The sequence below is a fragment of the Dasypus novemcinctus genome, unplaced genomic scaffold (assembly GCF_030445035.2).
Source record: "Dasypus novemcinctus isolate mDasNov1 unplaced genomic scaffold, mDasNov1.1.hap2 scaffold_453, whole genome shotgun sequence".
Lineage (NCBI taxonomy): Eukaryota > Metazoa > Chordata > Mammalia > Cingulata > Dasypodidae > Dasypus > Dasypus novemcinctus.
In genome coordinates, this window is record NW_026688417.1 from 1 (window position 1) to 61,374 (window position 61,374).

At 67.1% G+C, this 61,374-nt stretch overlaps 4 protein-coding genes across 4 annotated transcripts; 1 reads left to right on the forward strand and 3 right to left on the reverse strand.

The window, feature by feature from the left end:
* Positions 1-5,185: 5,185 nt before the first annotated feature.
* On the reverse strand, positions 5,186-10,860 carry LOC101446438 (cell division cycle 34, ubiqiutin conjugating enzyme). The gene is made up of 5 exons (XM_058292907.2): positions 10,593-10,860; positions 8,519-8,605; positions 8,300-8,397; positions 7,913-8,047; positions 5,186-5,747 (listed from the first exon to the last, which is right to left on the reverse strand). Exons 1-5 carry the CDS (start codon positions 10,767-10,769, stop codon positions 5,534-5,536), a joined length of 711 nt encoding a protein of 236 aa, XP_058148890.1. The 5' UTR covers positions 10,770-10,860; the 3' UTR covers positions 5,186-5,533.
* A 3,271-nt stretch (positions 10,861-14,131) lies between these two features.
* LOC131277816 (tubulin polyglutamylase complex subunit 1-like) lies at positions 14,132-22,055 on the reverse strand. The gene is made up of 2 exons (XM_058292906.1): positions 21,667-22,055; positions 14,132-14,875 (listed from the first exon to the last, which is right to left on the reverse strand). The coding sequence occupies exons 1-2, from the start codon at positions 22,038-22,040 to the stop codon at positions 14,338-14,340; spliced, it is 912 nt and encodes a 303-aa protein (XP_058148889.1). The 5' UTR covers positions 22,041-22,055; the 3' UTR covers positions 14,132-14,337.
* An 800-nt stretch (positions 22,056-22,855) lies between these two features.
* LOC101447757 (mucosal addressin cell adhesion molecule 1) lies at positions 22,856-27,236 on the reverse strand. Its single transcript, XM_058292905.1, is given in 6 exon segments — positions 22,856-23,377; positions 24,003-24,761; positions 25,810-25,882; positions 25,884-26,128; positions 26,335-26,601; positions 27,170-27,236. Coding segments are annotated over 6 exon segments (1,527 nt in total). The 5' UTR covers positions 27,231-27,236; the 3' UTR covers positions 22,856-23,255.
* A 22,735-nt stretch (positions 27,237-49,971) lies between these two features.
* Positions 49,972-57,142, forward strand: LOC105745227 (CIMAP1 family member D). Its single transcript, XM_058292908.2, has 4 exons — positions 49,972-50,154; positions 51,431-51,538; positions 54,584-54,697; positions 56,653-57,142. The coding sequence occupies exons 1-4, from the start codon at positions 50,028-50,030 to the stop codon at positions 57,120-57,122; spliced, it is 819 nt and encodes a 272-aa protein (XP_058148891.1). The 5' UTR covers positions 49,972-50,027; the 3' UTR covers positions 57,123-57,142.
* The last annotated feature ends 4,232 nt before the right edge of the window (positions 57,143-61,374 follow it).

Below are 61,374 nucleotides of genomic sequence, written 5' to 3' on the forward strand. Positions count from 1 at the left end.
GGGAGACAGAGAGAGGAGGGAGAGACTGGGAGAGGAGAGGAGGGAGGACAGGAGGAGAGAGGGAGGGAGGGACTGGGAGGGAGGGAAGGAGGGAGAGACAGGGAGAGGGGGGAGAGGGGGAGAGATGGGGAGGGAGAGATGGGGAGAGAGACAGGAAGAGATTGGGAGAGACAGGGAGATGGGAGAGATGGGAGGGGGAGAGACAGGGAGAGAGGGGAGAGAGGGGGAGAGAGACGGGAGAGAGGGGGAGAGATGGGGAGAGAGAGGGAGAGAGACGGAGAGATGGGGAGAGAGGGAGAGATGGGAGGGACAGAGGAGAGGGACAGGGAGGGAGGGGGAGAGAGAGGGAGAGACAGGGAGGGAGAAATGGGGAGAGAGAGGGAGGGGCAGGAAGAGAGAGAAGAAGGGACGGGAGAGAGAGGGAGGGACAGGAAGAGAGAGAAGAAGGGACGGGGAGAGAGAGGGAGGGAGGGACAGGGAGGGAGGGAGAGACTGGGAGAGAGGGGGAGAGAGGGGGAGACGGAGAGAGAGACAGGGAGAGACAGGGAGAGAAAGGGAGAGAGGAAGAGACAGGGAGAGGGGGAGAGAGGAGGAGAGACGGGAGAGAGGGAGAGAAACAGAGGGAGAGGCAGGGAGAGGGAGAGGGAGAGGGCCGGAGACGGAGAAAGACTGAGAAAGGGACGGAGGGACAGGGAGAGATGGACACAGGGAAGCCGATGCAGTGACTCTGGGCGACGCTGCAGCCGCGGACCCGGGAAGGGAAAGCACGGCTCTTCTCGAGTCACTGTGACGTCCAAGGGCAAGGGCATCCCGCTCACGTCTGTCCCGACGCTCGCGGCCCGTCGTGGGGCCCCTGCTTGGCTCAAGCCCGGTCTTCACTGCGAAACCCTTCTTTCAAGGTACTGGGGGCCGGGGCCTGAGCCCGGGGCCTCGTGTGTGGGAGGCCGGCACTCAACCACCAGCCACACCGACCCGAGCTGGTTTTCTCGTTTGTTTGCTTGTCGCCCGTGTGTCTTTAGGGGGCGCGGGGGCCAAAGCTGGGGCCTCCCGGGTGGGAAGCAGGCGCTCGGCCACTCGAGCCACATCCGTTCTTTTTTTTTTTAAACACCGTTATTGAGTCGTAACTCCCACACCATGCAACACCTACTTTTCTCTTGTGGAGACCGGCTGCCTGCGTCTGAGAGCAGGGGGCAGAGGTGCGGAGCCACACTTTAAGGTGTACAGTTTGTGGTTCTAGCAAGTTCCAGAATATCTTCACCCCAGAAGAAACCGTACCTTTCAACTTGGTGCTTTGGGTGCAACTGGCAGCTCCAGCCGAGCTGGTGCCCCGCGGAGCTCCCCTTCACCCGCCCCTCGGCCCCTCCCCACTTTCCTGGGCCTTCCAGAAACATCCCAGCAAAGGCGTGCCCTCTCTTTGCGCACCGTGGCTTGTGTGGGGGTGCTTCAGCTCGGGTGCCTCATCCCCTGGGGGCGAGTCAGCGTTTCCAGCCCCGCTCTTGCCCCAACCACCTGCTGACCCTCCGGGCCCTAAAGCCTCCGGCCTCAGTTTCCCCACCCTGCCCCTCCTGGCTCCCACTCACCTGCTGAGAGTGCCCCCAGGGCCAGCAGCAGCAGCAGCAGCGGGGGACCAGCACGGTGCCATCCTGCTCCCGGGGTGGAGTGCAGCTTCTGTGGGTGCACGCTCCCCCGGCAGAGGAGCCCACCCCCCGCGCCCGCCTTCCTGTGCGTGCACGGCCCTGTCTGCAGAGCCCACCCTCTGCACCCGCTGCCCACCCCCCGCGCCCGCCTTCCTGTGCGTGCACGGCCCTGTCCTGCAGAGCCCACCCTCTGCACCCGCTGCCCCACCCCCCGCGCCCGCCTTCCTGTGCGTGCACGGCCCTGTCTGCAGAGCCCACCCTCTGCACCCGCTGCCCACCCCCCGCGCCCGCCTTTCCTGTGCGTGCACGGCCCTGTCTGCAGAGCCCACCCTCTGCACCCGCTGCCCACCCCCCGCGCCCGCCTTCCTGTGCGTGCACGGCCCTGTCTGCAGAGCCCACCCTCTGCACCCGCTGCCCACCCCCCGCGCCCGCCTTCCTGTGCGTGCACGGCCCTGTCTGCAGAGCCCACCCTCTGCACCCGCTGCCCACCCCCTGCGCCCCGCCTTCCTGTGCGTGCATGGGCCCCCCCGGCCGAGGAGCCCACCTCCTCCCCACCACCACCCCTTTATCTCACCCATAAACGTGTTAGAAAGTGATTTTAATAGACATAGGCTCTTCCAAAATGAAACCACGTTGCTGCTATCACACCTAAAAATTTAAAAATTGCCCCCGGCCATATCCGGGCAGCGCTCACATGCTTTTTAAAAGCACTTTGATCGGGACCGCGTGCTCACCACTGCACTGCGCTGGCTGCTCTTCCTTCTCTTTCTCCTCTTCCCGTTTTCGTGCATGACCTGGTGGTGTTACGGACACTGCTGAGCAACCCGCCTCCCTCCCGGCCTGAGCTGCCGCACCCTTCGCCACAGCCCCTTCCTCCCCTCCGCTGCCTGAGAACTTGCCTGTCTTGGCGTCTCCCGCCGGCGGAGGCGCCCGCTTGGCTGTCGGGGTCTTTCACTCGGGACGACGCTCACCCGCACGCGGCTCAGACCCTCCGCTCCCGGCGGAGCAGCCTGCGGGGAGCCGCCCCCCCCCCCTCACCTGGCGGCCGCAGCGCTGCCTGGAGCCGGCTGGCGCCCCCGCCCGCTCCCCCGCTTGTGCGGCGCTCCCTGCTGGGCTGGGCCCCTGTGGCTGACTTGCCCTTCCTCGTGGCTCTTTCTCACGAGGTACAACTTACTTACAGCGGGAAGCTGAGTCTTAGCGGTTTCCACGAGCGTTGGCTGTGGGAGCATCGCCGCGCACCCCGAGAACTGCTGACCTTGTTTCCATCACAGCAGGAAAGTTCTGGGAAAGTCCCTAGAAATGGCTCCTCCAGCGCCCCGCGGCCCCCATTTGCTCCTGTCCATCAGCCGGTGGACACCTGGGTCAGCTCCGGTTTGGGGCAAGGACGCTGAAGGCGGGGGTCTTGGAGCCTGCAGTGGTCCTTCCCTGGGGAAGCTCACCTGGCCCCCCCGGCCAGGGGCCACCGGGTGCCATCCTCGGGCCACGGGCCAGCTCCAGGGAGGGCGGCCGACCCACGCCGCATCAACAACAGCGCAGCCAGGCTCAGGCGATTTGGGTAGCCAGTCCTCGCTCTGCGGGCTCGGAGCCGGTGGGGTGGGCTGGGGTGCAGGCGGGGGTCCTGGACTCGGCGAGTGGGGCTGGGGCTGAGAGGCCGTCCGGCCACTGCCCCGGTGGCCACAGGCCTCGCGTTACTGACTGCTCTGGGATTCAGGAGCCCTAACGGGCCTCCGGGGTGCAAGCGGAGGTGCCGTGGGGTTCCTGGCCTCTCCAGCTCCGGGCCGCGGCCCTCCATCCGCGCAGCCCGGGCGAGGCGCCCCTCCGGCCTTCCCTCGTCCTGCTCGAGGACCTGTGACGGCACTGCCAGGCCGTGGCTTCGGGGCCCTGTGCCTGCCGCCTGGGTGGGGCAAAGCCAAGATGCAGCCGCAGAGGCTGCTGGCCGCCAGCCCCGGGCGCCGTCAGGCCCGCCTCATGGGCTTCCTCCCTGGACCCGCCCGAGAGGCGCAGGCGCAGGCGACGGGGGTGGCAGGCGAGCTCGCTGCCGAGCCCTGCTGAGCAGGGAGCAAGGCCAGGGGCGATTCAGGGGGTAGCAGCACTGAAGAGCGCGGCCCGCAGGCCCCAGACAAGCAGCAGGGAGGCGCCGGTGCAGCACAGGCACGCCAAGGGCACAGGGAGGAGAGTCCACCCTGCGCTGGGTCCCCTGCGCACATACTCCGCCTACCTGCACTCAGACTGGGACAGGGCAGCCGTTCCGACCGTCTCAGGCTTTCGACGCCGAGGCTCCCGACGCGAGGCTGCGCACCCGCAGCCAGGCACCCCAGAGCTCGGCCCAGGCGCCTGCGCCCCGCGGTCGGCAGCTTTGGGCGCACGTGGGGGCGGCTGAGGGGCGCGTGGCGAGGACGGGCGGTCCCACAGCACGGCCGCCGGCTCCCCGTCCCATGGGGATGCAGCAGGGCCACTATGGGACCTCCCGGCCGGCCCAGGCCTTGCACCGGGGACCCCAGCCCTGGAGCCCGTGTCCACGTAAGAGGAAGCTGGAGCGTCGCAGGTGCCCCGGGGCACGCTGTGGGCACACACTTGAGAGCAGAGGTGCCGCCACGACTCCAGCCGTGCCCAGGACTGTGGCGCAGAGACGAGCCGCCCGCTGATCCCGGCCCCTGGACCCTGCGCGGCGGGAGGGCCGGGGGGTCTGATGTGGGCAGGAGCAGCCGGGAAGGGCGGGCGGAGTCCGCAGGAAGGGTTGGCGGCACTTCCAGTCTTGGTGGTGGCGGTGCTGGGAGAGGCGGTGAGGACCGCGGGCCTCGGGGTGGGGGTGACTCCAGAGGGGCTCCCGGAGGCCCCCGCAGGCCCCCTCCTGCTGCTGTGAGGCAGACGCCGCAGGGCGGTGGGCATGCACGTGCCCCAGGGGCTTCCCTACCTGGTGCCCCAAGTCGACGGCGCCTGCGCTCGCACTCTGGCTGACGCCCAAGGGGGGTGTGGGGGCCTGGCCCCACCCTGTCTGGGAGGTGGGCAGCACCCAGGGGGCGGGGCCTCGTGTGCGCACCCGGCCTCACCCCAGGGCCGCCCCCAGCCCGTGGAAGGGCAGAGCCGCAGGCACAGCCCGCCCGGTGCGCAGCAGGCCCTCCCAGGTCCCTGGGGAGGCAGCTCTGCTGGGTCCCCGAGGCCTGTGGCCTGCGCCCACTGGGGGCGTGGGGGAGCCCAGCTGTCCCTCGACTGTGTGGACGGAGCGCCTGAGGCGTGTGGGCGCAGCAGGAACCTGGGAGCTGAGACCTTCCTGGGCCCCGAATCCAGTGCGTTCTGGAACCTTCCAGTTACCCAAATGCGCAACCTGGTGTGGAGTTGCCGACCACGTGGCACCTGGAGAACCCGGGCCCCGCGCGGCGCGTGCTCCCAGCGGAGCCCCTGGGGCTGGGGCCGGCGGGCCGGGCTAAGGCCCCTGCTGCCCCAGGGGAGGAGCTGCTCGCCTGGGCAGCACCGAGGAAAGCAGCCGCCACAGCTGAGGCCCTGGGCCGCCCTCCGCTCCTGGCTGGGGCCAAGCAGAGGCTCCCACGTCTCATAAAGCGGCTTTATTCAGATTTCAAACAAATCTAAGCAGAGAAGGGGCAGCCAGACGCCAGCCCGGGGAAGCCGCGCCTCTGGCTCCGTGGGCCCCTGCCGGCAGCTCGAGGCGGCCCGGGGAGCACGGGCTCCACCTCGGGGCCAGGCCGGGGCCGGCCGCCCGCGTCTCTGCTGCAGAACGCCCAGAACAGACGCGGAGAGGGAAGGAGGCCTAGAACGGAACAGCTGAGGAGGGAACCCACGCGGACCTCCATGAGGTAGAGTCTGGGGGCGCCCGCCGACCCCATACAGGTCCCGGTCCCAGTGTGAGGTAAAATCTGTAAGTTTATTCCGGCCGGGGGTCAGGACTCCTCGTTGCCCGAGTCGTCCTCGTCGTCCCCGAAGCAGCTGTCAGCCTCCTCCTCGCCCTCGCCGTCCTCGTAGTAGTCGTCGTAGAAGAGGTCCGAGCCCTCGTCGGGCGCGGGCGCCTTGGTCTTCACGCAGTACTCGGCCAGAGTGGTGGGCACCTTCACGCCGTCACGCTCAGCGTCCACCTTCGTCCCGAGGACCTGCTTCCTGGGGGTGCAGGCGCGTGAGGCTGGCACCGTGCCCCGCCCCACGCCCCACCCCGCGCCCCACTCGGGCTCTTTCCAGCGAGGCCTGACCAGGGCGGAGAAGGGGCAGCCCGCCGGCAGGGAGGGGAGCGCGCAGCAGGCGCGGGTGGGCACGGCCAGAGCCTTGCAGACCCTCGGCACGGCTGCGAGGAGACAGGCCCCGCGGCCAGAGGCTCGTCGAGGGCCTCGAGCGGGAGGAGCAAGGGATGGGGGACCGACGGCCCCCAGGGCCGGGACCCGGGCGGCGCAGGAGGGGCCAGCGCCAGCGACGAGCCCTGAGCAACCCACCGAGCACGCCTGCTGCCGAGACCACGACCCGGGACAAGAGGCGCCTCCCGGGGGTGGCCAGGAGGGAGCAGGCCCGAGGCTCGGCCCCCAGTCCTCGCCTCCCCCCCCCCCCCCGGCACAGCCCCCGGGGACAAGCCCAGCAGGCCCGCGCAGCCCCACCCTGTGGGCGCTCCCCTCGCCCAATGGCACTGCCCTGGAGCGCGCCCCTCGGCGCTGCGTGCCGGGACGCGCAGAACGGCCGGGGCCAGCGCAGATGCTCGTGGGCAGCCCCATCGCCACCACCTGCGAGAAGAGACACCTGAGCGCAGGTGGGGGCCGTGGACACACAACACGTGCGGAGTTAAAGGTGGACCTGAAAACCCTGTTCACGGAAAACTACCCCCACTGCCGGGCCTGCAGGCGGGCTGCGGCCACACGTGCAGCGACGCACTCGGGAGGGCACGGGGCGCCCAGGCCAGGACTCGCCACACGCAGCAGGACGAGAGGGCTGCAGGTGTGGAAACAATGACAACGCGCAGACAAGGAAAAGCAAGCCGGGCACGCGGCTGCTCATCTGCCACTCAGAGGCCTTTGGTCAGCGGTGGGAGAGGCTGCAGAGGGCGCGGGCACCTCTGGGCGCAAGTGCAGCTGCCCAGACTCACTGAACCGTGAGGCCAAAACGGGATGGACTTCCCACGGGGAAGAGAGGCAGGCCACGAGGCGGCACGCACGGCCTAACCCCGTTCCTGATAAGTCAGGGTCCAGGAGAGAAAGACGTCGACCGCGCGGCTCACGGGACCCCGCCTACCCCACGTTTATCTGCGTTACGTCTGTTTCGTACATGTGCTGCCTTCTCCCTGGAAGCCTCGTTTCTGCAGCTTTACCTTCACACTGCGGGGTTCCCAGTGCACCGCGAGCACGACAGAGCCCTTCCACCCTCAAAGGCCCACCTCCCCGACAGCCGCTGCTGACGAGCTGGCGCTTCCCGAACCCGTGCAGAGGGCTCCTGCGGTGGGCTCTTCCATGCAGCGCAGGGCCCGTCCACGCTGGGCACGGCCGTCGCCCGCGGACGATGCTCGGGGGGCGAGGAGAGCTGCTGCGCGTGCCTGTGTGCCCGGCCCGCGGTGTGCGCTCCGTATGGGTGCAGAGGCCGGGCGGCAGGTGAGCATGTGCTTAGCCATTCGTGTTTTGGTTAAAAGTTAAACGGCAAACAACTTCGGCGAGAGCATGACAAAGCAGCTCGGTAACAGCCCGGGTGAGAAACAACGACGGATGAGGGGCGCTGGGGGCCCCTCGCAGAGCTGACGGCTCTCGACCCGCAGCTTGGCCTCCGATCCAGCACCCAAGAGCCTGTGCCGCAGGCGGCTCCTCCGCGGGAACGCACGCGCGTTTGCTCACAGGGCTAAGGAGTGTGCTGCTTTCACAACCAGAGAAAGGGCGACTTTTTACGAGTCAAAGTCCTTTCCTGAAGCCTGCAGTGGCTTCCCTTCCTTCAGCAACCCAACCCGGGTCTGAAAGTTATAGGGCGAGGGGCAATCCCAGCAGCAACTTCCTCCTGACGGCACAGAACGTTACCGTGAGATCCGACCCGCCTGCGCATCGCACACACCGGAGGCCGCACGTCGATCGCTCGTTTTTGCAACAGAACAAAGCAACGTGCAGACCTCTGTGACGGGTGGGCAGGCGCTCAGGCGTGGGCTTACTCTTGAGACCCTGGAATGACCTAAACATTCCACGAAGCGTGAAAAGAACCCCTGGTTCTAACTGGAGGGAAGAGAAAGGCGCCTGGAGGGAAGCGGGCTGTGGGCGTGGGCCAGGCCCGACCAGGTGGCCCTCGCGACGCCGGCACTGCCCGCTTACCGGATGATGTCGGTGTACTCGCGGTCCTTCCCCTTGCTCTCCTTCCACTTCCTGTACATCACGGAGGCGTCCACGTTGGCCGGCGAGAAGGTGTTGGGCTCGTTGAGGAGGGAGATCACGCTCAGCAGGATGGTCCTGGGGGGCCGCGGCCGGTCGTCAGCCTCGGCCCCCAGCGCCCTGCCCTGCTGCACGCTGCGGCCACGCTGGCCAGCAGGAGCCTTGCAACCACGGGGGCCGCCGCGCTGGGGGAGCCTGTGAGACCCGAGCTCCCCCCTCACGGCCCGGGCCCCACAAGGGGCGCAGCTGGGGACACGCCGAGCCCGCGGCCCCTCCAGCAGCCCCCACCCTACAGCTACTGCCCTGCAAGCCCCGGGAGCGGGGCCTCACCTGACATTCTGGGTGGGGTTCCACCGCTCCGAGGGCAGCTCCCCGCTCTGGGGGTCGTCGACAGGGGGGTGGAGGATGGAGATGCACACGTCCCCGGTCTGCGGGCGGGCGGGGGTCAGCGTGGCCAGCTCCTGCAGCCGCTCAAACGCCCCCACAGGGGCTGCCCGGCCACCCCTCCTCTGCCCTCTCCAGAGGGAAGCGCGCACCAGCCGGGCTCACCTCGTAGATGTTTGGGTGCCACATCTTGGTCAGGAACCGGAACGCAGGCGGCGAGTACGGGTAGTCGATGGGGAACTTGAGGCGAGCCTGCGGGCAGGGGGCGCGGAGGGTGGCTCAGGAAGGACCCTGCGCGGGGCTGCCCGATGGGAAGGCGGGGACGGCGCCTGCACTGCCCGCGCTGCTGCCCAAGGCCTATCAGGGGTCTGCGCCCAGGCCACGGGCACTGCCCGGGGGCTCTAAGCACGCATGTGGCCCGGGCGGTGCCCACGGACAGCTGCACACGCCGGCAGGAGCTCGGGCCCCGCCCTCTCTGGGCCTCAGTTTCCCAGGCTGGGAAACTGCTACACCGATGCTCCTGACACCTCCCGCAGGCCAGGCCCTGCAGGCAGATGCGGGTCAGCACCGGACGCGGTGCTCTGCCCCGAGGCGTCTGGCCAGATCAGCCAACACGGGTCCTGGGCAGGCGGCCACACGGCGGCACTTGTCCCATGCCGGAGCCCTGCCGGGTCCCGCTGCGCCCGGCCCCTGCAGCTGAGCAGGAAGCCCCAGGTCCCGCGGCACGGCAGCGCCACACTTCAGGAGGGATTTGGGGGCGCCCGTTTGTAGGGGAGGCAGATGAGCGGCAAGGAGCCTGGGCTCAGGCTTCTCCTGCTGCCTTCCTGGCTGGCGCTGCCCGGGCTGCCTCTGCCCCCAGCGTGCCTGTGAACAAGTGGGTGTGGTGGTGGCCTGGAGGAAGAGGCCTGCAGCCCCTGGTCTCCCCATCCCTGCGGGAAGAGGGTCTGCTCAGGGGCTGGAGGGGTACAGCTGAGCCAGGAAGGGAGGTGGGGGTGGCAGCCCACCCTCCCAGGCCTAAGGCCCTCTAAAAACCAGGATACCCCTGGAGACCAGCCCCGGAGGGCCCAGCCCGTCCTGTGCAGCCAGGTTGCTAGGCAACAGGGGCCCACGGGCATCCCTTTGGCCCGTCTCCCCCAGTGCCGGCCGGCCTCAGGCTGGGGCTCTGAGCTGCCCCGTTGTGAGTGAAGGCCTCCTCCTCACGGCCAGCTGCTCCCCCAAGCAGACAAAAGAGGTTGGGGGCCGTTCGTCATCCTCCTAGGCCGCATGCTCCGAGGCTGGATGCTGGGAGCAGGGCTGGGCGAGGAGCACCGGGTGGCCCGTCTCCCACCCTGTGCGCTCTGTTGAGCCCAGAACCTGCCCGGCAGACACGGCCCTCGGGTCCACACTCGTCAAAGACGCACACGCAGGTGTCTCTTGGGGCTGCCCCCTTTCCCCAGGGCCTGGCCTGGCTGCAGGGGCTACCACCCAGTTCCCTAGCCAAGGGCAAGGACAGGCAGTGGCGGGGGCATTCCTGCACTAGGGGCTCCCGGGGCCACGGCGGGCTCGATGAGAAGCTGGGAAACCGCCGGGGTCCTTTGTCGGGCCAGACAGAAACACAGCCAGCCCCCGGGACAGCACTGCCTCCCTGTCCCAGCAACGAAAAGAGGAAGACAGTAAAGCCACCAAGCCCGAGGCAGAACCCACTCGGAACTACACCGTGAAAGACTGAAGAGACGGCCCAGGACTCGAGCCGTGGTCCCGGAGGACCCGAGAAAGGGACTGAGGCGAGGGAGGGCCAGCAGAGCCCAGGACCTCGGCCAAGGCTGGCAGTGGGGAGGCCGGCAGCCCTGGCCCCAGCCCTCCCCGAGAAGCAGGTTATATAAAGCTGGGGACGAGGCCGCGCCGGCCTGGCCGGCTCGCTGTGGGCGAGGGTGGCCGCTTTCCAAGCCCGTCCTGCTGCCAAGGCCCGGCCCGGCCCTCGATGGGCCCCGAGCCAGTGACCCCCGGCCTGGCCTGGCTCCCGGCCCCACAGGCCCTGTGTTCCCCGACAGCAGCACCCTGCGTCCGCGACGCCGCTTTGTCTCCTCGGGGGAGGGGTCTCCCGAGTGCCCTCACCTCCTCCGCAGGGCCGGCGCTGGGGAGGGGGCAGCCGGGGGTGGGTGAGAACCCCCCACCCAATCGGAACAGAGAGTGAGCAGGCTGGGGTGGAGGCGGGGAGGCCGGGAGAGGCGCGGGGACCCCGGGCGGGTCGGGGGCTCACCTTGAAGTAGCCGCCCTCGTAGTAGGTGTTGGGGGGCCCGAATATGGCCACCTCCCAGTTGTACAGGTCGCCCTCGTCCACCAACGTCACCCGGAAGCCCTCGACCGGCTCCTCCTGCAGCCCCTTGAGCTCGAGCAGCAGCGCCTTCTGCGAGCTGGGCACCAGCGGCCGGGCCATGGCGGCGGCGGCGGCGGCGGCGGAGGGGCCCGGGCCCGGGCTTGGGGGCGCGCTGGGCCGCGGGGCCGCCGCGGGCTCGCGAGACGGACCGGGCCGCGCGCCGGCCGGGAGGGAGCTGCCGGGGCCGGGGCCTGGGCCGCCGCCTTGCTCCTCTGCGACGCCGCCGCCGCCGCCGCCGCCGCCGCCGCTCGGAGCCCCCGAGCGCTCCACTCGCTCTGGCGCCGCCGCCGCCCGCCCGGCCTTCGCCTCGGCCCGGCCCGCGCGCCCCGCCCCGCGCTGCGCCTGCGCGCCGCGGCCAGGCCCGAAATGCGCCTGCGCGCCGCGGCCGGGCCCTGACTGCGCCTGCGCGCTGGCTCGCGGGGCACGCCGGGAAGTGAGTCCCCCTCCCCGGCCCCGGCCGCGCTTGGGGCGCGAGGCCGACGGGAGGGAGGGGGCCGAGCGCGCAGGCGCCTTGGCGCTTCCGCCGCCCTCGGAGGTCGCGGCCGCCCCCCGCTCGCACGAGCACCCCCGGACGCCTGTGCGCGGGGAGGCGGGCAGGACTGGGCTGCGCCGGAGCCCGCCCGGCCCGCCGGGGCTTTGGGGCCGTTTTTGTGACGTCCCCGGCGGGGCGGGGCGCTGGGGGAGGGGTGGCCGGGCCCCGGGGATGGGCCGGGGTCCCCTACCCTGCCCTGCCCTGCCCTGCCCTGCTCTGGAGTGACACCTGAAGGGCGGCGGGGGTCGGGCTCGAGGTCGGGCAGGGATAATAAGCGGAGGGCCCCGTCCCCGCCCCCGAGCCTCAGTTTCCCTTCTGTGAAGAGGGGATTCTTGGGCCTAGTAGAAAGGGGGGTGGGCATACAGGAGGGCAGGGGTCCGCAGACGCGGGCTCTAGACGGCCGCTGCTCAGTGTCCGGTCAAGCGGGCACGAATAATGCTTAGGGCGCACTCGGTGGTTCTGTGCGCGCACTGGGGGTCCCCAGGGGAGCTCGCGGCTGGGGCTCAGGGCTGGGGGTCCGTTCCACACGCCGGAGTCACGAGAGCTGGGGATGAAATGAGTCCCCTCCTCGCCTCACAGTCACCCTACAGCGTGGACTCAGCAGCTGACCGTGGTCGGAGCGCCTCCTGGCCAACCCTCAGGCGACCCCCATCCCAGTGTGGCCTAGGCCCTGACCCCTGCTGCGCCCCGACCCGGCTGAGGCCCAGTCCCCGGGGGTGCCCACCTACTCTGCCGGTCATTCGGCCGTGGAGGGGGTGGGGGGAGGGCAGCTCGAGGCCGCCCTGTGCGGTGGGCGTGGCCCCATGGCCTTTTGCCTTGGTGACCTGAGCTGGCCTGAGGGACCCCTTCCCCAGGTGCTCCCGCACGTGACCCCTGACCTCAGGAATGGGCGTCCTCCCAGCGTAGTGCCCACCCCAGCCCCATCTTCCCCGAGCAAGTCCCCCGGCCGCGTCCCCTTGGCTGGCCGGGAGGCACGGGCTTGACTGGACCTGGGCTCCAGAACCGAGACGGAGGACGTCGCTTTGCCGGAAGGCACGTGTTTGCAGAGCTTTGTTCCGCGGCCCTCCCGGACCCAACCAGGCAGGAAGGGGCGGAGGGCAGGAGGGGCGGCCAGCTGAGCGTCGGTAGGGTGCAGTGGGGGCCTGGCGGGGGCACCTCCTGGTGCTGCCCCTGTGCTCGGGTGGACGAGGAGCCTCCCGGGGTCAGGAGCTCGAGGCCAGGCGGGAGGACTGAGCGGGAGCCCATCTCGGTCGCAGCAGGCGAGTCCTTGAGCTGTCCCCGTGGAGGCGTCCTCGCCTCAGCCGCGAACTGGAGAATGCTTGGCCACCAGGTGGTAACTGAAGCCACGGTGGCTTGGCGTGACACAAAGAGGAGGGCGCATGAGGGGAGGCCCTGGACCGAGGCGACCAGGGGGCCGGGGAGGCCATGGAAAGAGGGTGTCACCAGAATGGCGTCAGCTTTCCGGGGCTGCTCCAGCAAGGGTCAAACCAGGACGGCGACCGGCGGGTTCCCAGGGGAGCAGCGAGGGACGCGGGCAGCGCGGGGCAGGGCAGAGCTGGGAGGGGGCTCGGACCGGCACAGCCTGACCCGCAGGCAGCTCTGGAGGGACCCGCACCGGGTGAGCCGCACATGGGGGCTCGTGGGAGGGGCGGAGGGGGCAGCGGGCCTGGGCAGAGATACACCCGCTCACCCTGACCCGCGCCCGCCCCGTTTCTGCTCACCAGGGAGCGGCGCCCACCCCTCGAGTCGGGCTCTGGGAGGGCAGGGACCCTCCCTGACGTCCTGTTCTCCGCTGCTCTCCAGCACCACTACCGCGTGGCGCCTACGTCACTGCACTTGGGGCGCGCCCCCTGCGTGTGGGCACTGGGCTCGTTCTAACGCTGACTCGAGCCGGGCACCCACTGCTGCGTAACAAAGGTCCTCAGGCCCGGTTCGAACCCGTCACGGCCCTTCGTTCAGCTCAGGATGGCAGAGTGGCACTTTCGGGTGGACTGCGGGTGTGGCCAAGGGCGGGCACCCCAGGAGAGGGCTGGGGGGCGCCGTCACGAGAGCCACCGAGGCTCCTGGCTCCCCGAGGGGGCACGTGGTCACCCTGCCCTCCACTCGCCGGGAGCTGGCAGGCTCGGACGGGGAGGGCGCTGGGCTTTGGGGCGACGCACGGCTGCCGCAGCTCCCTCGCTCGTCAGCTCCCTTGCTCACTCGTTCTTCCACTTACTTCCTCACCCATCGGCTCGATCACTCGCTCGCTAATTCATCCACTCATTTGCTTGTGCAGTCAGTCATTCGCTTGCTTACTCATTCATCCGCTAACTCACTCATTCACTCACTAACTCGCGTAATTGCTCGTCAGCTCTTTCCCTCAATCGCTCGCGCACTTTCAATCTCTCAGGCAGGTCAGGGTCAGCCAGGGGACTTGAAGGAAGGGCCGTGGCCCTTGGCCACGTGGCGGGCTTTGTCCAAGCCGCTTGAGGCCTCGAGTGCAAAAACTGGCCTCCGGAAGAGATGCTGCCTCGAGACGACCCGCGGGCTGTGGGCGCAAGGTTCCAAGGCCGCTGTCGCCTGCGCTGCCAGTCCCCGTCCTGGGAGCCCACTCCTCAGAATAAACCTGTGTGCACACGCCCGCCTGGCTCTCCCTGGAGACCCTCGCTGACGCGGTTTTCTCGCCCCTGGAGCTCACCCCGCCTGCCAGGTGCGGGCAGGCGTGGCTGCGCTCGGGGCCGTGATAGAGTGGAAACGGTGCGCCAGGCGCCCTCCCTGGCTGACCGCTGGGGAAACCGAGGCAGAGGCACCCCCCCCACCCCGGGCAGGGAGGAGCTGCTCCACTCCTGCGGCCGCCCCCCACCCCCCAGCAGGGGACGCGCTGGCGCAGGTGGGAGAGCACACGCACGCGTCTGCCTGGTAAGGGGTTTTATTACGGCCAGGCTTTGGGGGCCTCGGGGACATGCTGGTGTGTGGGGTCCCCAGGGGCCTCGGGCTCCTCCCGGAGGCTCCCACACTGCGCCCCGCACGCAAGGAACCCCCCCTGGTCCCAGGTCGCGCCCTGCCGGGTGCTGGCGAGCCGGGCCTCGCAGCGCCCCCGGCCCGGCGGGGGGAGGCTCAGCCCACCGGCTTGACCTTGGCGATGAAGAGGGCGGCCGCCTTCTCCAGGAACTCCTCGCGCGTCATGGGCGAGCTGGGCCGCCGCGCCCCCATGGCGCCGTCCATGGCCCGGGCCAGGCCGTCGGGCCTGAGGCGCGAGCCGGCCTCCAGGTAGCGCGCGGGCGCCGCGGCCTTGTCGCCGGCCTGCAGCGCGCCCTCCAGCGTGTCCAGCACAGCCTGGCCCACGCGGCGGTCGGCCACGGCCAGCGCCGGGTCCTGCAGCAGCTGGAAGAGCGCGGCGGCGCGGCCCACGAACTCCAGCAGCACGAAGCAGCTGAGCATGCCGGCCCGGAACACCTCCAGCGGCACCGCCTCGTGGTCGCGGCACTGGATCTTGCGCAGCAGCGGCGCCACGGCCTCCTCGGGCGCCTCGCCGTCCCGGCACACGCGCTTCAGCAGCGCGCTGTACGTGCGCCCGTCCAGCCCCGGCTTCTTCTTGCGCCCGCTGGCGCTCAGGCACTCGTAGGCCATGTTCACGTTATTGTTGAAGGCCGTCCTGGGGGCGGGCGGGCGGCGTTGGGGAGGGCGCGGCCCCCCAGCAGCCCCCGCCCCCCCACCAGGTGCCCCCCCCGGAGCTCCCGCCCCCGCTCCCCCAACCAGGTGCCCCCCCCAGCTCCCGCCCCCGCCCCCCCAACCAGGTGTCCCCACCCAGCAGCCCCCGCCCCCCCCACCAGGTGCCCCCCCCCCCCGGCAGCCTCCGCCCGCCGAGCACGCCCCAACCAGGTGCCCCCCCCAGCAGCCCCCGCCCCCTGCCCACCCCAACCAGGTGCCCCCCCCCGGCAGGGCCCCCCCCCCCAGCAGCCCCCGCCCACCGAGCACGCCCCAACCAGGTGCCCCCCCCCCGGGCATCCCCACCCCCCCTGCCCACTGAGCACGCCCCCCCCACCCCCCTGCACCAGGCCCTGCCCCATAACGCCAACCGGGTACTCTCCATCCAACAGGCACCCCCTGTCCAGAGAGCACCCCCGCCCACTGGGCACGCCCCCTGTGCACAAACTTGTCTCCCCGTCCACCAGGCCCCCCTGTCCACAGGGCACCCACAGTCCCCCAGGCCCCCCTGAGCACCAGGCCCCCCATCCACCGGACACCCCGCCAGCACGCCCCACCTCCCCCACAGTGGCCAGCTCAGCCCAGTCCACTTGGCCCCACCTGACCCTCCTGCCCAGCCCCCAGTCCTCCCAGCCCCCACTTTGGCCTCCCAGCCCCCTCACTGGTCACCCATGTGCCCAGCGCCTGCCTGCCCCCACCTGGTCCTTCCTGCCCACCCAGTCCCCACGCCGTAGGTGCCCGCCTGCCTCCAGACCCCTGCCCGGGCTGTGTCCTCCCCAGGGCTCCTTCCACCCCCGGGGGCCCAGCCCCCCTTTTCCAACCTTTCTCCTCATCTAGTTTTGTGTCCTGCCAGAACGCCCGCCCCCCCAGAGCCCCCCAGGGCTGGACCCCGCCCCACCACGCAGCCCATGCTCAGATGGCTGGAACTGACCTCGGGGAGGCAGCTGGGGCACGCCCCCCTCCCCTCAAGGACAACGTTCTGAGACCACGCTAAGCTAGTGCCCCAGGGCTGGACCCCGCCCCACCATGCAGCCCATGCTCAGATGGCTGGAACTGGCCTCGGGGAGGCAGCTGGGGCACGCCCCCCTCCCCTCAAGGACAACGTTCTGAGACCACGCTAAGCTAGTGACAACAAAAGCAAGAAGGACCACGTGCCTGGCTTCCAGAGCAGCACTAGCCCCCTCCCACGGCCTGCAGGCCAAGAGCGGCCTGCTGCCCGCTTTGTAAATAAAGTTTTATTGTAACGCAGCTTTTGCTGACCCGAAGATGTGTCATCTGTGGCTGCCTTGTGCTGCCCAGGCCACAGGGGCCCACCACCCACCCAGCTGCAGGGGGTACATCACCCACCCACCCATCCTGCTGCAGGGGCCCACCGCCCGCCCAGCTGCAGGGGGTGCATCACCCACCCACCCACCCATCCTGCTGCAGGGGCCCACCGCCCGCCCCGAGGAGGAGCCTGAGCTTCCACCACAGGTCGCACGGCACTGGGAGCTTTGGGCGGCAGGAACCCTCCCCGGGGGCGGGCAGAGCCCCTCCAGGCCGGGAGCCCCTGTGGGCTGCAGGGAGCCCCCGCGGGGTCCTGTGGCTCCTCTCGCCCCCAGAGGGAGGGGCAGGCGGACCCTTGCTCTCCCCTTCTCCTGGGGAGCCAGGCGCCCGGGAGCCCACCCTCCTCGGCTGGCCCCTCCAGACACCCTGCGGCCCCCCGCCCGGAGGGCGGCCCTGGTCTGGCCTGGGGTCCGAGGGCCTGCCCCTGCTTGCAGCCTGCCCTGCCTGCTGCTCAGCACCCGGGGCAGGAGGGTGCTGCCCACCCATCGCCCGCAGGCAGCGGGTGCTGGCCCTGTGCCCAGTTCCAAGGGGCAGGTGGGCACGAGGCCAAGTGTGGGCTGCGGTGTGTGGGGAAACCGAGGCTTGGAGCCACGGCCGGGCTGCGGACCCCGGGGGGGAGGGTCTGACCCCAGGGCTGCACTCACACTCTCCTGGTGTTTATGTGGCTGTCGGGGCCACTTCCACGTGGCAGCCCACCCTCGCTCGCCTGTGCCTTGGGAACACTGCTGGCCTGGCGCACAGTGGGCGCCCAGCAAACACTGGCTGGTGCACGGTGGGTGCTCAGCAAATGCTGACTGGCACACTGTGGGTGCTCCATAAATGCTGGCCAGTACATGGTGGGTGCTCAGCAAATGCTGGCCAGCACACGGTGGGTGCTCCATAAATGCTGCTAGTGCATGGTGGGTGCTCTGTAAATGATGGTCAGTGCACAGTGGGTGCTCAGCAAATGCTGACTGGCACACTGTGGGTGCTCCATAAATGCTGGCCAGTGCACAGTGGGTACTCAGCAAATGCTGGCCAGGGCATAGTGGGTGCTCAGCAAATGCTGACTGGCACAAAATGGATGCCCAGTAAATGCTGGCCAGTGCGTAAAGGGTGCTCTGTAAATGCTGGCCAGCGCACAGTGGGTGCTCCATAAACACTGGCCAGCGCGCAGTGGATGCTCCGTAAACACTGGCCAGCGCGCAGTGGGTGCTGCATAAACAATGGCCAGCACACAGTGGGTGCTCGGCAAACATTGGCCGCTCCAGCCATCCCTGCTGCTCAGTGAGGGGCTTACAGATGGACATACTGTCCCAGAGTCCCACAGATCAAATCCCCTTCGACAGAGGAGGAAACCGAGGCCCAGGGGGAGGTCAGTGGCCCGGGATTCAGCTCTCTGTGTCTGGCCGTAAACTCCTCATTCACACCCCAAGCGTGGGCAGGCCTCGCCCTTCCCTTCGCTGGTGCTGAGCGAAGCGCTTCCCAGGCAGTGACTCAGCCCCGTAAAGCGCTGCTGTGGGGCGAGGCGCAGTGGAAGCACCCCGTAAACGTGCGGTCGTCCTTGCTGCCTTTACTGCCACGTCAGCGCATCTGGGGTCCTCGTAATAACTGTGTGTGAGGAGGCCCGGGGCGGTCTGTGCCTTCGCGTGGGGTCGCCGGTGCTTGCACCAGCCGCCTGATGCTGTGTAACAAGCCGCCCCGCACCCCGTTGCCTAAGTCCACGACGCCGAGCAGCGTCTGTGCATCGGCGGACCCGGCCTGGGGTCTCTTGTGAGCGTGCACACGCGTGGCCACGGGCTTCGCTCGGGGTGGCTCGCTCCCGTGCTGGAGGCAGGGCGGGCTCGGGCTGCGTGCTCCCCGCACGGGGGGGGGGGGGGGCACGCGGAGGTCTCGGCGAGGCCCTGCCCGTCGCCTGGGTCGCGGGAGCCTGCGTGGGGGTGCGAGTGCCAGGGGACGCGGCGCCCTGGGCGACTCGAAGGCTGCCCGCCGGGGCCTGCTGGCCGATCGCCCCTGCAGCGCGGGTGGTGGCCTCAAGCCACGCAAGGTCCTCTCTGGACAGACACTTCCCCGTCCCCGCCTACCGTGTCGTACAGAGCGAGCAGGAAAGCCCCTCGGTGGGGTCAAGGCCCCCGGGGCGCCAGGGCCGCTTGTTACTGTGCAGCCCGGCGCGGCCTCACTGATGCGTCAGTGGCCAGAGCTTGGCCAGACCGACCCGGAGCCTCTCTCCAGCCACCCTCCCCCCCGGGGCCTCCCCGAGTGGCGCCCCCGTTGTCCTCGGCCGCCTCCCGGCCCTGGCGGGCACCGCCCCTCGCTGGGCCTTGCTTCCTGTCTCTGTCTCTTGGGCTGTGCCAGGGTGGAGGAGGGAACGCGCACCCGGAGCTGCAGGCGGCGCCCGCAGGGCCCCCGCGCCCGTCACGCTGTGAGCAAGCTGCGGTTTGGCCCCGGCTTGTCTGGAAGCCGTGTACTGCAGCACCGGGCCCTGTGGGCAGACGCGCACGGGGCGAGACCGTGACCCTGGGCACGTGGAGGACGGGGCGCCCGCTCCAGCTGCCCGCCCCTCCTGGGGCTCCCGGGGCAGGCCCGGCCTCGTCCCCAGCTGGGGGGCACCGCCGCTCGCCCGCTGAGTCACCTGCCGGCTGCCCGGCGGAGGCAGAGAAGAGCTGGGGGGCGGGCTCCCGACAGGCCCGGGCTGGCTCTCGGCTCCGGGGGGCTCTGGGCTCGTCTCCCGGGCCCTTGGCGAGGAGCTGCTGGTGAAGCACGAGAACGTTCGTGAAAAGGACAAGGAATTGGCTCATCGACGGTCCAGAAAGAGGCGCGGGGCCGACTGTGCCGTAACCGGGGGTCCTCGGCCGGGCCTCTGCCCCCAGGGGTCCCTGGACGCGCAGGGAGGGGAGCTGCTGCATCCCTGGACCAAGCGGGAGGCCGCTCAGCACTGCACAGCGCCCCCAAACGTCAGCCGAGGGGGCCTTGGGGGGTCCTCCCAGGTCTGCGGAGCCGCGGCAGCGCTCGCCGTCCCCAGCGCAGCGACAGGAGCGCGGTGTTAGGGCCCCAAGGCCGCCAGCTCCACCCCGGGTCCGCGGTCAGTCCAGCAAGTCCTCCGCGTCCCTGGCCTCGGTTTCTCCCTTTGTGTGGTGGTGACGAGGTCCTCCTCCAGGGTGCTGAGGATGGAGGCGGGGGCTCGGGGGGTGGGCTCTGGGGCGCTCCCACTCAGGGGGCCTCGGATGGGGCGGGGACACCCCTGCCCGCTATCGCCAGCCCCAGGACCAGCGCTCTTGGCTCTTGAAGGCGGAGGGGATCGGGCACGTCTCCCCAAATCTGAAGGGGTGCCACACTTCTCAAGCGCAGCCAGGGCGCCCCGGGCAGTCGGGGGGCGCCGGGGTCCGCATACTGGGGCTCGCCCGGCCGGCCCCTGAGGACCAGGGGCTCCGAGACGTCGGCAGGGCTGCCTGCTGGAAGAACAAGCAGGATAGGGGGGGTTCCCGGGCTCACTGGCGTTGGATGCGGGGGGAGCTCAGGGAGCCCGTCCCCGTCCACCAGCTGCACCTCCGGGGAGCCCGGCCGCCGGCGTGGCGCCCCCTCACAGAAGGCGCTCTCCTTCTGTGCCCCCCATGCCCTTGAATCACCTCCGGCCAACAGCTCTGACGCGGACGGGGCCGCCCACCCAAGTTCACGTCCACCGGAGCCCCAGGTGCAGTCAGAGGCTGCGCAGGCCGTGGCTTCCTGGGCTCGGGGTGGGTTCATAGTGCGGTGACAAGTGCCCTCGTGGGCAGCCACGGGTATACCGGGCCTTTGAAGGTGGGGCAGGGGCTGCCCGTCAGGAGCTCCTGGGCCCAGGGGCTGGACGGGGCAGGAGGGGCCTCCCAGGAGCCCCCCACACTGGGACCTCACACTTCTGGCCTCCAGAGCCAGGACAAAGCCCAGGTGTCCAGCCCCCAGCTGGCGGTCCCTGTTAGGACAACACAGGGAACAAGGAAACAGCCCCATCTACTAGGCCTGGACGCGGCGTCTCTGCATGAATGAGGAAAAACCCTGCAAAAAGCTGCCATAAATATCCCCGTCGGCAAGGTCTCCAGGGGAAGTGGTTTGTGCAGTGCACGACCTGAGCAACCACACATGGCCCTGCCTGGATGCTGCTCCTCGTCTCCGGCCTTCGGGCTCTCTGAGCCTGGGCCCCTCGAGGTGGGCCGGGAGCACTCTTCCTGTCTCCCCCAGGCCTGCACGGCCCTCCTGGCTGACAGTCCGGCGCCCCGCTTCCTGTCACGGGGCTCCTCCTGATGTACCAGCCTGACAGTCTTCAGCCACTGACCACTCACTGCCCGCGGGGACTGTCCTTGTATACCCCGCCTCGCCCCAGTACTCCCCCCCATTGCTGCCCCCCGAGCACAGCCACAGCCCAATACGGGGGTCTCATCGTGTTCCCACCCACCTGCTCCTCTTACCAGGCCCCATCTCAGGGGTGGCCCCCCACTCCCAGACACTCCACCCCATACCTGGCTCTCATCCTGGACCTCCTGCCACCCTTCCCCCTGGGGCAGAGACGCTGGTGCTCCCTGAGGCACCCCACCCCCAGGCCCTCACCCCACCCTCCAAGCCCCTGGCCCACCCCCAGTCCCCGCCCCACCCCCCAAACCCCTGCCCCTCCCTCAGGACCCTCCCTTAGGACCCCTGCCCCACGTCAGGCCCCTGCCCCACCCAGCCTCCCTCTCGAGAGAGCCCCTGCCCAGCTTCTCTGAGCTCTCCCACGGTGGCCACTCTCTGGGAAGGGCTGCCCTCGGGTGCTGGAAGCACGTGGGCTGGCCTTCTCCCTCCCTGCCCTGCACCCCCACACCCCTCCTGGGTTCTCCTGAAATGAAATCACCCCACACAGATCCTTATCTCAGGCTCCAGTCCGGCCGCTCCCAAGACGCGCGCCCACGCGCACCCCATCGGCCTCCCCGCCCTGAGACGCTGCAGTCAGCGCTCCCCATCCGCCCTGACGTGGACTTTCATTCACTCTTTCCACACTTATTCCGCGAGCGAGCGCCGTCCGCGCGACCCGGGGACAGGGGCGGGCAGGCACCTTCCCCCCGCCCCCGTGCTCCCGGCACACCCTCCTGCCCGAGGGGACGCGCCGCCGCTGGAGGCCGCTGCGGGGACCCGGCTGAAGGACTCGCCCATGACCCCGAGGTCACTGGTTCTCACAGAGGGGTGGGCGGGCTACAAGAGGAGCCTCAGCACCCGCGGAAGGACTTCCAAACGGCGCCAGCGCGCGGCCACGCAAGTCCCCTCTCCGCCCGGGCAGCCCCGCGGTCTCCCCCGACCCGGCGCAGTGCGGACTTCAGCCCCCAGCATGCCCCGCGCGCGCTTCCGGCGGCGCAGGGGCGGGGAGCCGCGCGGGGCACGCCGGGAGCTGGAGTCCCGCGGCCCGCCCGCCCGCGGCCCGCGCCGCACCTCTGGGAGTGGTGAGCCAGGCGCAGGTGCCACAGCGCGCGGCCCAGGCGCTGCTGCTGCAGCAGGAGCTGGCCCGGGGGCTCTCCGGAGCCGCTGCCGGCCGGCGAGCGCAGGCCCATGTTCTCGAAGTAGTGCGCCAAGAAGGCGATGGGCTCCTCGGGCCGCGCCTCCAGCACCTTCAGCAGCGCCGCGCGCAGCATCTCCGTCACGCCGACCTGCCGCAGGAAGTCCTCCTCGCTCTCGGCCGCCGCCGCCGCCCGGGACGCCGACGGCCGGACGCTGTCTGCGAAACCGGCCGCCGGGGCCACGGCCGGCCGCCGCTTCTCCACCGCCGCCATGTTCACTGAGGGCAGCGGGACCGGAAGCGACGCCATGTTCCACGGTGCCCCGCGCTCGGGGCGGCCATGTTGATTAAGGGCACGGGGAGTCCGGATCCCTCTGGGAGACTCCGGGAAGTCTCGAGGGCACGCCGCCTTCTCCTCTAGGTCCCAACTGGCACCTTCCAGCCGGTTCCATTTGCGTAGAGGCCATTGCCGTTCCTACTTCAGTCCTGGAACCTGAATTTTGCCAGGCTTCAAAATGGCTACCCCAGAAGGGCTTGTTTTCTGGCATGAAGCCGGACCGCCTGCCATCTTGGTAGTGGGTAGAGAGGCTTTTATTTGCGCGGTGTCCTAGCAACCAGTCTACCCTCGTCTCCGAAGGGGCCCGCCCGCGCGTGCGCATGGGTCCACCCTCGGCTGCAGGGCCGAGCGCCGCCGCCGACCACCAGACCGTTTTCTGAGACTCATTTTCCAGCCTTTGTGCCTCATTCAATCTTCGTCTGAGTTTAGAGCTCACTCCCGGGGGAGACCCTCCCCCCGGCTCTCCCCAGGCCGGGTCAGGTGCCTCTCGGGATCCCCCCACCCGGTCCGCCTTCATCTTGGGTTAGCTGTGGCTTTGGAATCCGGCACCACGCCACGGTGGACTGGGGGCCCCCCGGGGTAGAGACGGGAATGCCTGGCGTCCTCCCAGCCCAGCAGCCGGTACGAGTTCGCAGAAGCGGTGCGCGAGCCAGCCCCCTCCGCAGGGCCCTTCCTGGCTCCCAGAGGGGGGTGCGCCCAGCTCCCCGCGCTGAAGGCCCCGCTGTCCACCTGCTGACCTCATTTCCAGACGCCCTCCCCCCAGCCCCCCAAGGATGCCCGGCCTTTGTGCTCTCCCGCCCCTGGCCTGAGCCTGTCCTGCTGCCCGGTCCCTACTGCTTCCTCTCCTGACCCTGACCCGGGAGGCTGGGGGTGCCCCCTCTCCGGGGAGCTGCTCGGCGCAGAGGCTATTTAGAGCTGGGTGGGGGAGTCCAACATCCTCAGACCAAATGCCCTTTATTCTCCAGCCCTGGATTGCCAGGGGGGTGGGGGCCGGCTGGGGCCCGGCGCCAGGCAGCCCAGCCCGCTGGGGGAGCCGGACCTCCGGGGTGAGGGGCTCGGCGGTTGCCTTCCTGCCTCCCAGAACCCCACAAGCGCCCCGCGTTGCAGCCAGTGAGGGAGAGGCAGGCCGCTCGGGAGCGGCCGCCCGGCCCGGGTCCTGCTGGGCCCAGCCAGGCCACAGCGCAGGGCTCAGTCCGGGGAGCGGCAGCGTCTCCGGAGGCGATGGGCGAGGAAGGCCAGCAGGAGCAGCCCCAGGACCGAGCTCCCCGTCCAGAGGGTGGCGACGTCGACGTCGCCGTCGGGGCCGGACACTGGGGAAGAGGGACGGGTCAGGTGCCACCCGCAGGCTCTGGGGAGCGGGAGCGGGGAGGAGCCTGCCAGGTGCCCCCAAATCTACCTAGCCCCTGAAGTCTGGGGAGCCCGAAGGATGCCATGGGGTAGAAAGCCTTTTGAAATTCCAATACCCCTCCCCCAGGACTTTGCAGTGACTCGTGGGGCTGCCCAAAAGAGCGGCCACTGGCTGGCCACGGCTGCAGCCTCAAAGCGTTTGGAACGTGGCTAGTCTAATCTGAAATGTGCGCCGCGTTCCAAAGACATATGTCGAGGAGAAAAAGAATGTTAAACACCACATTAAAAGTTTTTATATTGGTTACACGTTGTCATGACGTTTTAGATGCACTTGGCTCAATAAAATAGGGTATCAAAATTACTTGCACCTGTTTCTTTTTACTTTTATGAAAAATGTGGCTACTAGAACGTCTAAACGCGCCCACGCAGCTGCATTCTATTTCTTCTCTACTCCACGGGCGAGTACAGGGTGCGTGGCCCCTGGGAGCCCCCCACCCCGGGCAGTGGAGGAAGCAGGCTGGGCAGGCCCTTCCTTTTCAGAGGTCTTTTCAAAGATCCCCCCGCCCCTCCCCAGGCACCAGGACTCACCGCTTCTCGGGACCACGTACAGGCTGGCCACCTGGTCCCCGGGGTGCAGGCGGCACTGGAACCAGCCCTCGGGGACGCGCCCGGCCCGCGGCAGGGCCAGCCAAGCCCGCGGCCCCGCCTCCCGCCTCTCGTAGGCCGCCAGACCTCCGGGGGCCCGGGTCCAGCGCACGGCCACGCCCACGCCGCAGGCCGCCACGCACAGCAGCTCCAGGCGGCCCTTCCTGTGCGTGGGCCCGGGGGATTGGTGGATTTCCAGGTGGCAGGGGCCGGCCGGGCTGGGCGGGGGGCTGGCACTGCTGGGGTCGACGGTGGGCGCCTGCTGCAGGGCAGCCGTGGTGGAGGGCTCCGGGGCGGCCATGCTGGGGGGCTCCAGGGCGGCCATGGCAGGGGGTTCCTGGGTGGCCGTGGTGGAGGGCTCTGGGCCGGCCGTGCTGGGGGGCTCTGGGGCGGCCGTGCTGGAGGGTGGTGGGCCGGCCGTGCTGGGGGGCTCTGGGGCGGCCGTGCTGGGGGGCTCTGGGGCGGCCGTGCTGGAGGGTGGTGGGCCGGCCGTGCTGGGGGGCTCTGGGGCGGCCGTGCTGGGGGGCTCTGGGGCGGCTGTGCTGGAGGGTGGTGGGCCAGCCGTGCTGGGGGGCTCTGGGGTGGCCATGGCAGGGGTGGTGGTGGGCTCTGGGGCGGCTGTGCTGGGGGGCCCCAGGGTAGCCATGGCGGGCTCCAGGTTGGCCGTGCTGGGAGGCTCCAGGGCTGCTGGCCCGTGTAGGACTGAAAAACAAAGGAGGGGAGTCTTCCCAGCTGCCCCCCCAGAACCTTCCAGGCCTCTTCCCTGGACCCCGTGGGCCGCGGGGGTCTGCACACCCGCCCGCTGCTCGCTGGCACCCCCCCACGCGCCCAGCTCGGGGTCCCACGCGCTCAGGTTTGTTCTCGCGGACGTGGGAGGTGGAGAGGGGAGGGGGTGCCGGTGCTCCTGCTCCACGCCCCCCGTACAGATGGGGAAACCGAGGCCTCGAGGGCGCGTTGGTCCGAACTGCTACAGCTTAGTTCTCAAATCCAGCCGCCTCCGGCAGCGCCTGCCGCCACGACCGCTCTCGCGGGGCTGCGGGAGCCGCCCCCCGTCCCTGGGAGCCCCCTCCTCGAGAGCCCTGAGCTCAGCAGCCGGAGCCCCTCTTCCGCGGGAGGAGCCGCTGGGGCCTTCACGTGTGCCGACCAGATGAACAGCAACGTCTGACACGACCGAGCGCCTGCTGTGTACCAGGCCTGCGATGCCGGCATCCATTCATTCAAGTATTTATCAAGCACCACCTATGTACAGGCTGTGGCTCTGAGCAAGACAGACCAATTCCCACCCTGATGAAGGCAACGATGGGGGAGACGGAGCTCAGGGAAGAGCTAGAACAGGCAGGGTGTTGTAAGTGGCGTGAAGAAACACAGGCCGGGAGAGGGATGAGGGGTGTGTGCGGAGGGGCTGGAGGAGGGGACAGGGGCCTGGGTGCTCCAGGTGGAGGGCATGGCAGGTGCAAGGGCCCTGAGGCAGGGCCCGGCCTGGTGGGCTGGAGCGAGTGAGCCAGGAGAGCCGGGAGCTGAGGGGGGGAGGGCTCGGGGAGCCCTGGGGGGCTGTGGGAGCTCCCGGGGCTGGCACTGAGCCAGGCTCAGGAAATAGTCGAAAGAACGCGCTCACGAGAAGCGCCACTCCAGCTGCCTGAAGACAGAGCTCCGTCTTTCCCGTCGCCCAGAGGGGGTGGGGGACCCACGGGCTGGCCTGGCGGGGGTGGGGGTGCAGAGCCGGCCCCCGTGGCTCATCAGGGGCGGTCACCTGGGACGGGCTGGCGGCGGCTCAGCGCCACGCCGGGCAGCGTCAGGGTGGCCTGGCAGTGGAGGGCGGCGGGGGGCGGGGGTCCCCAGGGGCGGCAGCAGCCAGCGCTCCGTCACGCGGAACAGCATGTCCTCGTCCTCCAGGGGCTCCTCGTCCCGGCCCAGGGCCTGGGCGCCCTCCAGCTCCCGCTCCCCCAGCAGCAGGGAGAAGGACAGGGCGTCGGGGTCCACCGGCATGACGCCGAGGGCCGTGCAGGCCACCTCCTGCTCCCGCCCGGGCGTCAGGGCCGCCGGGGACACGCTCAGCTGGTCCGGGAAGGCTGCGGGTGGACCGAGGGTCGGACGAGCGGCGGGGTGGGGGGCCGCGCCCAGCCCGAGGTGGGATGGAGGGGAGGCGGGGACGCAGAGGGGCGCCGCCATGCAAAGGCCCGAACGCGGGTGCTGGGAGGGGACCAGGGGCCCGGGGAAGGCCAGGAGACCCGCCGGGGGGTCCGGAGGGCTGGGCGGGCGGGCAGGGGCGACTCACCGTACACCAGGAGCTGCACGGCCTTCTGGAAGGTGGCCGCCGCGCAGGAGCCCACGCACACCTGCGTGCCCGCGGCCCACAGCGAGGCGCTGTGCACCGTGAGGACGCTGCGGTGGCCGTCGGACCACACGGAGCCCAGGCTGGTGTCCAGGCCGCGCCACTGCACCGAGCGGGGCTGGCCGTCCGGACACTCCAGGCGGCAGGTCAGCTCCAGCCGCCCACCCAGGGCCACAGCCGGCTCGGGCGGCTCCACCTCCAGGGGCTCACCTGCGGGCCCAGGTGGCGCTCAGCCTGCCCCAGCGTCCGCCGCTCCATCCCGGCCCCCCGGCCCCCCGGGCCCCCTGCACCGCCCGGTGCCCCAGTGCCCACCCCAGCGTCCGCCGCTCCACCCCGGCCCCCCCCGCACCGCCCGGTGCCCCAGTGCCCACCCCAGCGCCCGCCGCTCCACCCCCGGCCCCCCGGCCCCCCCCGCACCGCCTGGTGCCCCAGTGCCTGCCCCAGCGCCTGCCCCAGTGCCCCCCGCTCCACCCCCGGCCCCCCGGCCCCCCCGCACCGCCCGATGCCCCTTTTCCTGTGGATCAGAGGGCAGCCCCGAGCCCCCAGTCCCCTCTATTGGCGCTGCCCCCTCCAGAGCCCCCTCCCATCACTGGCTCCTCCCCAGACCCCTTTCCCGGTGGTGTCCCCCCCTCCCCTCTGCCAAGCCCCCTCCTCTTTACCAAGTCCCCTCCCCAATCCCCCCCTCTCCTAAAGCCCCTCCCCTCCTCGAGACCCTCCCCTTTTAAACTCCGTTCTCCGCCCCCCCCCAGGCCCCCTCTCCAGCCCCAGCCCCGCTCACCGCGACCCCCCTGCAGCAGGCCCAGGCAGAGCGGAAGCAGCAGGACCAGCCCGCGCTCCATGCTCGTGCCCTCCCGTCTCTCGCCTCCCGCGGGGGCCGCGGCTTAAATATTGGCGCCCCGGGCTCCTTCCCGCCGACCCCACGACCCTGCCTCCCGCCCCGTCCTCCAGCGGCTCCCGGGGGGGTTTCCGAGGGGATTCCCGGCCGGAGAGGCAGAAGGGGTGGGGGACCCCAGAGCCGAGGTCGGGAGAACAGACGGGGAGAGGGTCTGGGCCGAGGCCAGGTCGCCCTCGGAGATGGGAAGGAGACCGGGGCGGGGCCTCCCGGGGTCAAGTGCGCGGCTCGGGCCGCCCCGCCCGCCCCGTCGGGCCAGCGCCTGCACTCTCCCGAGCGGCCGCGCGGGGGCGGCAGAGAGCCCCGGCCTCCGGCTCCTGGGACCCCACGCGGCAGGGCCGGGGTCTCCTGGTGGTGAAGATGCCTTGGGGTGGGGATCCCCGGGGATGGGGCCCGCTGGGAGGCGTCCCCTGGGCGTGTGTCCCGGGAGGGGCAGGGGGTCTCCTGGGAGTGGGGGTCTCGGGTATGAGGGTGTTCAGGAGATGAGGGCTCCCTGGGGGTGTGTTCCGGGGGGGGGCGGGGGTCTCCTGGGAGTGGGGGGTCTCGGGTATGAGGGTGTTCGCTGGGGGTGTGTTCCCGGGGGGGGCGGGGGTCTCCTGGGAGTGGGGGGTCTCGGGTATGAGGGTGTTCACTGGGGGTGTGTTCCCGGGGGGGGGCGGGGGTCTCCTGGGAGTGGGGGGGTGTCTCGGGTAGGAGGGTGTTCAGGAGACGAGAATCCCCTGGGGGTGTGTCCCGGGAGGGGCAGGAGCAGGGAGTTTCCTGGGAGTGGGGGGTCTCGGGTATGAGTGTGTTGAGACGAGGGTCCCCTGGGGGTGGGGTCTCCCGGGACTGACAGGTGGGACCGCCTCGCTCTGAGCTGGGGCACCCTCCGTCAGACGGGCAGGGCCGCCCCAACTGGAAGATCTTTTGGGGGTGGGGTGGGGTGGGGTTGGCTGCCCTGGCTTGGGGCTCCACGCAGGCTCACCCCCCCGGGGACCCCGTTCCCTCTGCGCGGACGCCCCCACCCCGTGGCGCCTTCCCGCAGCCCCAGGGCCTTCGCCCTGCCCGCTCCGCCGCCCGCCCGGCCTTCCCGCCCCGCCTTCCCGCCCCAGCTCTGTCTCTGTCACCTCAGCTCCCCTGACTGTGGGGTAAGAGAAGGGGCGGCAGGCGACGGGCTCGTCAGCCCCCACTCCCCTGCTGCAGCCGGTGGGTGTTCTCGCAGCCCCTTGTTTGCCAGAAGGGAAACTGAGGCAGAAGGAGAGGGAAGCTTGGGCCCAGGAGGGGGAAACTGAGGCTCGTTCCCTTCTGAGGGCCCCCCGTTGCCCCTGCCCCCCCCAGCCCTACCCCTCACCCCCCCACCCCCCCCATCCCCCGGGCCTCGGGTGCCGGGAAAGGCCTCGCAGGAAGCCGGCTCCGCAGCGAGGCCCCTCTCCAGGAAGCTGGGCCCTTAACCCGCGTGGGGGTCCGCGGGGCCGCTGAATGGGCCACTTCCCAGCCCCTGACCCGGCTTCCTGCCACCCGCGCGCCTGCCCAGCTCAGGGCGCGGCCAGGCCGGGGAGGGGGCGCCGGGCGCCGGGCTCTGCCGAGACCCCGGGCAGAGCTTGGCCGGCTCACCTGGGCTGGCCCTCGGGGCCGCCGGACCCCGGCCCTGGCCTGCCTGGACGACCCCCTCCTGGCCAGTCCCAAGAGCCCCCCACCCCCCACGGCTCAGGGGAGCGCGAGGGGCACCCCGCGACTGGGCAGAGTGAGCAAGCCGGTTCTGGGATGGGGGGCGCAGCCCCTCAGGGGCCCAGGTGGGAAGAGCTGGAGGCGGGGCGGGGGTGGGAGCCGGGGAAGGTGGGTGTGGCCTGCGGGGGTGGTGGGTGGGCCCGGGGTGGGCTGTGAGGGGCCCGCGGGCTCCCGGGGAGGCTGGAGATTAGCCGAGTCCCGCCCCCTCCGCCCCCTGCCCTGTCTTCCCGCGGGCCCACCCCCCTTCCCGGCTCTGCCCCCGGGGAGGAAGTCCTTGAGACTTTCGCAGGAGCCTCCCTCTCCCAGACCCCACTTCCTGGCCTCCCGTCCACCTCCCCGAAACGCTCCCCCCCCCAGGCCCCTTCCGGGAACGCGGTGGAAGGAGAGGCCGGGAGGGGAGCAAGCCCCGCGCGCGGGGCTCAGGGCAGGCCGGAGAAGCCCCCTGCCCGCCGTGCACTGGGGTCCCAGCGCCATCCTTCGGCGCCCGCCCGGGGGGTCCCCGCTCCGATGTACGCCGTAGGGGCCCAGCGCACGCTGGCGTGGGGGCCCGGCCCGGGCCGCAGGAGGGGCCGGTGGTCTCGTAAGCTCCCACCCGCTCCCCAGGCGCCAGCGCCCCCTTGGCAGAAGGTTCTGGAGCCGGGAGGGGCCGGGCCGCCTGTCCCTGGCCTCTGGACGCCCCGCGGCTCCCTGGAGTCGCCGGGCGCGGGGGGGCGGGGGTGTGCGGGCGTCCCCGCGGCGCCAGGTCCCCGGGGCTGGAGACGTAGACCCGCGGGGGGCTGCGGCGGCCGCTGCCCCTCCACTTCTCCGCCCGGAAGCGGGCGAGTCTGGCTGAACGGGCTGGCCGGCGGGCGGTCAGGGCCAGGGGGTCTCCGGGCCGTGTCCCTGCTGTCGTCTCGCGGGGCCTCGGGGAGGACGCACAAGGCGTCCCTGGCGCGGAGGACTTGCTTGTGGACGGCTCCCCGTGAACCCACGGGGGCGGGAGAAGGTGGGCGCCGCGCCGGCTGGAGGGGCGGGAGGGCTGCGGGTCCTCGGTCCACCCCACAGCCCCTCGGCTCACCCATCCCTGGCCAGGGAGGAGGCCACGTGTGGGGGACAGCGGGGCCCTGCCCTGCGTTGGGGGGCGGGTGGGGGGCCGACGCGTGCTGGCCCAGCCTGAGGACCCCATGGAGCCCCCGGCCACGTCATCTGGTGAGAGCTGATTTTGGGGTGCAAGCTCGGCCACCGGAGGAGTGGGCCTCTGCCCGGAGCAGGAGTGGGGGCTGGCCCCCTAGACACCCCTCAGCGGCCCGGGCCCCGGCCTGGGGGTGACACGGGCGCTGCCCGCTGCAGGCTCGCCCCACAGGGGGGCGGGGGAGGGGGAGCAGAGTCCAGTGAGGCGCCGGCTCCCCTTAGAGTCAACAAGGGACTGATGGGGCCGCAGCAGCTGCCCCCAGCCGCTTTCCAGGAGCAGGCAGTGGTGGGGCACAGGGCCCGGCGTGAGGAGGGGTCTCAGCCCCCAGACCTGGCTCCGTGCGGGAGCCTGGCGGTGGCTTTGCTGCCGGAGCTCCCCCAGCAGGGGTCTCCCCGGGACACTGCGCCACGCCCGGGGACGCGTTTGGTGGTCCTGATGGGGGCTGCTCGTGGTGTCGGGCACTGGGGGGGGGGGCTGAGCGCCCTGCAGCGCCCGGGATGGCCCTGACGTGCTGAGAGGGCAGACCCTGGCCTAGGAGAGCCCACCCGGGAGGGCTGGGGCCCCCGGGGTCGGCCCCCGTACCGCCCCTGCCCGTCTCTGTGGACGCTGAGAGACCGGCCTGCTCCCAGGACGCCGGCTGCGCTCCTGGGCAGGGGCTGGACATGCCAGCTGAGGAGGCCACGGCTCCGTGGCAGCAGGCTGGGGTCGAAGGCAGCTGACACGGACAGCAGTGAGTGGGCAGCTCCCCGGGGCCGCAAGAGGGCGGGCGAGTGGACACTGCCCCGGCCAGAGGAGCCCCCGTCCCGGTGTGGAACAAAGCTGTGGAGGCTGCCGGGCCCACCCCAGGATCCCCATTCAGAGACCCCTGTACTCTGGACGTCCACCGGAGACCCCCATAGTTGGGGCACCCACTGGAGACCCCTGCCTTGGGACACCCACCTGGAGACCCCCATACTCGGGAAGCCCACCATAGAACCCCATAGTTGGGGCACCCACCTGGAGACCCCCATACTTGGGACACCCATCAGAGACCCCCATACTCAGGATGCCCACCTGGAGACCCCTGCCCTGGCACATCCACGTGGAGATTCCCTGACCTGGGATGCCCACCTGGAGACCCCTGAAGTCCCCTCATACTCAGGACGCCTACCTGGAGACCCTGCCCTAGGATGCCCATCTGGAGACCCCTGTACTCGGGATGCCTACCTGGAGACCCCCGTACTGGGGACACCCACCTGGAGACCCCTGTCCCCGGGATGCCCACGTGGAGACCCCCTCCCCAGTGTAAGAAACGAAGATTAGTTTTCACATGAAGAAAACATTAATTCATGTAACCTGGCAGCCTACTGCCTCAGTCTCCCCTCCTAGGTTAAACAGGAACAACGGAAACCAGCTTAACCAGTCCTAAAGGCCGTAAAAAAAGATGCCCAAGAAAGAGCTAATTCAATACAATTCAGCACTAAATTCCATTCCTTATTTGGCAAAGGGGAGCAGGTAAAACTAACATGGTTGGAATGCGATGGGGAAAGCAGGAGAGTTAGATATCGGCTAGGCTGTAACCTCTGAGGTGTCCAGTCTATGGAGAAACAGAGGAAGGGCTTGCCACTAGGCTCAGGGGTAGAAATTGTAATTTTCCTTTGTTCGGGGCGCCAGTCACGTGTTCTGGTTGTGCGCCCCTCCTTTCAAGATTGAGAATAAAGTTTTTTCTTCTCCACAATCGGGTGAGCCTTATTTTCTTCCAGAAGATTTCTTTCCAACAGCTTTGGGGGCTCATCCGGGATTCTGAGGCTTCAGAGAGGACGACAGGGAGGCGCGCCCCGCTGTTTAAGTGTCTTGGACTCCACCGGGGGGGCCTTGCCTCTGGCAGCCGGGAGGCCCGAGAACAGACACTTAGATCTGCTGATTGTGGACGAGAAAAAGGGAAGGGAAAACCTGCCTCCTGTTGACCAGGTGGCTCCACGCAGGGACCAAGGTAAGAACAAAGGCTATTAAGTGTTACCTCGGTGGTCGGGAATTCTGATGAGTCTGAGGCTCACTGTGTGTGCATGAGACACGTGACATACATACAGGGTGAAGTGAGTGTGGAGTCCCAATTCACATTTCCCTTCTCCCGTGAGGGAAAGGGCCGGAGATGGACAAAGCAAAAGATTCAAAAGAAAGAGACCCAGACAAGATTCAAAATGGGAAATAGAGGCAGTCGGTTGACTTGGAAAAGGGGGAGGGGGTATCTGTAGGATCCCCCGGAGACATTCCTCCAGATAGTCCACTAGGGAGGATGTTAAGGCATTGGACAAGGGAAAAGACAAGCAGAGAATGATGAAATACTGCTGTTTTATCTGGACCAAGGAAAGTATTTTACAGCCTGACATATTCTGGTCAAAATATGGGGCAGATGAGGATTGACTTAGTGCTGAGCTTGTACTGTATGTTAATGGAAAACACCCTTCTCCAAAGAAGAGCCTGACTATGCCATGTGCTGGTTAAAGGGGAAGGGGGCCACTCTCTATCCTATGAAAGCTGAAAATCCAGGCCCCAAGGCTAAGCTTGCAGAAACTAAGGCTGCAGAAACTAAGGAACCCTGGGACCCCCTGCCTAATCTCCCTCCTCCTTACGTTCCCCCTCCCCTCCCAGGAGAAGGGCCATTAGACTTGGAGGGCCCAATAGAACCCTTATAAGCCCTGGGGAACCGGAGAATCAAGCAGGGCCAACAGCCCCACCTGTTACAACCCACCAACAGCTGAGGAAAGAATTGGAATAGTGTAAGAAAGATAGACAAAATTTTCCATTCCCCAGAGTATCTGAGGAGAAGACAGTGAAAGAGCAAAACTCATTGAGCCTTTGTATCCACTGAGAGAAATACCGATGGGGCCAGGGGAGATTGGCTATGTAAATGCCGCACTGACAAGTCCTGAAGTAAGAAACTTCAGAAAGGAGATGAAATCACTAATGGAAGATCCAGTGGGGCTGGCTGAACAAGTACATCAATTCCTAGGTCCTAGTTTATACACCTGGCCTGAACGTATGTCCATAATGAATATCCCCTTTATGGGAGAAGAAGGAGGAATGGAGCAGAGGGCAGCTATGAAGGAGTGGGAGAGGCAGCACCTGCCTGGACAGGGGGTAATGGCAGCAGAACAGATAGAAGTAGTCTTAGCCATGCTCACTGAAGAAGATGAAAAATATATCAGAGAGGAAGTTGGGTGAGAGAAGGGAATAGAGGGGGGTTGCAGGTACCCCCTATTAAAATCAAATTGAGCAAGGAAGGGGAAATTACTTGTCAAAGGCAATATCCCATTTCCCTTAAGAGCAGGCAGGGACCTCAACCCATCATCGAAGCCCTCCTTTGGGGTGGGCTCTTGGAGCCCTGCATGTCCCCCTCCAATTCTCCTATCTTGCCCTTTCAGAAATCAGACGGTAGTTGGAGGCTGGTACAGGATCTGAGGGCCATTAATCAAATCATTCAGGTTCAACACCCAGTAGTCCCAAACCCATACACTCTCCTTAGTAAGATCCCCTGCCATCATAAATGGTTTAGTGTTATAGCTCTAAAGGATGCCTTTTGGACCTGTCCCCTTGATCCAGAGAGTAGGGGCTTGTTTGCCTTTGAGTGGGAGGATCCCTCTACAGGAAGAAAACAGCAGTATAGGTGGACAGTTTTACCCCAAGGCTTCACAGACTCCCCCAGCCTCTTTGGGCAGGAACTGGAAAAAGTATTGGAGAAGTTTGCAGTCCCACCTGAAATTTCCCTTTTACAATGTGTAGGTGATATGCTATTATCAGGTGAAGAAAGGCAGATAGTGGTCCCAACTACAAAGAGCTTATGGAATTTCCTGGAGGATCAAGGGCTAAGAGTGTCAAAAGGTAAGCTACAATTTGTAGAAAAGGAAGTCAAATACCTGGGTCATCTCATTAGTGATGGAAGGAGGAAGATAAATCCAGAAAGAATTCAGGCCATTACTGAATTACCTCTTCCCCAGACAAAAAGAGAACTAAGGAGATTTTTGGGAGTGTTGGGATAATGTAGATTATGGATAGATTCTTATGCATCCCAAACCAAGCGGTTATATCAAAAACTGTTGATGGAGCAGCCTGACAGGTTAGAATGGAAGGAGGAGGACGTAAAGGCCTTAGAGGGGCTCAAATGGGCACTGGTGCAAGCCCCTGTTCCAGCCCTCCCCTCCCTCGAGAAGCCTTTCCCTCTGTTTGTGACAGTGGATGAGGGGACAGCCTTGGAGTCCTAACCCAGATCTGGGGAGGCCAATGGAAGCCTGCAGCCTTCCTTTCCAGAGTCCTGGATCCTGTCTCCAGGGGATGGCCAGGGTGTGCTCAGGCCGTGGCAGCAACTGCGCCCTTAGGGGAAGAAAGCAGGACACTGACCTTTGGAGCGGCCTTAGCTGTTAGCACCCCTCATCAGGTCAGGACTATTTTGTCTCAAAAAGCAGGAAGATGGTTAATGGATTCCCGAATTCTCAAATATGAGGCTATTCTAATGGAAAAAGACAATTTAATACTGACAGTTGATCATAGTCTGAACCCAGCTTCCTTCCTTTGGAAAAGCCCCAACCAGGTAGAAACTCCTGAACATGATTGTCTCAACTTATTATTATTTTTTATAAGATTTATTTATTTATTTCTCTCCCCTTCCCCCACCTCCCCCAGTTGTCTGCTCTCTGTGTCCATTTGCTGTGTGTTCTTCTGTGTCCACTTCTGTCCTTATCAGCAGCACCAGGAATCTGTGTTTCTCTTTGTTGCGTCATCTTGCTGTGTCAGCTCTCCGTGTGTGTGGCGCCATTCTTGGGCAGGTTGCACTTTCTTTCGTGCTGGGCGGCTCTCCTTACGGGGCGCACTCCTTGTACGTGGGGCTCCCCTACGCGGGGACACCCCTGCATGGCACGGCACTCCTTGTGCGCATCAGCACTGCGCATGGGCCAGCTCCACACAGGTCAAGGAGGCCTGGGGTTTGACCCACGGACCTCCCAGGTGGTAGGTGGATGCCCTAACCACTGGGCCAAGTCCACTTCCCTGATTGCTTAGACTTAATTGAACACCAAACCGAGTCCGGCCTGGCCTAGGGGACCTTCCCTTACATTCGGGGGAAAAATTATTCAAAGATGGGTCTTCTAGGGTCCTGGAAGGAAAAAGACACAATGACTATGCTGTCATTGATGGGCTCACTTGTGAAGTGAAAGAAGCTGGCAGACTGCCCAATGATTGGTCAGCTCAAACTTGTGAGCTGTGTGCATTAAATCAAGCCCTTAAATTGCTAGAGGAAAAAGATGGTACAGTCTACACAGATGCTAAATATGCCTTTGGCGTGGTCCACACCTTTGGAAAAATTTGGGAAGAAAGGGGATTGATCAATAGCAGAGGGAAGGAATTAGTCCATGTGGAACTGGTAAAACAAGTGTTAGCCAGTCTGCTCTTACCAAGGGAAATATCTGTGGTACATATGAATGGGCATCAGAAGTGTCACACTTTTGAAGCAACAGGCAACACATTGGCTGATGAGAAGGCCAAAGAAGCTTCCCTCTGTTCCCCTCTGGAACTGATGGTCCTGATACACTCCATCCCCAAAGAAATTGAAATCCCTGTATTCTCTGAACAGGAAGTAAAAGAACTAGAACAATTGGGGGCAGCCTTAGATAGCCAAGGGAAGTGGCTCCTCCCAGACGGCCGGCAGATGTCGAATAAGCAACTCTTGAGGGAAGTACTAGCGGTTTTGCACCAAGGGAGTCGCTGGGGAGTACAGGCCATGTGTGACCTGGTCCTCAAGCATTTTGGGTGTATGGGCCTTTATCCTATAGCCAAACAAATAAGTGCATGGTGCAAAATCTGTCAGAAAGTTAATAAGAAAGTTTTAAGAAAGCAAGTGCCAGGGGGGGAGGGAGCCCGGCCTCAGACCATTCCAGAGCATTCAGATTGATTATCCTGAAATGCCCCCTGAGGTCGACTAAAGTATGTTCTGGATATTGTGGGACACCTGATAGTGTGAGCTAAAAGCATGCCCTCTTGCTTCAGCTACAGCATCAGGGACTTCAAAAATTATCCTTGAACAAATCTTTCCCCAATATGGGTTAGTAGAAAACATAGATTAAGACAAATGTGGTCACTGTACATCCAGAGTGTTGCAAAATATGCAGGGTCTAGGTGTCACATGGAACTTCCATACACCCTGGCACCCACCATCCTCAGGGAAGGTGGAGAGAAGGAACCATCCTTAAAAAAAATCTAAGTTGGTCTTAGAAACCAAATTACCATGGGTTAATTGTTTACCTATAGCTCTGTTAAAAATCCGAACTGCCCCTAGGAGGGAACTGGGAATTTCTCCTTATGAAATGCTTTTTGGTCTGCCCTTCCCTGGGAAGCCTGGAGAACTCCCCTCCTTTGAGTCGAAGGATCTCCTTCTTCAAAATTATACACTGTCCTTGTCTTCTACTTTGTCATCCCTCAGACTTCGGGGTTTGCTGGCTCAGACTCCGCCTCTTGAATCTGCAGTCCAGCAACACCAACCTGGCAGCTGGGGCCTAATCAGGTTGTGGAAAGAGTCCAAACTCCAACTGACCTGGGAAGGACCTTATCAAGTCTTGCTGACAACTGAAACAGCAATCCAAATGCCAGAAAAAGGCTGGACTCATTACACTCGAGTAGAAGGACCAGTACCTGAACCAGATGATAAGTACCCAACAACCTCATCTGAGTCTTGGAAAATAATTTCAGCCCCAGATCCCTTAAAGATCACAATGAAAAAATAATAACTGGGGTGGGGAGGGAGGGGGATGAGCTGTGTATTGTCCTAGTCAACAATGGCCCTAGTCCTATCAGAACACCAAAGGAAAAATTCAGACCTCAAGTTAAATGGAAAATAATCTTACTAGCCATGATATTTCAAACCTGAGAAGCAACTGGGCCCATCAAGTTAGTTTTAAACGTGACTAAAGGTCTGGAGTCCCAGACGGTGCAGTTTGATGCCTGCCAAGTAATAGACTGTGGGAATTTAGAGCACCAGCCATGGCTGAGTGGGGAAAATAAATCCCTATGCCCAGAGCCAGTGGGGAATGGTTACAGTCGAGCCCCCCCTTGCCCCTCATGAGATGATGTATGGTGGACTACCCAGTATAAGGGATGGACCATGAATATGGGATGGGTCTCACCAGGTTCAAGGCCATTAAAGGGTAAGATAACCTTTTGTAAAGGTAATACCCACCAAACTGCAAAAGTCTTCAGTGCAATCCAGTAGTAATAACTATTAAGGAAGAAGACAACTTAGAAACTGGGAGCAGCGGCAGGGACCAAGTGGAATGGGAGCAGATATTACAGGTAAAGATCCTCTGGGGAGGTTCCGTATCTGAGTCCTTCCTCCCCCTGTAGATATGACATCGACAACGCCCTCTACAGCTAACATTTCAGAAATACCACAGGAAAACCCACCAAAGGCCAGTTCCCCAATTCAAAATGATCCCAAAGCAGTTAGAATACTTAAGGCAGAAGATTTAAAGCAAACCATAGAAATAAAGACAGGATATGGGGACACAAATGCCTGGGTAGAATGGGTCAAATATACAGCCCAGAGTCTAAGCAAAAGCAACAGTTATGCTTGCACAACAGGCTGGCCCACAGCTCATATTGTGCCCTTTCTGCTCAGTATGGAAAAGCATGAAAAGGCGTTTAAGTGTATGATACTCCTCTTTCAAAATGCTACTCCTGGTGAGAATTGTAGTGCGTTGTCCTCTCTCTTCCCACTGGTCAAAAATGGAAACATCAAGGCCATACCTGGCCATCTGGGCCCAGGGAATCACTCTCCTTGTCTCTCTAGATAGGGGAAAAGATTCCAGGATCTTGGAACTATGGCCTCATGTAAAAAGTGTGGAATGTAAGCAGTGATCATACTGACAATTTCTCCAGTTTGGTCAGACCTCAAGCAGACCTGTGGTGGTCCTGTGGAAAGGGTGTTCTCTGACCAATACTGCCTGATGGTGGGGCGGGACCTGTGCTCTGGTCCAACTGGCTATCCCATTCACCTTGGCATTTGAAAAAGAAGTGAGAATATCATCCCAAGGAGGGAGAGAGAAAAGAAGTTTACTTGGTTCTTTTGATGAATGGATCTATTTAGACAATATAGGAGTTCCCCGAGGAGTCCCAGATGAATTTAAGACTAGAAATCAAGTAACAGCTGAGTTTGAGTCATTCTTGTTCTGGTGGGTCACCATTAATAAAAATGTAGACTGGATTAATTACATTTATGATAATCAACAGAGATTTATTAATTACACCAGGGATGCAGTTAAGGGAACTGCAGGACTATTAGATGCTACTAGCAGAATGGCATGGGAAATAGAATGGCCTTAGGTATGATGCTAGCTGAGAAAGGGGGAGTCTGTGTGATGATTGGAGGTAGTTGCTGTACATTCACCCCCAATAACACTGCCCCCGATGGAACCATCACTAAAGCTGTACAAGGCCTAACAGCCCTATCTGAGGAACTAGCAGAGAATCTGGCATTAGTAATTCACTCACAGGATGGCTTGAAAATTGGTTTGGAAAATGGAAGGGGTTGCGCTGTCCATCTTAACTTCCCTCATTATCTCAGCTGGGGCGCCCACCACAGTTGGATGCTGTATCATTCCATGTGCCCGAGGGCTAGCTCGAAGACCTCTGAGGTATCCGGTCTACGGACAAACCGAGGAAGGTCTTGTGTGCTTGGCTTAGGGGTATAAACTGTGTCATTTTCCTTTGTTCCGGGCGCCAGCCACGTTTTCTGATTGTGTGCCCCTTCTTGCAAGATTGAGAATAAATTCTTTTCTTCTCCACAATTGGGTGAGCCTTATTTTCTTCCAGAAGAAGCTTTCTTTCTCACACCAGGACGCCCACCCCAGCTCGAGGGGGCCGCACAAAGGCGAAGACGCGGGTGGGACCCTGGGGCCGCCCTAGCGCAGCAGAGGCGCGGCTGGGGCCCCGAGCAGCGCGCAGCGCGTCAAAACCCTCATTGCACCCAAAGCGGGCAGGAGAGGGGGAACCCGACAGAAACGAGCGGAAAGCCGCAGAGGCCGCGCGGGACGGAGGGCAGGACCGCGGCGCTCGCCCCCAGACCAAAGCCCCGGCCGAGGCGCGGGGCCACGAGGGCAGCGCTGCCAGGAGGGACGCCGGGGCGGGCCCACGGCCGCGGGTGGGGGCCGGACCTGCCTCGGGCACCCGCGGGAGGGCGCGGCCGGAGGCCAGGGACAGCCGGGCAGGAGCTGCTCGGCCCCAAACCCCGTGGGCGCCGGGGCCTGGCGGGTGGGCGTTCCCGCAGGGCCGCGCGCACCTGCTCCCGCCTCTCCACCCCCAGCCCGCGCCCCGCTGTAGCGTGTGGCCACGCCCCTGGGTGACGCAAGGCCCCGCCCTTCCCAGGTGCCGTCGTGGCCACGCCCCTGGGTGACGCCGGCCCCGCCCTTCCCAGGTGCCGTAGTGGCCACGCCCCTGGGTGACGCAAGGCCCCGCCCTTCCCAGGTGCCGTAGTGGCCACGCCCCTGGGTGACGCAAGGCCCCGCCCTTCCCAGGTGCCGTCGTGGCCACGCCCCTGAGTGACGCAAGGCCCCGCCCTTCCCAGGTGCCGTCGTGGCCACGCCCCTGGGTGACGCAAGGCCCCGCCCTTCCCAGGTGCCGTCGTGGCCACGCCCCCGGTGGGTGACGCAAGGCCCCGCCCTTCCCAGGTGCCGTCGTGGCCACGCCCCTGGGTGACGCAAGGCCCCGCCCTTCCCAGGTGCCGTCGTGGCCACGCCCCTGGGTGACGCAAGGCCCCGCCCTTCCCAGGTGCCGTCGTGGCCACGCCCCTGGGTGACGCAAGGCCCCGCCCTTCCCAGGTGCCGTCGTGGCCACGCCCCCGGTGGGTGACGTAAGGCCCCTCCCTCCCCGAGAAGCGACTTGGGCGCGGAAGTGCGGCCTGGGTTTCCACCCTCGAGCAGAGTTGCTGGCACGCCCCCCGCACCCCGCTCCTGGCTGCTGAGGCAGGGAGGGGGCCCAGGCCCAGCAGCGTGCCCCCCAGAACGGGCAGGGTGCCCCCAGGCCGTGCAGGGCGCCCCCAGGCCGGGCAAGGTGTCCCCCAGGCTACGCAGGGTGCCCACTGCGGGCCCGGGGCCGGGGCCAGCCCGCTCCTCAGCAGCGCATGCTGGGTGAACGCAGGAGGCGACTCGCCAGAGGCCAGAGGCACGGATTTGGGGTTTGGGTCCTGGTATCGGGCTGGCGTCCAGTCGCCAGGGCACCTCCAGTTGCTGGGGCCCGGCGTCCTGTCTCCAGGGCACCTCCAGTTGCTGGGGCCGGGCGTCCTGTCGCCAGGGCACCTCCAGTTGCTGGGGGCCGGGCGTCGTGTCTCCAGGGTACCTCCAGTTGCTAGGGCCGGGCGTCCTGTCGCCAGGGCACCTCCAGTTGCTGGGGGCCGGGCATCCTGTCTCCAGGGCACCTCCAGTTGCTAGGGCCCGGCGTCCTGTCTCCAGGGCACCTCCAGTTGCTAGGGCCCGGCGTCGTGTCGCCAGGGCACCTCCAGTTGCTAGGGCCGGGCGTCCTGTCGCCAGGGCACCTCCAGTTGCTAGGGCCGGGCGTCGTGTCGCCAGGGCACCTCCAGTTGCTAGGGCCCGGCGTCGTGTCGCCAGGGCACCTCCAGTTGCTAGGGGCCGGGCGTCGTGTCGCCAGGGCACCTCCAGTTGCTAGGGCCCGGCGTCGTGTCGCCAGGGCACCTCCAGTTGCTAGGGCCGGGCATCCTGTCGCCAGGGCACCTCCAGTTGCTAGGGCCGGGCGTCCTGTCGCCAGGGCACCTCCAGTTGCTAGGGGCCGGGCGTCCTGTCGCCAGGGCAACTCCAGTTGCTAGGGGCCGGGCGTCGTGTCGCCAGGGCACCTCCAGTTGCTAGGGCCCGGCATCGTGTCGCCAGGGCACCTCCAGTTGCTAGGGCCCGGCGTCCTGTCACCATGGCACCTCCAGTTGCTAGGGCCCGGCGTCCTGTCTCCAGGGCACCTCCAGTTGCTAGGGCCGGGCGTCCTGTCGCCAGGGCACCTCCAGTTGCTAGGGGCCGGGCGTCGTGTCGCCAGGGCACCTCCAGTTGCTAGGGCCCGGCGTCGTGTCGCCAGGGCACCTCCAGTTGCTAGGGGCCGGGCGTCCTGTTCCAGGGCACCTCCAGTTGCTAGGGCCCGGCGTCGTGTTGCCAGGGCACCTCCAGTTGCTAGGGCCGGGCATCGTGTCGCCAGGGCACCTCCAGTTGCTAGGGCCCGGCGTCGTGTCGCCAGGGCACCTCCAGTTGCTAGGGCCCGGGCGTCGTGTCGCCAGGGCACCTCCAGTTGCTAGGGCCCGGCATCGTGTCGCCAGGGCACCTCCAGTTGCTAGGGCCCGGCGTCGTGTCGCCAGGGCACCTCCAGTTGCTAGGGGCCGGGCGTCCTGTCTCCAGGGCACCTCCAGTTGCTAGGGCCCGGCGTCGTGTCGCCAGGGCACCTCCAGATGCTAGGGCCCGGGCGTCGTGTCGCCAGGGCACCTCCAGTTGCTAGTGCCCGGCGTTGTGTCGCCAGGGCACCTCCAGTTGCTAGGGGCCGGGCGTCCTGTCGCCAGGGCACCTCCAGTTGCTAGGGGCCGGGCGTCCTGTTCCAGGGCACCTCCAGTTGCTAGGGCCCGGCATCGTGTCGCCAGGGCACCTCCAGTTGCTAGGGCCCGGCGTCCTGTCTCCAGGGCACCTCCAGTTGCTAGGGCCGGGCGTCCTGTCGCCAGGGCACCTCCAGTTGCTAGGGCCCGGCGTCCTGTCTCCAGGGCACCTCCAGTTGCTAGGGCCCGGCGTCCTGTCACCATGGCACCTCCAGTTGCTAGGGCCCGGCGTCCTGTCTCCAGGGCACCTCCAGTTGCTAGGGCCGGGCGTCCTGTCGCCAGGGCACCTCCAGTTGCTAGGGCCGGGCGTCCTGTCGCCAGGGCACCTCCAGTTGCTAGGGGCCCGGCGTCCTGTCTCCAGGGCACCTCCAGTTGCTAGGGCCCGGCGTCCTGTCTCCAGGGCACCTCCATTTGCTAGGGCCCGACGTCCTGTCTCCAGGGCACCTCCAGTTGCTAGGGCCCGGCGTCCTGTCTCCAGGGCACCTCCAGTTGTTAGGGCCCGGCGTCCTGTCTCCAGGGCACCTCCAGTTGCTAGGGGCCGGGCGTCCTGTCTCCAGGGCACCTCCAGTTGCTGGGGCCCGGCATCGTGTCGCCAGGGCACCTCCAGTTGCTAGGGCCCGGCGTCCTGTCACCATGGCACCTCCAGTTGCTAGGGCCCGGCGTCCTGTCTCCAGGGCACCTCCAGTTGCTAGGGCCCGGCGTCCTGTCTCCAGGGCACCTCCAGTTGCTAGGGCCGGGCGTCCTGTCTCCAGGGCACCTCCAGTTGCTAGGGCCCGGCGTCCTGTCTCCAGGGCACCTCCAGTTGCTAGGGCCCGGCGTCCTGTCTCCAGGGCACCTCCAGTTGCTAGGGACCGGGCGTCCTGTTCCATGGCACCTCCAGTTGCTGGGGCCCGGCATCGTGTCGCCAGGGCACCTCCAGTTGCTAGGGCCCAGCGTCCTGTCACCATGGCACCTCCAGTTGCTAGGGCCCGGCGTCCTGTCGCCAGGGCACCTCCAGTTGCTAGGGCCCGGCGTCCTGTCTCCAGGGCACCTCCAGTTGCTAGGGCCGGGCGTCCTGTCTCCAGGGCACCTCCAGTTGCTAGGGCCGGGCGTCCTGTCGCCAGGGCACCTCCAGTTGCTGGGGCCGGGCGTCCTGTCGCCAGGGCACCTCCAGTTGCTAGGGCCGGGCGTCCTGTCGCCAGGGCACCTCCAGTTGCTAGGGGCCGGGCGTCCTGTCGCCAGGGCACCTCCAGTTGCTAGGGCCCGGCATCGTGTCGCCAGGGCACCTCCAGTTGCTAGGGCCCGGCATCGGGTCGCCAGGGCACCTCCAGTTGCTAGGGCCCGGCGTCCTGTCGCCAGGGCACCTCCAGTTGCTAGGGCCGGGCGTCGTGTCGCCAGGGCACCTCCAGTTGCTAGGGCCCGGCGTCCTGTCTCCAGGGCACCTCCAGTTGCTAGGGCCCGGCATCGTGTCGCCAGGGCACCTCCAGTTGCTAGGGCCCGGCGTCCTGTCGCCAGGGCACCTCCAGTTGCTAGGGCCGGGCGTCCTGTCACCAGGGCACCTCCAGTTGCTAGGGCCCGGCGTCGTGTCGCCAGGGCACCTCCAGTTGCTAGGGCCGGGCGTCGTGTCGCCAGGGCACCTCCAGTTGCTAGGGCCGGGCGTCGTGTCGCCAGGGCACCTCCAGTTGCTAGGGGCCGGGCATCCTGTCGCCAGGGCACCTCCAGTTGCTAGGGCCGGGCGTCCTGTCGCCAGGGCACCTCCAGTTGCTAGGTGGCCCGGCGTCCTGTCTCCAGGGCACCTCCAGTTGCTAGGGGCCGGGCATCCTGTCGCCAGGGCACCTCCAGTTGCTAGGGGCCGGGCATCCTGTCTCCAGGGCACTTCCAGTTGCTAGGGCCCGGCGTCCTGTCTCCAGGGCACCTCCAGTTGCTAGGGCCGGGCGTCCTGTCGCCAGGGCACCTCCAGTTGCTAGAGCCCGGCGTTTGTCGCCGGGGCACCTCCAGTTGCTAGGGCCGGGCGTCCTGTCGCCAGGGCACCTCCAGTTGCTAGGGCCGGGCGTCCTGTCTCCAGGGCACCTCCAGTTGCTGGGGCCCGGCGTCCTGTTCCAGGGCACCTCCAGTTGCTAGGGCCGGGCGTCCTGTCGCCAGGGCACCTCCAGTTGCTAGGGCCCGGCGTCGTGTCGCCAGGGCACCTCCAGTTGCTAGGGCCGGGCGTCGTGTCACCAGGGCACCTCCAGTTGCTAGGGCCCGGCGTCCTGTTCCAGGGCACCTCCAGTTGCTAGGGCCCGGCGTCGTGTCGCCAGGGCACCTCCAGTTGCTAGGGCCGGGCGTCCTGTCTCCAGGGCACCTCCAGTTGCTAGGGCCGGGCGTCCTGTCGCCAGGGCACCTCCAGTTGCTAGGGCCGGGCGTCCTGTCGCCAGGGCACCTCCAGTTGCTAGGGCCGGGCGTCGTGTCGCCAGGGCACCTCCAGTTGCTAGGGCCCGGCGTCCTGTCTCCAGGGCACCTCCAGTTGCTAGGGCCGGGCGTCGTGTCGCCAGGGCACCTCCAGTTGCTAGCGCCGGGCGTCCTGTCGCCAGGGCACCTCCAGTTGCTAGGGCCCGGCGTCCTGTCTCCAGGGCACCTCCAGTTGCTAGAGCCGGGCGTCGTGTTGCCAGGGCACCTCCAGTTGCTAGGGCCCGGCGTCCTGTCTCCAGGGCACCTCCAGTTGCTAGGGCCGGGCGTCCTGTCGCCAGGGTTGGAAGGCTGGCGCCAGGGGGTGGGCCCCATTGCCAGGCACCAGGTCTCACTGCTGGGGAACCCCGGTGTTTTATTCTCATGACTGGGGAGCCCCCTGGAGGTCGCAGCGCCGGAGTGGCCTGCAGGTGCTGGATTCTGTCCTGTTGGGGGCCCCGGGTTCGAGTCCGCAAGCTGCTAAGGACGAGGGCCTTCATTAATTCCACAAACGTCACTGAGTGCCAACTCTCTGTCAAGCAGGAGGGTGGACAGCCCCCTGCCCGAGACGCTTACGTTTGGGGGGCGAGTCCACAGACGTGGAGCCAAATAAACGGGCAGCTGAGCCGGCTTGGGGGGCGCTGCGTCCCGGCCCCGGGCTTCGCTGCGCGCTCAACTGCGCCCCTCCCGTGTCTCCCGCGGCCGCCTCGTGGTGCTGACCCGCTCGCCAAGGTCCTGGAACCGGAGCGAGAGGCGCGGGGGCGGAAAACGACGCGGTGTCAGCGGGCGCACCCTAAGTAAGAGGCGAGGCGCGGGGGGCGCGGGGGCGCGGGGGCAGCCAGCTGGACAGCTCCTGCACAGGGAGAGGGTCGGGACAGCTCGAGCCCCGCCCCGCAGGCGTCGGGAGCAAGTTTATCAGGAGGAGGGGCGGTCACCGAGGCCCGGAGTGTTCCAGAAAAGCAGGGAGATCAGAGCGGAGGGCCCGCCGGGGGGCCTGGGGCCGGGACCCTCGTTCCCCGCCAGCCTCGTGTCCTCGGCGCAGGACGGGCCGGCGAGGGCTTGGGGCCGCGCTCGCCCCACGTGGACGCTGGGGGGGGGGGGGCGGCGGGAAGGAACAAGGCCTCCTTGTCCCCGAGCGCGTGAGGCTGAGTCAGGGGACTGGCCGCCGCTCCGAGGACAAAGGCGCGCTCCCTGGGGAGGGCAGCGCGGGGTGCAGCGGCGCCGCGAGCACCCGGCCTCCAGGGCGGGCCACGCCGCGGACGCAGCCCCGGGAGGCGCCTGCCCTGGCGGGTGGGGGCGCGGACAGGAAACCGGAGGCGTGGACAGGCCTCCGTGAGGCCAGCTCCGCAGGAGGCCCGGGCCCCGCCGCCCCGCGCCTGCGGGCAGCACCGATCCAGAACCATCGCAGCCGCCCCCTTGGCCCGAGCGCGCGGGGCCCCCTCCGCCTCCCACCGCAGGGTCAGGGGACCTCAGGGAACCCACTCGGGCCGCCCCCTCTGCCCGCAGCCTCCGTGGCTCCCACCTCCCGGGGGTAAACGCCCACGCCCCCGCGCCCCCACCTGCCTCGACCCCTGAGCACCCCGCTGCCCCGCTGGCTGCAGGAGGTTCGGCGGGACGCGCGTGGAAAGCCGCGGCACTGCCAGGCTCCACGCGCGGCCGTGCGCCCAGCAGATGCGTGCGCGGCCGCCGGAGGCGCGCGGGTGCGCGCAGCGCTGCTCGCACGGGGTCTTGCCGTCTCCGCACGACGCGGAATTCCCCGCCACGAGTGCCCCGCGGCTCCGCTCACCCCACCCGGCGGGCCTCGTGTCGCCCCGTCGGGGACCCCCTGGCCCGGCGCTTCCGTCCAGCGCGGGGGCGACGGGGGCGACGGGGGCAGTGGGGCGCCTCGGGCTCGAGGGTGCGCGCGGGGGCGCTTGAAGGTCAGGGACACGGGGGCGGCCTCGACGGGGCGTGCGCCCCAGGGGCGGAGAGCGCTGGGAAGGGGCTCCGGGGAGTCCTTCGGGTGCCAGGGGGCCCGGGCAGCTGAGAAGTGCGGCGGGGTCCCGGGTGCGCGGGGTCGCGCCGCCTGCGCTTCCCAGCGGAGGGCGGGGCGCGCCCCTGTCCCGCAGCACAGCCGACCCCCCTCCCGGGCCCCTCCCGGCCCCCGCCCCGCCCAGCTGTCGCCTCTGCCTCGGCCTGGTGGCCTGGTGCCGGACTCCTGACCCCGGACTCCTGACCCCATGGCATGAGGCCTTTAGGGGTGGGCCTGGGTCTCCGGGGACCGAGCCCCACAGGACAGTGGACGTGGAAGGAGAAGCCTGGAGCGGCCAGAGGCTGGAAGTCAGCTGACCTGAAGAGAAAAACCTGCCGGCCAAGGGGGAAAGCCAAGGTCAAGGGTCACCGGCCGCTGGCCCTAGACCACCACGGTTTTTGGGGAGAAAGCTTTGCTTTGTGGACACCTCAAATTTGGACTCCTCCTAGTCTCAAAACTATGAATCAATAAATCCCTGCTGTCAAGCCATCCCTCTGTTTCGTATTTGTTTTAATCACCAGGTAACTAAAACATCGTCCTTTTTCTGCCTAGCGAACTCCTATGCATCCTGCAAAGCCCACTTAGAAGCCCCTTCTGCAGGAAGGCTTTTCCAAGGCCCCTCCAGGGGAGACCTTGCCTCCCCCACGGGCTCTCCTAGCCCCTGTCCTTCCGTCTGTCCAGCCCCTGATCACACTGCTCTGTCCTTGAGGGCTGGGGTCTCCGTCTGAACCCCTCAGGGTTCCTAGAGTGCCCAGGCAGGGCCAGACACAGAGCAGGCTCTTAGTAAATGTGATTTCCTAGACCAGGTGGGGGCTTAGAGGAGGGGCCCAAGGGAGAGGGGGCCTGCCACTGCTCCTCCTCGAAGCAGCTTCCTGGGCTGGACGTGGGCGAGAGCAGCTGGGAAGGAGAACTGGGGACCCCCGAGGCTGCGAGGGGCTCGGGCGGACACCAGCCTCCAAGCCAGAGAGCATCGCCCAGCAGCCGGGCCTCCACTGACCCATGCGTCTGTCATCTTTCAGTAAACGATGAAAGGAAGGCGTGTGGTCCTTGCAAAAAAAAATCAAACAAGGACTGTTCATTTTTATCTAGAATTAAAAGGGAAAGGATTTACATCCTTTTTTGCCCCAAATCCCATCTTCCTCCCCAGAAGTAACCACTGTTAACAGTTGAGCGTGTATCTTTTAGATAGTCCTAAGTGGTTTTACCTAAACAACACATATATTATAAATAATGCAGTTTTATTTATTTAAAGATTTATTTATTCCTGCCCTCCTCGTTTGCACTCGCTGTCTACTCTTTCTGTCTATTTTTTTTTTCCTTTTTAAAAAAGATACATAGATCACACAAGATATTACATTAAAAAATACAGGAACGGGAAAAGGATGTGGCTCAAGAAATTGGGCTCCCATATAGGAGGTCCAGGATTCAATGCCCAGGGCTGCCTGGTGAGGGCGAGCTGCCTGTGTGTGAGCTGACCCATGCGGGAAAGCTGCCCCGCGCAGGAGTGCTGGCCGACACGGAGAGCTGGCACAGCAAGATGACACAACAAGAGACACAGAGGAGAGAAAATAAGAAGATGTAGCAGAACAGGGAGCTGAGGTGGCGCAAGAGAGTGATCGCCTCTCTCCCACTCTGGAAGGTCCCAGGATGGGTTCCTGGAGCCACTTAATGGGACTACAACAGACACAGAAGAACACACAGCGAATGGACACCGCCTACCATGTGGAGGGTCCCGGGTTCAAACCCCGGCCTCCTTGACCCGTGTGGAGCTGGCCCATGTGCAGTGTTGATGCGCGCAAGGAGTGCCCTGCCACGCAGGGGTGTCCCCCGTGTAGGGGAGCCCCACGTGCAAGGAGTGCACCCCGTAAGGAGAGCCGCCCAGCGCGAAAGAAAGCACAGCCTGTCCGGGAATGGCGCCGCCCACACGGAGAGCTGACACAGCAAGATGATGCAACAAAGAGACACAGGTTCCCGGTGCCACCTGACAATGCAAGAGGACACAAAAGAACACACAGTGAATGGACACAGAGAGCAGACAATGGGGGGAAGGGGATAGAAATAAATAAAATAAATCTTAAAAAAAATATATAGGTAGGAAGCCCCCCCACTCCTCCATCGACAAGCCCCCCATGGCGTGGCACATCCACGCATTTGGCGAGCGCCTTCCGGAGCACGGCGGCACCGCGCGGATGACAGCGCACATCTAGTCTACGCTGCGCTCCCCTCTGCTCTTGCTCTAAACGACCACCCTCCCACAGGGAGGGAGGAAGCGGCCCCCAGAGACCCTCCCCCCGGGGAACGTCGCCAACAAGCGGAGCGGCAGGACTCCCGAGCTGGACACCCTGGGCGCCACTGGGCTCCGCGCCCCGGGATCGCCTCTCAAGCCCCCACGTCCGGAGCTGAGCGCTTTCAGGCCCCCAGACCTGCCCCGACCACTCCCCACCCCAGCGAGCGCAGCCCCGTCCTTCCCAGGGGGGGCCAAGGCCGCCTGAGTTCTCAGCCCCCGCCTCACGTCCGCGGGCTCCGACGCAGAGCAGGCGCGGGCCGCCCCCGCCGCCCCCCGGCCCCCCGGCACAGCCCGCGCTGCTTTCCCCCTTCCCGCCGCCAGAGGGCGCGCGCGAGCACCGCGGCCGCCCCTTCCCCGCGCCCCCAGGGCTCCCGCGTGCCCCGCGGCCCCCGCGCTCCCCCGCCCCCGCTGCAGCCCCGGGCCCCCTGGCTGCCGGCAACACGTGAGCGCACAGCAGGGAGCCAGCCTGGGCCTGCCCCCTCCTCGGGGGCTCGGGGGCGGCCTCCCCAAGGGTGCAGGTCAGCCGCCCTGCGCAGGGCCTCGGCCCGGCCCCCCCGCTTCTGGCATGCTCTTCTCCCAAAGTCCACCTGGCTCCCTCCCTCTCCCTCTTCAGTCTCCGCTGAATCCCACCTCTCAGCACAATGTATTCATTCATTCATTTACACCTCCCCCCCCATTGTTTGCGCTCGCTGTCCGCTCGTTGTCTGCTCTCTGGGTCTGCTCATCTTTTTGGGAGGCACTGGAACGGAACCCCGGACCTCCCATGTGGGAGGGAGGCGCCTAATCCCTTGAGCCACCTCTTGCTTGTGTCTGCTCGTTGTGTCTGTCTCCTTGTCGCGTCATCTCGTTGCATCAGCTTGCTGTCTTGCTCCTCTTCTTTAGGAGGCACGGGGAACTGAACCCAGGATCTCCCGTGTGGTAGGCGGGCGCCCAACTGCCCGAGCCACATCTGCTTCCCAGGGCAGCCTCTTCTGCCCCAGCCTGGCGTCTGCCCCCTCGTCTGACAGGATAAGCTCATTGGCGGCCGTTGGTGCCTCTTTTCTGTCCCCAGTTCCTTGTCTGTTTGTTCCCTGCTGCATCCCCACAGCCCCAAACGGGGCCTGGTATACAGTAGGTGCTCAATGAGTGCTTGCTGGGTGAATGGACGAGCACTTCCGGCCCAGGCTCCCAGAGCCGTGAGCTTGCTGTGTGACCTTGGACTTCGCCTCCCGTGCCTCGGTTTCCCCAGTTGGGAAACGGGGCCACCAGGCCCTCGTGTCGTGTCTGAGGCTCCCCGGGGCAGCTGTCCGACACCGGATCCGCCTGGGCCGTCGAGCCACCTGGCCGACGCTCAGCGCTGGCTCCGCTTCCAGGCCAGCGTCCGGCTGACCGGCCCGGCTGGGCCAGGCCCCAGGGCTCCCTGGCGGGGGACAAGGGGCCATCTGTGCGGCCGCGGGAGGGTGTGGAGAGGCAGGGCTCTGCCAGGGCACGGCCGGAGCCCGGGGCAGCGCAGGCAGCGGGCGCCGCAGCGGCGAGGACAGCAGCGGTGCCGAGTCCTGCGCTCCCGCAGCCCTGCGCCTGGACGCCATGGGGACCCTCAGCTGCGGCCCCGCCCCCCGGCTGACCACAGCGAGCCTGGGCCGCCGGGGCACCCAGGGCCTGATTCCCGAGACAGGCCTGAGGAAGGCCTGCCGGGCAGCTGCCCTGGAGAACGGTACGGGGGCCGCGGGCGGGGGGCAGCCACAGGTGGGGGCGTCCATGGGTGGGGGGTGTCCACGGGCAGGGGGTGTCCACGGGCGGGGGCAGCCACAGGTGGGAGTGTCCACGGGCAGAGGGCGTCCACGGGCGGGGGGCAGCCAAAGGTTGGGGCGTCCACGGGCGGGGGGTGTTCGTGGGCAGGGGGTCCTGCTGGCTCCTTGCCCCGGAAGGCGCCTCCCATCTCCACTTCCGCCCTGGCCGGGGCTTCTGGAATGTTCCGGGAGGGGGGCACGGGGGCCCTGGCCGCGTCCCTGCCCCGTTTTCCCCGAGCCTCTGGTCTGCCCCCGGGCAGGGCGTGGGTGCAGGTCTCTGCCGGCCCTTCCCGTGCCCGGTGGGGTCCGGGGGGCACGTTTGGCAGGCACGGCGGCCTCTGAGAAGCCGCGAGGAGGGACTCATGCTGACTGCCCAAGGGGACGCTGCCTGGGGGAGCTCAGCAGGCCCTTGCCGTGCCTCAGTTTCCCCACCCACAACAGAGGCTCGGGGCCAGCTCAGGGGCCCCTCCTGACCTTTCGCCACTGACATTCCTCTGGAGGCCCCTGACATACATGTGTGACAGCGAGGGCCTCAGTTTCCCCATCTGTGACAGCGTGTCCCAGGGCCTCAGTTTCCCCCACGACAGCACGTCCCTTGCCTCTGGGCCTCAGTTTCCCTGCCTGTGACATCATGCCCCTGAGTCTCAGTTTCCCTGTTTATGACAGCATGTCCCTTGCCTCAGTTTCCCTGCCTGTGACAGCGCATCCCTGTGCCTCAGTTTCCCTGCTGTGACACCACGTCCTGTGCCTCAGTTTCCCTGCTGTGACACCACGCCCTGTGCCTCAGTTTCCCTGCTGTGACACCACGCCCTGTGCCTCAGTTTCCCTGCTGTGACACCGTGCCCCTGTTCCTCAGTTTCCCTGCCTGTGACACCACGCCCTGTGCCTCAGTTTCCCTGCTGTGACACCGTGCCCCTGTTCCTCAGTTTCCCTGCCTGTGACACCATGTCCTGTGCCTCAGTTTCCCCCCCGTGACAGCACATCCCTTGCCCCCGGCCTCAGTTTCCCTGCCTGAGCCCCAAGGCGAGGCGGCCCCTGCCCTCTGTGACTCACCACTGGCTCACAATGCCTGTGTCACTCACTCTGCCCCCGCCCCGGCGGCAGGTGGGAGCTGGGGCGGGGGCTGGGGGGCTGAGCCGGGGCTGCTCCCCCACTGCGCGGCGGCCAGCCTCGGGCCGTGACCCGGGGCCTCGGTCGCAGGCTCAGGGCCGGGCTTGTACGTCCTGCCGTCCACTGTGGGCTACGTCGACCACGACCGCACCAGGGTGGCTGGCCCCGCCTTCTCGCTGCCCAGGAGACCCAGCAGGGGTAAGGTGGGGGGGCAGGCGGGCAGCGGGGGGCCGGGGCCCGAGCCCCAACATCCCACCAGGTCTGCAGCACGGCGGGATGTGGGGAGCCGGGCTCGGGCAGCGCACGATAGCCTTGCTGTGTGACCTTGGGCCCGCTGCTGTCCCTCTCTGGGCCTGTTTCCTTGGTGGTAAGGGAACGGAGGGAGAAGCAGCGGCATGGGGCGGCTCAGACCGTGCGTGCCATCTGGCTTCGCAAACTCCTTGGCACTGGACACTGGGTGTTTCCTGGCCACTCCGAGCCTCGGTTTCTCCACTGGGAACACTCCTTATGGGAAGTGAGGAAGTGAGGGCTAAATGCCTTTAAAAGACGCCGAGGCGGTGCTGGTACACAGCAGGTGCTCAATACATGTGGCCCTTGAGAGGAGAGCCCAGTCTCCATTCCCCCTCTGGAAGGCCCTGAGCTCACTCAAGAGGCAGGGCGGCGGCCTCGGGTGGGGGCGGGGGGTCACGGGGAGGGGGCGTGGACCCTGCTGCAGAGGCTAAGAAAGGGGGCTCTAGCTCACGGGGCGGCTCGAAGGGTCAGCCCAGGTCACTGGACACATCCTGGGAGTCAAGCCCAGGAGGTTTCTGGTGGAGGGGCATGGACTCCAGGCTTTGCAGAATGCATAGGAGTTCGGTGGAGCCCACAGGAGAGGAGGGAACTCAGGAAGAGCCTGCAGTGTAGGCAGAGGCCTCGAGGGTGGCATGGCATGAGTCTGGGAGGCGTTTACGGATCAGGGCACGGTGCCAGGGCTGGGCAGGGGCCGGAGAAGAGGCCGGAAGGTGAGGGGCGGGCGAGGTTGAGAGTGCTTCCTGGGTCAACTCTGTGAGCCTCGGTTTCCACCCACGAACGACGAGGTAGTAACAGTGGCCCCATCGTGGGGGCTCCTGCGAGGCGAGAGAGAAGCGGGTGGTGCACAGTGTGGACACTGCAGGCCAGGAGAGAAGTGGGTCAGTGCACGCAGCGTGGACACTGCAGGCCGGCATAAAAGTGGGTCAGTGCACGCGGTGTGGACACTGCAGGCCGGGAGAGAAGGGGGTCAGCGCACACAGTGTGGACACTGCAGGCCGGGAGAGAAGGGGGTCAGTGCACATGAGTGTGGACACTGCAGGCTGGGAGAGAAGGGGGTCAGCGCACGCAGCGTGGACACTGCAGGCCGGGAGAGAAGGGGGTCAGTGCACGCGGCGTGGACACTGCAGGCCGGGAGAGAAGTGGGTCAGTGCATGCGGCGTGGACACTGCAGGCCGGGAGAGAAGGAGGTCAGCGCACACAGCGTGGACACTGCAGGCCGGGAGAGAAGGGGGTCAGTGCACACAGTGTGGACACTGCAGGCCGGGAGAGAAGTGGGTCAGTGCACACAGTGTGGACACTGCAGGCCAGGAGAGAAGTGGGTCAGTGCACGGGGCATGGACACTGCAGGCCGGGAGAGAAGGGGGTCAGGCCACACGACGTGGACACCACAGGTTGGGAGAGAAGGGGGTCAGTGCACACAGTGTGGACACTGCAGGCTGGGAATGAAGTAAGTCAGTGCACGCAGCATGGACACTGCAGGCCAGGAAGAGAAGTGGGTCAGTGGACACTCCAGCCCGGGAGAGAAGTGGGTCAGTGCACGCAGCGTGGACACTGCAGGCCAGGAGAGAAGGGGGTCAGTGCACATGAGTGTGGACACTGCAGGCCGGGAGAGAAGGGGGTCAGTGCATGCGGCGTGGACACTGCAGGCCGGGAGAGAAGGGGGTCAGTGCACACAGCGTGGACACTGCAGGCCAGGAGAGAAGCGGATAGTGCACACAGTGTGGACACTGCAAGCCGGGAGAGAAGGGGGTCAGGCCACACGACGTGGACACCACAGGTTGGGAGAGAAGGGGGTCAGTGCACACAGTGTGGACACTGCAGGCTGGGAATGAAGTAAGTCAGTGCACGCAGCATGGACACTGCAGGCCAGGAAGAGAAGTGGGTCAGTGGACACTCCAGCCCGGGAGAGAAGTGGGTCAGTGCACGCAGCGTGGACACTGCAGGCCAGGAGAGAAGGGGGTCAGTGCACATGAGTGTGGACACTGCAGGCCGGGAGAGAAGGGGGTCAGTGCATGCGGCGTGGACACTGCAGGCCGGGAGAGAAGGGGGTCAGTGCACACAGCGTGGACACTGCAGGCCAGGAGAGAAGCGGATAGTGCACACAGTGTGGACACTGCAAGCCGGGAGAGAAGGGGGTCAGGCCACACGACGTGGACACCACAGGTTGGGAGAGAAGGGGGTCAGTGCACACAGTGTGGACACTGCAGGCTGGGAATGAAGTAAGTCAGTGCACGCAGCATGGACACTGCAGGCCAGGAAGAGAAGTGGGTCAGTGGACACTCCAGCCCGGGAGAGAAGTGGGTAAGTGCACGCAGCGTGGACACTGCAGGCCGGGAGAGAAGGGGGTCAGTGCACATGAGCGTGGACACTGCAGGCCGGGAGAGAAGGGGGTCAGTGCACGCGGCGTGGACACTGCAGGCCGGGAGAGAAGGGGGTCAGTGCACATGAGTGTGGACACTGCAGGCCGGGAGAGAAGGGGGTCAGTGCACGCGGCATGGACACTGCAGGCCGGGAGGAGGTGCTCGCCTTCGGCAGTTGCCGGGGTCGGGGTGGCCCCGCGCGGCCACCCCCTCCGCGGCAAACCTGCCCTGTTTCCACGGGGCCGCAGAGGGCGGCGGTGCAGGGCGTCTCCCGCTGCGCCTTGTGCCCGGGGCCGCCCGCCTGCTCCCCGCGCAGCCTCCCCGGCTCCCCAGCGCCGGGACACCGAGGCTGGGGCTCTGCGAGGGGCCGGCTCTCCAGCCCCCGCCCGCTTGCCCACGGCCCAGCCCCCGCTTCCCACAGAGCTCCAGCAAACCGGGGGGCAGCACCCGCCTTGACCGCGGGAGCCGGCGCCCGAGCCCCCAGCCAGGGGAGGCCTGGCCCCGCTCTGCGCCACGCGGCGCCGGGGCCCATGGGGGCGGGGGCCCGGGGGTCCGGGGGTGGGCCCCGCCCTCCCGCCCGCTTCTTCCCCAGAGCCTCCTCAGGACGCCAGCCCCGGGCCTGTCTACTTCCTGGACCCGAAAGTGACCCGCTTTGGCCGCAGCTGCACCCCCGCCTACTCCATGCAGGGCCGCGGCCGGTGCCGGGGTGAGTAGCTGCACTGGCCGCCTGCGCCCACCCCGCCCGCGCAGGGTCTCGGGCTCTGCCGGCTCCCACCCCAGGGGCCCTGGAACGTCAGTGTCCTTGAAAGGGGCTACAGACTCAGATGCCCACGGGGGTCCCGAGAGAACCCGAATGAGTGGGGGGCGGCCAAGGACGACCCCATGTGCACACGTGGTGCTGCACGGCCGCTGGGGCCCGTCCTCGGCGACGGGAGACAGCAGGGCACGGCGGGGCTTGTGGCGAGCTCAGAAGGCCCCTCCGAGGCACCAGAGGGCTCGTCTCACCGCCCGCGCCTGACGGACGGCCTGGTCCACGCACCTACCCTCTCCTCTGGCCTATCGCCACCTTCTCGCCCATCGCCCACCGAAACGTCCATCCGTTCGTCTCTCTATTCACAACTGCACCCACTTCCCACCTGTCCATCTATGACCCACCCACCCATGCTCGTTCGTCCTTCCAGCAACCGATCCACCCATTGACCCCTTTACCCATCCACCATGGACCCACCCACCCCATCCACCCACTCATCCACCCACCACCACCCACCCATCAACCCACCCCCGCCCATCTACACAATTCCCCATCCACCAACCAACCCACCCCATCCACCCATCCATCCCTCTCTCTGTCCGTCCATCCACCCACCCATCTATCTACTCCCCAATCCATCAACCCACCCCCCACCCATCTATACAATTCCCCATCCACCCCACCCACCTACACACCGGTCCATATATCCGTCTGTCCATCCATCCATCCATCCACCCATCCACCCATCCACCCAACCACCCAACCACCCACCCATTCGTCCACCTGCCAATCCAGCCACCATCCACCCACCTACACACTGGCCCGTCTATCCACCCATCTATCGTCTGTCCATCTATCCATCCACCCATCAAACCACCCACCCATCCACCCATCTGTCCATCTGTCTGCTCGTCCATCCATCAACCCACTCCCCATCCACCCATCCATCCCTCCGTCCATCCATCCATCCATCCACCCACCCACCCATCTACTCCCCCATCCATCCACCTACCTACACACTAGTCCATATATCTGTCCGTCCACCCATCTCTCCGTCTGTCCATCCATCCATCCATTAACCCACCCACCACCAACACACCGGTCCATCTATCCATCCACCCATCTGTCCATCCCTCCATCTGCTCGTCCATCCATCCATCAACTCACCCATCCATCCACCCACCCATCTATCTACTCCCCCATCCATCCAGCCACCCCCACCTATGTATACAATTCCCCATCCATCCACCCACCTACACACCGGTCCATATATCCATCTTTCCATTCATCCATCCACCCATCCATCCATCCATCCATCAACCTACCCACCCACCCACCCATCCATCCATCCATCCGTCTGCTTGTTCATCCATCCACCCATCCATCCTTCCATCCATCCATCAACCTACCCACCCGCCCATCCATCTGTCTGCTTGTTCATCCATCCACCCATCCACCTATCCCTCCATCCCTCTACCCACCCATCCACCTGTCCACCCATCCCTCCATCCATCCATTCCTCTGTCTGATCCCTGCCTCCATCCACCCATCCACCCGTCCCTCCATCCATCCATCCATCACCCATCTGCCCGTCCTCCCGTTCTCTCACCCACCCCGCCGTGCACTCAGCACAGAAACGGCCTGCTGGGGTCGGAGGTCAGCCACGCCCGCGCTTTCCGTGAGCCCAGAGGGCGGCGGCGTCCGTCGCAGGGCGGCCCCTCAGCCTCTGCCTGGTCGTGTCCCGGGGAGGGGCGACGTGGGGCGGGAGTCCCGGCTCTTCCCCGGGGTGGGGGGAGGGGAGGAGCGGCTTCGGGCTGTCCCGAGGTGGGTGGGGGCGGGAGAGCGAGGGCCCGAGGCTGGACAGGGCTGGGCGGGCGAGGACCGTCCACCCTCCTGCCCCATGCCCGCAGGTCTGGAGGTGACGCCGGGGCCTGGCGCCTACAGCCCGGAGAAGGCGCCCCCCGTGCGCCAGCGGACGCCCCCCGCCTTCAGCCTGGGCCCCCGGCCCCGCCCGCAGCCCCCCGACACCTCGGGGCCCGCGCCCAACGCCTACACCCTGCCGCCGCTCTGGGGGTCCCAGCTCTTCACCAAGCCCAGCAGCCCCAGCTACACGGTGGGGGGCCGCGCGCCCCCTGCCCGCCCCCCGCAGGACCCCGCCGAGATGCCCGGCCCCGGCCAGTACGAGAGCCCGGACCCCAACGCCTACCGGCGGCGCCGGCCCGCCTTCTCCATGCTGGGCCGGCCCCGCCCGCCGCGCCCCCTGGACGGGACCCCCGGCCCGGGCGCCCACAGCCCGGAGGGGGTCACCGTGACCAGGGTGCGCGCCCCCGCCTACAGCATGGGCGCCCGCCCCTCCAGGCGCGCCACCGCTGCGCCCTGACTGCGAGGGCCCGGCCCGCAGCCCCCCCCTCCGCCCAGCCCCGGGGGCCGTGACCCCGGCGCCCGAGAGCCCCTTCCCGCGCCCCAGTTCCTTCTCTCAGGCCTCTCCCGGGCGCGCCAGGCGGGAGAGGGAGCCCGGTCCCGCGCTGGCCGCGCGGCTTCCTGTCACCTGGCTCTCGACCTCGTCCCCGGTCCCCGCACAGCTCCGGTTTCGGCCGCGCGGGGCTCGTCCTGCTTCTCGCAGAGGCGCGGCCGCCCGTGCGGTCCTTCTGGCCACCCTCCAGAGGCCCCGACAATAAACCCGTCCTTGGCACCCAGCGCACCGCGCATGCTGACTGCACGGGAAGGAGACAGGGCGCTGCGCTCCAGAACCAGGCCCGGCGCTGTGGCCCAGGGGGGTCTGGAGAGCGCCTGAGGGGGGACCCGGGGCGCAGGAGGCCTCCTGGATTTTGAAGGATGTATAGGAGTTGGTCTGTTCTAAGAGCTGCATTGAGCTGTTGATGAAGAGGTGGGTGGTGTTTCCAGGGGCAACAGAGCTGCCCGGAGATGGGACACTTGTCCGAGGGCATGCTGGGAGGCACCTACCGCGGGACTCGACCCCAAGTCCGGCGGACCCCAGGATTTGGGACGGAGCCTGCGCTCTTCCCAGCCACCACACTGCACTGACCAGGGACGAGAAGGAAACACGAAGGCTGGCGGCCTGTCCCTGAGCCTCTGTGTGCCGGGGAGGGGTCACCCAATGAGACCCTCACCCAGTGAGACCCTCACCCAGGGGCTGGGAGGGACAGAGGCTGCGGGGGGGGCCTCCCTGGAGGAGGTGGCGCTGGAGGGACCTGAGGCAGCTGTCAGACAGACCGACACCCCGACCCTGTATACATACTCGCAGGCATGCCGCGGGCCCGTTACACACGTACATACCCCCGGATCCATCATACACATCCCGGATCTGTTACACACGTTATACACACCCCGGATCTGTTACACACGTCATACACATCCCGGATCTGTTACACACGCACACCCTGGACCCCTTACACACGCACACACACTCCCTAGGCCTGTTAGACACACCCTGGATCTGCGACACATGCACACAAACACCCCTGGATCCCTTACACACGCACACATACCCTGGATCCGTCACACACGCACACTCCCCTGGACCCCTCACACACATACACACACCAGGACCTGCTGCAAACCTCTCCTGAATCAGTCACACACGCACACACACCCCTGGATCTGTTATACACACCCTGGATCCATCACACACGCACACACCCCTACACCTGTCACACGCACACTCCTGGACCCCTGACACCCCCACCCCCACCCCCGACTGCCGCTCCCCTAACTGAACACGCGTGGGCCCGCGCCTCGCCTCCCAGCCCCCGCAGGGGCTCCGGCCCGCCCGGCCTGGGCTCCCCCGCGGCATCGACCCGCGCTCCGCCCGGCGCCGCCCTCCCTTTGTTCCCGGCAGCCAGCCCTGCCTGGAGGGGGAGGGGTCCGCGGGGACCGGGGGCGGCGCCCGCTCCTGTGGGGGGGAGCCACCGGGAGGGCGGGGGGGGGGGGGGGCGCTGAGGCCCAGGGGTTCAGGGAGCTGCGGTGGGCCAGGGTCCCCGGAAACGGAGCGCCGGGCCTCGGGCGACCCCCGCCCCAGCTCGCTTCTCGGGCCTCAGCCTGGAAACAGGCCCCGGCGGGGCGGCCGGAGGGTCCGGGCTTAGCCTGGCCTCGGCGGTGACTCGGCACGCCCGCCCCCGGGCCTCAGTTTCCCCTTCAGGAAATGAAACGGGGCTCGCTCTCCTGGTATTGTAGGCTGGAAGAAGGGGGCAGGGGCGGCCGCGAGGGTCTGGCCTTCTCCTCTGCTGACCCGCGCCTTCGCCCCCGCCCAGGCCTCAGTTTCTCCATCAGCCCAAGGGGGAGGACGGAGAGGGTGTCCAAGCCTCCCAGCCCTGCCCTACAGAACCCGGGCGGCGGGCGGGGGGCGGCGGGCGGGTCTTGGGTTCGAGCGTCGCTCCCTTCCCGGCTGCCGGATCGCGGCCAGCGCGGTGCCGCCGGCGGGCCTCAGTTTCCCCAGCCGCCGCGGAGCGGAGGGCCGGGGTCCCAGGGGCGCAGCCCCCCGCGGCTGCGCGCTGGGCTGGGCGATGACATCACCGGGCCGGGGCGGGGAGGCGGCGGGCGCGAGCGGGCGGCTGGTCGGCGGGCAGCGCCGGGTCCGGTCGGTCGGCGGCCGCGGCCATGACGCAGGGTCCGGGCGGGCGCGCGCCCCCGGCGCCCCCCGCGCCCCCCGAGCCCGAGGCGCCCACCACCTTCTGCGCGCTGCTGCCGCGCATGCCGCAGTGGAAGTTCGCCGCCCCCGCCGGCTTCCTGGGCCGCGGGCCGGCGGCGGCGGCGCGGGAGCCGGCGGGGGCCGCGGGGGGCGCCGACCCCCAGCCCGAGCCGGCGGGGGCGGGGGGCGTCCCCGCGCTGGCGGCCGCCGTCCTGGGCGCCTGCGAGCCGCGCTGCGCCGCGCCCTGCCCCCTGCCCGCGCTCAGCCGCTGCCGGGCCGCGGGGGCGCGGGGGGCCGCGGGGCGCGCGGGGGGCGGCCGGGCCCCCCGACGCCGCCGCGGACGAGTGGGCGCGCAAGGACAGCTTCATCCACAAGCCGGCGCACGGCTGGCTGCACCCCGACGCCAAGGTCCTGGGGCCCGGGGTCTCCTACATCGTGCGGGTGAGTGCGCCGCCCGGCGCCGCGCCCCCGCCCGCGCCCACCCGCCACCCGCGGGCCGGGGCGCCCCTCCCTCCGCGCCCCCCAGACTCCGAAGCCGGGGCTCCCCTCTTCACCCGCCCCCCCGCCTCTCCCCACCGCCCGGGACCCCCACCTCCAGCCGGCGCTCCGCGGCCGCCCCCACCCGCAGAGGCTCCGGGCCCGGGTTCCCACGGCGTCACGTGGGGAGGGGCGGGGAGAGGCGGCAGGTGGGAGGGGGGCACGCATGCGCAGGTGCAGCACGCCGCCCCCACTCTGGCTGTGGGGGGGAGCCCGGATCCCGGACCCCCGGACCTGCTGCCTGAGGGGGGACGCAGAGGGACGGTGCTTTTTAGAAACCCCCTCGTCTTTCTCGCTGAGCCTTTTCACCCCCGCGAAGCTGGAGGAAGGACGGCCTGGGCCCCCCTGGGCCCCCCTGGGGATAAACGGGTCTGAGGCCGCGCCCTCCACTCCCAGCCCGGCCCGCCCCTTCGGGCGCCGTGTCCATCGGGCTGCCCCCCCCCCCCCCGTCCCCGGGGCGCTGTGTCCAGCCCAAAGGGACCGAGGGCCGCCCCCTCGCACCCTTTGTGGTTGGGGCTGGTTGTGGGGTGCTCGGTTATGTCTCTAGAAGGACCCTCGCCCTGACCCCTGACCTGTGCCCGACAACGTGGTCAGCTGAGTGCCAAGAGCCTCCTCGGGTGGCCTCTGACCCCCAGGCCACCTACGGCAACCCGGGACCCCCCTACCCAGCCTAGGGCAGCCCAGGAACCCCCTGGCCTAGGACAGCCCAGGATCCCCCCTCCCCCGGCCTAGGACAGCCCGGGACCCCACCCCTCCTAGGACAGCCCAGGACCCCACCCCTCCTAGGACGGCCCGGAACCCCACCTCTCCTAGGGCGGCCGGGGACCCCCACCCCTCCTAGGACAGCCCAGGACCCCACCCGGCCTAGGACAGCCCGGGACCCCCACCCCTCCTAGGACAGCCCAGGACCCCCACCCTGCCTAGGGCGGCCCGGGGCACCCGCTCACCGGGGCACTGTTAGAAATGTGGAGTGTGGCCCCTGTGCGCGTGGTGGACGTGCCGCTGTGGACGCCCGCGCCGGTGTAGCTTGACCCTCGCCCTTCCCTCCGCCTGGCAGCTGGCCCCCAGGCTTGCCCAAACGTCCCTGAGAATGATCCGCAGGAGGCGCGCTCTGGCGGGGGGGCTTCGCGGGCACAGCCTGCGGATCCGCAGGGGCGGGCGTCAGGGCGCGGCTGGTTCCAGAATCGTGACGTGCCCCTCCACGTGGCGAGTGGCCGATGTGTGCCCACCCGGCCTGGCGCAGGTGACGCCGCGAGCACAGAGGCGCTGGACGTGCCCTCGTTTGGAGACGGGCTTTGCAGACGCGACTCACCGAGATGTGGCCGTGCTGGGGTGCGGTGGCCCCAAAACCAACAACCCCGGGAAGCCGGTGCGGCGGCCACGCGCGGGCCGAGGCCCCCCAGGCTGGAGGGGGGCTCCAGGAGGGGAGGGGGCAGGGTCCCTGCCC

Coding starts and splice junctions, on each gene's coding strand:
- LOC131277816 (XM_058292906.1), bottom strand. CDS start 22,040: ATGGCGTCGCTTCCGGTCCCGCTGCCCTCAGTGAACATGGCGGCGGTG. Junction 14,876..21,666: donor CTGGCTCACCACTCCCAGAG/GTGCGGCGCGGG, acceptor GCCCGCCCCCAG/GACGGCCTTCAACAATAACG.
- LOC101446438 (XM_058292907.2), bottom strand. CDS start 10,769: ATGGCCCGGCCGCTGGTGCCCAGCTCGCAGAAGGCGCTGCTGCTCGAG. Junction 8,398..8,518: donor GGCACCCAAACATCTACGAG/GTGAGCCCGGCT, acceptor GCCCGCCCGCAG/ACCGGGGACGTGTGCATCTC. Junction 5,748..7,912: donor GAGTACACCGACATCATCCG/GTAAGCGGGCAG, acceptor CTGCACCCCCAG/GAAGCAGGTCCTCGGGACGA.
- LOC105745227 (XM_058292908.2), top strand. CDS start 50,028: ATGGGGACCCTCAGCTGCGGCCCCGCCCCCCGGCTGACCACAGCGAGC. Junction 50,155..51,430: donor GGCAGCTGCCCTGGAGAACG/GTACGGGGGCCG, acceptor CCTCGGTCGCAG/GCTCAGGGCCGGGCTTGTAC. Junction 51,539..54,583: donor GCCCAGGAGACCCAGCAGGG/GTAAGGTGGGGG, acceptor CTTCTTCCCCAG/AGCCTCCTCAGGACGCCAGC.